Source organism: Lissotriton helveticus, chromosome 5_2 (assembly GCF_964261635.1).
Source record: "Lissotriton helveticus chromosome 5_2, aLisHel1.1, whole genome shotgun sequence".
Lineage (NCBI taxonomy): Eukaryota > Metazoa > Chordata > Amphibia > Caudata > Salamandridae > Lissotriton > Lissotriton helveticus.
In genome coordinates this window covers 10862506-10934594 of record NC_136066.1, presented here as the reverse complement: position 1 = coordinate 10934594, position 72089 = coordinate 10862506, and the positions used below count along the sequence as shown (strand labels likewise).

The window sequence follows — 72089 nt, the reverse complement described above, 5'->3', positions numbered from 1 at the left end:
TAGGTGCCCCGGTAAACCCCATAGAGGTACCCGTCTTCTGTAGGAAAAAACAATCTTGCCATTGAAAATATCCATGATATAAACAAAATTGGAGAAGTTCAAGAAGAAAAATGTTATGACTCTCCTCATAATCATGCTTCAATAGCATCCACTCTGCTGCCTCAAGACCTTCCATATGTGGGATCGAGGTGTACAGGGCTGAAACATCAACCGTGCACAACCACAATTCCTCATTCTCACAAATTGGCACATTCTGTAATTTCCGTAAACAGTCCGTAGTGTCTTGTACAAAAGTCGACCATTGTTGTACCAAAGGTTGCATAAAATGATCTAAGTATCTCCCTAGTGGTTCATGTAATGACCCACATCCCGCCACAATGGGTCGGAACGGTGGATCTTTCGGGTCTTTGTGCATCTTAGGCAACATGTATATATGTGGCCTGTTGGGATATTCTGTGGTCAAATACCTACTTGTTTGCTCATCAATCCTGCCTAACTCAATGGCTCTTTTCAAGATGTCTGATAGAATCCTCTGGAACTCCAGAGTGGGGTCCGTCTCTAACTGCAAGTAGGTGTTGGTGTCCTTCACATGTTGCTCTACCTTCTGATAATAATAGGCGGAATTGAGCACCACTAGTGCTCCGCCTTTGTCTGCGGATACTATGGTTATTGTCTCATTAGAAGCCAATTCATTAAGTGCCAAAGTCTCTTGTCTAGTCAAATTCCTACTCATTTTTCCATGATGTTTAATTTCTGAAAAGTCTTTTTTTACCAGTGTTTCAAAAAGATCTAGAGCTTTATGTGTCATTGGTGACATGAATGTACTTTTCGGTTTAAACACTTTAGTTACTGTGGTGTCTGCCATGGATTCAGGATTCTCTGTATTTATCTGATGAAAAAACCATCTCAGTCTCAACTTCCTCATGAACTTAAAAAAAGAAACTTCAGTCTCAAGATCGTTGCTATGATATGTTGGTACAAACGACATACCTTTGCTCAAAACTGCTATTTGTGTGGATGTTAATGCAGTGTCTGAGATATTTATAATCAATTCCTCTTCGGGTTTCGTCTTAAGTCCTGTTTTTTTGCCTTGTCCCCTCCTTGTTCGTTTGTTTTGCCTGATGTGTGTTGTACCTGTGCGTCCGGAGGATGGTTGGAACTGTGGCCCCCTTCTAAAAAAGGCTGTCTGCTCTGTTCGCTTGTTACACTTTCTGCACATGCACCCTGTGCTGTTGTCTCTACTGGAGGACGTGTAGGTAAGGTATCTTGGTCTGTGGCCAAGCTTTCTTCAGAAGTATTTTCAGTCGGTTTTGACTTGTATACGTTGGACGCACCACAAGAAAGGTGAAAGTTCGAATGACCGAACATAAGAGTATGATTCGAACAAAGAACATGAAATCATGTTTGGCTGTACACTGGCATGAAAGAGGGCACACAATACCTCAACTGAAATTCACTGTGTTAGAGAGATTGGTGGAAAGACCACATGTTGACACAGTTAGACTGTTGGCACAAAGGGAAACTTATTGGATAAAGTCCCTTAGGACGTTGACCCCCTATGGGCTTAATGATAAGATTGAAATGATTTGTTTTTTATAACAACTGTTCGCAATTGCTCATGTATTTATGATTATCATCTGTATTGTATTTTAATGTTTATATAGCTTACAAGTGTCATTCATATTCATGCTCCCAAAATCTCACAAAGTATTCGTGGACATTACATTTTTTAAGTATTGCATTGTAATATTTCCCATTCTATTACTTAAATTTCTTGGTTAAGTTTGGTACTTGCCTCCTAAATTGAGGGTAAGTGTTCGTTCGTGATTTTTGTTTTAGGACTAGTAAACGTACGCCCGCCATTTTGGATGAGGTTACATTAGTTAGAAGTCCGTTTTTTATGTTGCTAACACCCTGACGTCAGACGCCATATACCGGCATTCGGCAAGCTAGCAGGTCTAGCGATAGAGCGGCAGAGTTAGACCGCGGTTGGAGTTACACGGAGTGCTTCGAAAGTGGGAATAAGGTAGGATATAGTTGGAATCTAGGAGAACAACTCTGGGTAATTCTGGGTCATTCTTTTTTAAAAAAACGGTAATACTAAGGAGGTTTCCTTTGGTTGATTTACAGATACATAGACACTGCAACAGCGGTTTCATGAAATGAGAGGTGGGATCAGGAAGACTAAGTAAGTCGCGTTTCGAGTCTTTGTGTATAAACAAGACATTTCACTCTGATGGCAGGCAGCTAAGTGTTCGGTTGATATGTTGTTTCAGAATAAGGAGACCACGGACTTTGATTATTGTTGACTTTATTGTAGCTAATGAAGGTAAGAGGGCATAGATAAAGCATCTTTTATATCAAGAAGAGATGTATTATTGGTATACTTTGGTTTATATTGGTTATTTTTTGCATGCATGCGGGCAATAAGAGGGGCAGTCCACATGGGTGTGTCCACTTTGTTTTCGGTTTGGATTATAAGGTTATAGGAGAATTTTTGGTGGACTTTTGCGAGCATGATGTGTAATCACACACAGGATGTGTTTTGTACACTAGGAGATCGTCTGGTTTCTGTGTATCATATAAAACAAAAAAGTTGAGACGTGATTGTAGATTGTAAAAAATATTTTGGTCATTATATGATGGAATGTTTTGTTACTTGTAGTGTATTCCCCTGACGAAGGTGCATACCGAAATGCATTAGGATATGACTTCACGTGTTTAATGATGAAGAGTTGTTTGAAGAATTCCAAATAATATATCTTCTGACAAATAAGAAGAATAAAAACAACCTTGAAGAAAAGAAATGTGACCAGAGTTTTGACGAGAGTCTATTCATATTTTGTTGTGTATGTTTGGTATGACGGTTACATTAGCAGTCTGACCCGCAAGACTGCGAAAATTTTGCATGAACTTTTGGTGAAACATAAGACTGACATATTTAATATGTTGAGATTTGATTGAAAATGTATGAAGAATAAGAAGAAAAAAGCTATCACGTTTAGTGAATAAGTGAATAGTGCTTCCCATAACACAGGTTCCTGTGAATTGTTTCTATTTGTACCAACTTGGCTAGGGGCTAGTCAAGATATGGGTCAGCACCAGGTTTAATTGAAAACAAAAAAGATAAAAAATTGTTTTAATAAGGAGTGCATATCACATATCATTGTTTGCATATTATACTGGTTTAGCTCCATTTGTGAATTGCACCCACGTATAGAGATGGATTTCGATGAAATAGCTCAAATGACAAAAAATCAAGCGGAGGTAAAGGGTTATACAGCTGAGGAAGCGGAGAATATCTATACTCATCAAGGAAACCAGAGATCTTAAAACAAAACCAGGCACCACCGCACAATTGATTAAACAGTTACAATACACTTTGCGAAAAGAAATTAATCAGAGGCTTCATGCCACCACTTTGATACAGTATCATAGGGTTAAACGCATCCCTAGGGGACTGCGAATATCATTAAGACCAATGCTATTCAAATTTAATAAACCATTTTTAGCAAGATGGTTTGCGATATTGAACAAATGTTCACTTGATTTAGTACTTCTCATAGTTGAAGAATTGTCCAACGTTTTGAAGGAGTTAGAGATAGAAATCACTGACATGAAAACTGAATTATCCACACGGATGTCTGCTGATGAAATGGATAAGACCTTGAAAGAAATTAATGACAAATTAGATGAACACACTAAAGAAGTCCATGAAAGGAAGTTGCGAAAATTTAAGCGTGATACCTTAGATTATAAGTTGGATGAGGTATACAGCTGGGCTGACAAGTACGCACAGAGAAGGGTCTTTAGAAAACCGACTGAAAATACTTCTGAAGAAAGCTTGGCCACAGACCAAGATACCTTACCTACACGTCCTCCAGTAGAGACAACAGCACAGGGTGCATGTGCAGAAAGTGTAACAAGCGAACAGAGCAGACAGCCTTTTTTAGAAGGGGGCCACAGTTCCAACCATCCTCCGGACGCACAGGTACAACACACATCAGGCAAAACAAACGAACAAGGAGGGGACAAGGCAAAAAAACAGGACTTAAGACGAAACCCGAAGAGGAATTGATTATAAATATCTCAGACACTGCATTAACATCCACACAAATAGCAGTTTTGAGCAAAGGTATGTCGTTTGTACCAACATATCATAGCAACGATCTTGAGACTGAAGTTTCTTTTTTTAAGTTCATGAGGAAGTTGAGACTGAGATGGTTTTTTCATCAGATAAATACAGAGAATCCTGAATCCATGGCAGACACCACAGTAACTAAAGTGTTTAAACCGAAAAGTACATTCATGTCACCAATGACACATAAAGCTCTAGATCTTTTTGAAACACTGGTAAAAAAAAGACTTTTCAGAAATTAAACATCATGGAAAAATGAGTAGGAATTTGACTAGACAAGAGACTTTGGCACTTAATGAATTGGCTTCTAATGAGACAATAACCATAGTATCCGCAGACAAAGGCGGAGCACTAGTGGTGCTCAATTCCGCCTATTATTATCAGAAGGTAGAGCAACATGTGAAGGACACCAACACCTACTTGCAGTTAGAGACGGACCCCACTCTGGAGTTCCAGAGGATTCTATCAGACATCTTGAAAAGAGCCATTGAGTTAGGCAGGATTGATGAGCAAACAAGTAGGTATTTGACCACAGAATATCCCAACAGGCCACATATATACATGTTGCCTAAGATGCACAAAGACCCGAAAGATCCACCGTTCCGACCCATTGTGGCGGGATGTGGGTCATTACATGAACCACTAGGGAGATACTTAGATCATTTTATGCAACCTTTGGTACAACAATGGTCGACTTTTGTACAAGACACTACGGACTGTTTACGGAAATTACAGAATGTGCCAATTTGTGAGAATGAGGAATTGTGGTTGTGCACGGTTGATGTTTCAGCCCTGTACACCTCGATCCCACATATGGAAGGTCTTGAGGCAGCAGAGTGGATGCTATTGAAGCATGATTATGAGGAGAGTCATAACATTTTTCTTCTTGAACTTCTCCAATTTTGTTTATATCATGGATAGTTTCAATGGCAAGATTGTTTTTTCCTACAGAAGACGGGTACCTCTATGGGGTTTACCGGGGCACCTACTTATGCAAATATGTTCATGTCCAGATTCGAAGATCAGCATATATTACAGAAAGAGATATGGCAAACTCATTTGGCACTATACCTAAGGTATATCGACGATATACTAATGGTGTGGAAAGGGTCAGAGGACATGTTACGAACACAACTTCATGAGTTAAATAATTGTCATGCCTTCATTAAATTCACATACACCATTAGTGCAGAGCAAATAAATTACCTTGACATCTTGATTGTTAAAGAAAGGAACACACTTGTGACAAGCGTATTCAAAAAGGCAACAGACAGAAACAATGCTTTACATTTTGACAGTTTTCATGCAGATTCTTTAAAAAAACATCTACCATTGTCACAATTCATCAGGGCAAGGAGAATTTGTTCAGATGAGGCACAAGGACTTGAGACTATCGAGAGAATGCGTGGAGAGTACAAAGCAAGGGGGTACCCAGATACAGTTTTAGATCAAGCAGAGAACAGAGTAAAAGCTATGCCCAGATTATCTCTGTTGGAAAAAAGAGCAAGGAGCAAAAATAGGAGGGAGGTTTATGTACTTAAATTCTCTGCAGCGGCGATAAAAAAATGCATAAGGAAACGATGGGAAATAATTGAACAGGAGCCAGATTTCCAACAGGTATTTCTAGATAAACCTCTATTTGCTCACTCTAGATCAAGAAATATCAAGGAGGTACTGAAAGGTCGCAGACTTGAAAATATAGTCTTGGGCCAGAAAGGGATGATGAAGTGTCAAAACTGTGGCCATTGTGCCAATGTAATGGTAGGAAACTCATTTGCCCATCCTCAAACAGGCAAACACATAACTCTGAGACACACTTCGGATTGTAATTCAAGTTTTCTAGTCTATGCGATAAAATGTCCATGTGGACTTGTATACGTTGGACGAACCACAAGAAAGGTGAAAGTTCGAATGACCGAACATAAGAGTATGATTCGAACAAAGAACATGAAATCATGTTTGGCTGTACACTGGCATGAAAGAGGGCACACAATACCTCAACTGAAATTCACTGTGTTAGAGAGATTGGTGGAAAGACCACATGTTGACACAGTTAGACTGTTGGCACAAAGGGAAACTTATTGGATAAAGTCCCTTAGGACGTTGACCCCCTATGGGCTTAATGATAAGATTGAAATGATTTGTTTTTTATAACAACTGTTCGCAATTGCTCATGTATTTATGATTATCATCTGTATTGTATTTTAATGTTTATATAGCTTACAAGTGTCATTCATATTCATGCTCCCAAAATCTCACAAAGTATTCGTGGACATTACATTTTTTAAGTATTGCATTGTAATATTTCCCATTCTATTACTTAAATTTCTTGGTTAAGTTTGGTACTTGCCTCCTAAATTGAGGGTAAGTGTTCGTTCGTGATTTTTGTTTTAGGACTAGTAAACGTACGCCCGCCATTTTGGATGAGGTTACATTAGTTAGAAGTCCGTTTTTTATGTTGCTAACACCCTGACGTCAGACGCCATATACCGGCATTCGGCAAGCTAGCAGGTCTAGCGATAGAGCGGCAGAGTTAGACCGCGGTTGGAGTTACACGGAGTGCTTCGAAAGTGGGAATAAGGTAGGATATAGTTGGAATCTAGGAGAACAACTCTGGGTAATTCTGGGTCATTCTTTTTTAAAAAAACGGTAATACTAAGGAGGTTTCCTTTGGTTGATTTACAGATACATAGACACTGCAACAGCGGTTTCATGTAATGAGAGGTGGGATCAGGAAGACTAAGTAAGTCGCGTTTCGAGTCTTTGTGTATAAACAAGACATTTCACTCTGATGGCAGGCAGCTAAGTGTTCGGTTGAAATGTTGTTTCAGAATAAGGAGACCACGGACTTTGATTATTGTTGACTTTATTGTAGCTAATGAAGGTAAGAGGGCATAGATAAAGCATCTTTTATATCAAGAAGAGATGTATTATTGGTATACTTTGGTTTATATTGGTTATTTTTTGCATGCATGCGGGCAATAAGAGGGGCAGTCCACATGGGTGTGTCCACTTTGTTTTCGGTTTGGATTATAAGGTTATAGGAGAATTTTTGGTGGACTTTTGCGAGCATGATGTGTAATCACACACAGGATGTGTTTTGTACACTAGGAGATCGTCTGGTTTCTGTGTATCATATAAAACAAAAAAGTTGAGACGTGATTGTAGATTGTAAAAAATATTTTGGTCATTATATGATGGAATGTTTTGTTACTTGTAGTGTATTCCCCTGACGAAGGTGCATACCGAAATGCATTGGGATATGACTTCACGTGTTTAATGATGAAGAGTTGTTTGAAGAATTCCAAATAATATATCTTCTGACAAATAAGAAGAATAAAAACAACCTTGAAGAAAAGAAATGTGACCAGAGTTTTGACGAGTCTATTCATATTTTGTTGTGTATGTTTGGTATGACGGTTACATTAGCAGTCTGACCCGCAAGACTGCGAAAATTTTGCATGAACTTTTGGTGAAACATAAGACTGACATATTTAATATGTTGAGATTTGATTGAAAATGTATGAAGAATAAGAAGAAAAAAGCTATCACGTTTAGTGAATAAGTGAATAGTGCTTCCCATAACACAGGTTCCTGTGAATTGTTTCTCTTTTAGAATCTGTCATTGACTCTATTGCTAAGTCTGAGAAGGCTCCCACTTCGTGGAAAATAGCTAAAATAGTTTTCTTTCTTAAAAAGAACAAGCCCCCAGAGGAATGTGGCTCGTACCGGCCGATTTCCTTGTTAAACTCGGATGCAAAAATCTTTTCTAAAATGTTGGCAAATCGTCTAGCCCCCATCACGCCCGATTTGGTTAACATTCAGCAACATGGATTTGTGATGGGAGAGATACTACGGCTCATGTGAACACTGCAATTACTGCTTTTAATGAAGCCTCAACTACTCTCACCCCACTCGGAATGGTCATGTTAGATGCAGAAAAAGCATTTGATCGAGTGGGGTGGGAGTACTTGTGGGAGGTACTGAAGAAGATCTGCATCCAGGGCCAATATTTAGGTTGGGTATGTTCACTGTATGACAATCCGTTGTCTAAGATCAGTTATGGGGGAAGGGAATCAGCGAACTTTTTGATAAAGAGGGGAACTAGACAAGGTTGCCCTCTGTCCCCTCTGCTTTTTGCCCTATCCTTGGAGCCATTTTTAAACGCACTGTTTTCCCAAGCTAATATCATCCCAACACAGCATGGCGGGGAGAGTCTAAAAATAACTGCTTTCGCAGATGATATTGCGGTGTTTACTACAGACTTAGTAAGAGCTATCCCAGAAATAGTAAAAGAAGCTGCACTGTTTGGTAATGTATCAGGATACAAACTAAATGTAAGCAAGACGCAGGTCATTACTAACTATAAACCGTCGGACATGATTCCTGGTATATGCCAAAGTGCGACGTATTTAGGTATTAAGCTAGCAGCTAGTACAGATAAGATATTAACTATGAACTATGACTCTTTGTTAAAGGAAATCGCTTTAACTTTGAAAAAATGGCACAAGATCCCGATTAGCTTAGTGGGGCGCATAAATCTAGTAAAAATGAAGATTCTGCCCAAAGTACTATATTTATTCAGATCCATCCCCTTACAACCTAGCAAACTTTGCTTTAAAAAACTAGAAGGTATTTGCAGTAGCTTCTTGTGGGGTTACAAAAAAGCACGTAGGTCAATAAAACTTTTGGAGTTACCAATAGAAAAGGGGGAAGCATTTCCAGATTTTAGGTTATACTTTTTCGCTACTTTCTTCCGCCGTATACGAAGTCTGATGAAAAACGAAAGTTCGCTTTTCTATCATCAATACATGTTAGGACCGGACTGCAACCAATTTTTATTTCGTTTACACGATCCTAACTACTACAAAAGAGTAAAATTTAAGACAGCTAGACAAATTAAAAACATTTGGGATGAAGTTATGATTACTGACAAAATCTCTTTCTTTAATGCTGAGTTTCGATTATGGGGCAATCCAGGCTTACCTGATATTTTTTCGGATGGGGCAGGAAATCTTTGGGCTATCCACGGTATTAGTACTTTGGGTGACTTGTATGATCCGAATGGGCTTATGGATTTTGACACATTAAAAACTTATTTATGAACTAAATAATGATATGTATTTTAAATACATTCAAATACGAGATTATTTGCACTGTAAAATGAAAATAGCTGAAGTGGCCCCATCGGATACATTAAGATGTTTATATTCAGATAAAACAAAATCACTTATCAGTTTGGGCTATGGACATTTAATATTATGCAAAATTGACGATACTGCGAAAATAGCAGCTAAATGGTCATCAAGGCTGGAAATGAATATTAACCCCACACAGATATCTTTTTCACTATGCCATATAAACTCAATAGTCCAGTCTTCTAACCTGAGGTTACAGCTGTATAGAACTAGAACGCAGCTATATTATACTCCTCAAAGAATTTCGAGCTGGGCACTGGGGGCCCGATCTAACGACAGAACAAAATGCCCGAAATGTGATATTGATGCTGCAGGTATAGAACATATGCTTTTTTCGTGCCCCGTGCTATCTTCATATTGGAAGGGGATAATGGATGTTCTAACTAGTAAACAAATTATTACTCCAGCTCTTACCACACATTTGGTTTTACTCGATATCCAGGATGTCAACTGTCAATATAAAGATGTAATAACCATAGTATTCGCATGTGCTAGGTTAGTTATAGCAAGATCATGGATATCAAAAGAACCTCCGAATGTTATCGAATGGTGGACCGTGATAAATGAAATAAATGTAATGGAACTCTCGTTAGCCAAACTCAGAGGTCCCAAAGCTTTGAAAAAAAGAGGGAAAAAATTTGACGAAACTTTTTTGACCTGTGAAATCTCTTACTTACTGAGGCCAGTAAAATGTGTGTTTATTTCTTTTGTAAATTTATACTTTCTCTTTGAATATGCATCTGTTGATCCTCTGTCTCTGAGGCTAATTATTGGTTTAATCGAAAAAAAAAAAAAAATCTTTGTCTATTTATTTTATGTTACGTAAGTTGTACTAAGTTGTCTTTCTTGCAATAATAAAATAAAAAAATAAAAAAAGAATGGTGTACGGAGTCGGTAAGGTATTTAGGCATCCGCATCCACCTGGGCACCTCCCCAATACTTAGTCGCAACTATGGAAGAGCTATTCACGCACTTGACACTCAGATTAAGAAATCGTTAAAGTTACCCTTGTCAATGGCCAGACATGTTGCCATTATAAAAATGGTTGTACTACCCAAATTTGTATATATTTTTTAACAACATTCCGATTCCGCTCACCAATAATTTTTTAAACACACTTAGTTTGCTTCTAAGTAAGCTTGTTTGGGGGGTAAGTGGGCACGTGTCCACTGAGCAGTCCTCACGCCGCCCTGTGAGAGAGGGGGTTATAACGTACCAGATTTTCAATTATATTACTTGGTGGCACAATGTAGTTATGCATATTCCTGGTATCATCCTGACGCCTGTATACCCTATTTGAAACCAGAGGCAGACCTGGTATTGCCTGGTCACCTCTAGACGGTACTGGTGCCCAGTCATCTCTCGACGGTACTGCCAGTAGGCTTCCCCAGAGACCCTGTGGACATTCAAACTGTTTCCTCCACAAGCTGGGCATGGCATAAACTTTGCCTGATCACGGGAACAGAGAAGCTCTACTCCTCCGCTCTAGCTGTGGTTAATCCTCGCCAGCTCCTCATGTCAGAACGACTGGTGCAGTGCACTTTGGCAAAATATGACCTGGCTAAACTGGGAGATTTATACCCGGATGGGCATATTCTCGCCCCGTCTGAAGACATTCCACGTTATGGAAAAATTTGTGTTGTGCCGTATCTTCTCCGCACTACGCTCCACCCACCCAACAATCCCATTAGAACTGGTCTCGTTCCTTCCTTTAACGCTGCTCTTAGAGAAGGAAGACAACACACACACCTGATATCTAAGCTTTACAAGGCTAGTGCTGCTTTGAAACCGGTGCAAGATAGCAAAATTCGCAGCGACTGGGAACACGACCTAGGAATCATTATCACAGACGAACAGTGGGCCCACTGCTGCTCGGTTACGCAAGACTTATCCCTAAACAGCAGACACAAGCTCCTCCATTTTAAATTCCTGCAACGCATTTATTTTACTCCGGCGCTCCCACATAAAATAGATCCCACTAAGCTGCATATTTGTCGCAAATGTACCGCACCTTATGCTGACTTCGCACACCTTACTTGGACATGCCCAAACTTGCACAAATTCTGGAAGCAAATTCACCACACGCTTGGTCTGATATTACAGGTCCCACTGACCCCGATTCCAGAGGTAGCACTCCTTGGCTACACTGACAGGGTCCTTAAGAAAAAGCGCAGGTTAGCCGCTTTATGTCTTCTATTAGCTAAGCGGGAGGTGGCATTACACTGGGGACGGCCCACTGCCCAAATGTTCAGGGATGGCTGCGCAGTATTGCGTATTGTAATGTGAACAGTGAGCTTTATGCTGATACGATGCCCAGTACGTCTCGTCGAAAAGGATATATGGGGGCCATACAGGGAGTATGTCGAAACTCTCAGACAAGAAAATGGATCGCAACTGGAGCAGGGAATAGTCCCAGCGGGGTGACCCTGTCCGAGATACTGGGTTACAGGGGCTATATTCCTACAGCAGCTCTTGCCACATTGAGGCATTAGAATGGGCAGTGGAAAGGAGAGGATATGACTGCTCGGGTGAATTATCGATAGCGTTTGCTCTGTGGGTGTGAACGGGTCGCGAACCCCATTGTGTCATGTTATTGTTCATATCACTGGTCGAATTAGATGGTGCTTTGTTGAACACATACTTAACGCTGTGGATAATGTCTCTGAGATGCTGTGACAGTCTACATTTTGAAAAATTGTATGTATTTGTCAATTTGATCCTTTGTTTTGGTAGAAATGCAAAATAAAGTTAATTTTTTTTTTTTACGGGAAACGACAAGCAGTCTGCCACCACAAGAATGTCATGGGAATCGAGAACAAGACTTTAACCACATGAAGTTATGGCACTTTTCTTTCGGTGAGGTTGAACGGTTGACATCTTTATTACAACAATTCATAATTATCTATTATACTCTACTCTAGTTTCACTTAAACTAGTTTCTCAACACTTCTTCCTATCCTTTCGCTTGCTCTTTTCCATTTATGCACAGATTTAGTTGCTTCGGTTTATCACTATGCGCTACATAGCAAGTAATAATGAATATGTAGGTTATCAAGACTCAGTGTACTAGGTATGTTTGTAAATTGTGATATATATATGTTTGTTGATTTATTGTTTATTAAGATCATTTCTGTGGATGTCCTGAAGAAGGCACTTAGCACGCCGAAACGCACGTAGAGAAACAAAGAATTGTTCCATCACTAAATCACAATGTCTCAATATGAAACAAACATATTCATGTTTGGCCTTTTGTATTAATATTTACATTGCCTGGATTTAACTGTTTTATATTTGCCAAAGCACAATATACAAATCGTGTGCGGATCCATCGCCGACATGTGCCATGAACAGGTCTCACGATTTAAAGGCCGAAGGCATCACACTGTTTCCGGACACGAAAAGGTATTGCTAAGGCCAAAACAGGCCAGAGGAACCGCTTCTCCTGGATCTGCATTGCAGCGCGGAGAAGAAGAACGGACGTCAGCGCGCTGGGAGGGACTTAAATGGTTCCACTGACATTATATCCATGGGTGACTTCAGAGTGGACATGTGTAAACAGTAGGAGGCCCCCTGGGTCAGCACATAAGGGACTTGGGGAGATAACTGTAAATCAAATGAGTGTCCCTAAAGGTCAGCAAAAATCCTGTTTCTGCCCGAGTTATTCACAACAGTTTCCACTTTACTCCTACATTTGAGGCCTAACCTGCAACAGGCAGTGCTATTAAAATATTGATCCCACCAAAAGATGACTTACTCTTATGCAAACAGGGTAACAACAAGATTTAGACAAATATGAACATATTAAAATTGTCCAACAAAAGACTTTCTGTAATGAATGTATACTTTATTCGGCCAATGCCGCACAGCATAAATTGTAAAAAACAATATAAAAACAATGTAGCAGCATCACAATATTGCAGTTTTATCAGCAAGACATTTTATGAATATATTAAAAAAGGTTAAAAATTGCTGCAGAGAACAAATATAAAGTGTCGACGCGTTTCGGTGTCTCTGATGACCACCTTCTTCAGGACTGTATTCTCTCTACACAACCTACTAATTGTTGCAACCTTCTGTGTACATCTGGGGGTCATCAGAGACACCGAAACGCGTCGACACTTTATATTTGTTCTCTGCAGCAATTTTTAACCTTTTTTAATATATTCATAAAATGTCTTGCTGATAAAACTGCAATATTGTGATGCTGCTACATTGTTTTTATATTGTTTTTTACAATTTATGCTGTGCGGCATTGGCCGAATAAAGTATACATTCATTACAGAAAGTCTTTTGTTGGACAATTTTTAATATGTTCATATTTGTCTAAATCTTGTTGTTACCCTGTTTGCATAAGAGGAAGTCATATTTTGGTGGGATCAATATTTTAACAGCACTGCCTGTTGCAGGTTAGGCCTCAAATGTAGGAGTAAAGTGGAAACTGTTGTTGTGAATAACTCGGGCAGAACCAGGATTTTTCCTGACCTTTAGGGACACTCATTTGTTTTACTGACTTCAGAGTGGAGCCATGCGTTCACCGGCGCGTAGAGGTACTGCTGAAAAATCTTTGGATCCAGACTGGTGCCTGGAGGATTTTGTAAGTTTAAGGAATCTGTGGCTAGATGTCTATCAGATATGAAATGGCATACGGTACTTACATTTCCTCTCTTATGTCCTACACCAAAACATAAGAAGGATGCAATTCAGTAGAAAAACAAAACCAGACAAATCCAGCCCAAAGTGGACAAACGTTTCCAGCAGCAAGGGAAGAAACTCGAGGGTGGTAGCATTACCCAGCAGCACAGACAGACGCCCAAGGGGGATTTGAGATCCCAACAGGAAGAATAGAAAGCAAAAGGTAGACAGGGTTCCAGCACCAAGAACAGATGCCCAAAGGGGTGGGGTTTCCCAGCAGCAAAGGCAGAAGCACCGAGGGGAGGTGAGAGGGGGGCGGGCACAGATTCCCAGCAACAAGGCCAGAAGGTCAGAGTGGACAAGGGTTCACAGCAGCCAGAACAGAAGACCAAGGGAGGGAGGGTTACTAGGAGCAAGGACAGGAGACCAAGGAGGACAAGGGTTCGAAACACCAAGGAATGAAGCCCACGGGAGAATACATTTTCCCAGCTGCAAGAATAGAAGCCCAAGGGGCATAGGCGTTCCCAAAAGTCTTCCCTGCAGCAACAGAAGAGTGGCAAAGCCAACCCTTTCGGCCAACAGGGTCCGACTCACTCTGCATCACAGAAGCCCATGTGGAATGGGTTCTTTTAACAAGACGACAAATTGAGGCAAGAGACCGTTCCCCTCGTTCGGATTGACGTCGCTTTAGATGCAGTAAGCCACACTACAGCAAAAAGGATTGACCAGCAAAGGCTGCAGTGGTTGTCCCCCAGACTTTGCCTTCCCTCCATCAGAAGCATACTGAAGATAGCAAGCAGCTCACGGGCTCTGTGGAGGCTGACTTGAGTCAATGGAAGTCATCCTCACACCCCTAGATCCCTCTGGACTGCCTACCCATGGGCACCAGATCACAACTTTTTAAGATACTGGAGCCGCCAAGGCCAAGGTGGTGGAACTGCTTTTCTGACCTCTGGCAAAGCCTCCCTGACTACAGGGGGAGAGCCAAGTCCTCCAGCTGATATACATTTCCCTTCAGAGAGGTGAAAGAGGAGGTCGAACCCATATGGCTCAGGTATAGGGGTAATGTTGGTAGATTGCTTTTTGGTAAGGACCCAACAGAAGGTGAAACTCTGGACTCGCTGCAGGCTTCCGAATGCCCCAAGCCACTGAGGAGATTCCTACTCTAAGAGGTTACGACCACAGAAAGGCCGAACTAAAAGCCATACACAGACATTAAGGATGTTCTGGGTTCGGGCCCAGCACATTCTGCACCAGAGTCCCCTGAAAGAGAGCACGCTCAAGCCTGGGTCCCAGCCAGAGCTAGGCCTGAGACCTTCCAAGAAGAGACCTGAGAGCCCAGAGGTCTCAGGGGGCTCCGATTACATAGCGGAGGCGCCAAGGTGGCCTAGAATGATGGACTACAATAGTAAGCCTTCTGCGTTGATCACAGTGGGGCTAGCAAGAGACTACGTGCCCATAGTGCAAACAAAATGTCTTGAAGCAACTGGTTCTTGAGCTACATTTAGCTGGGTACCTGGCTATCGAGAAAAAAAGGGAGCGCCAAGGGTGGTAGCTTCCGCCGGAAGCACGCCGACGTCACTGAAGGTACACCAAATGGTGGGACGTCGACGCCCACCTGGGCTACGACAAAAAAAAAAAAAGAAAAAAAAAAGAAAACAAGCATTTGCAATGCAATAGGTCTCGCATTAGGAAAGTTTGAGCTATTGGTATTGTAAATGACAATTTTTTTATTTATGTGTTGGTTTTGAAAATAGCAAAATTAATAGCTTCGTCATTTACAATGCCAATAGTTATAACTTTTGCAAATGTTACACCTATAGCATTTGTAATGCAACATGTTTTGTATTTACGTGACTAGATGTATTGATATTACAAATAACAATGCCTTTTTTTTATAATTAAATACTTAAATAAAAGTTATTGTAATTTTTAATGGCAATACCTCAAACTTCTGTAAATACATTTTGTGAAGATTATGTTCAGTGTATTTTATTGTGACGAAAATCCAAGAACAGAAGTGAAATATTAACATCTTTTTGTGACATCCATACTACTATTATAAAGAGAGAGCTGAAACCTTTGAGGCGGGTACACTCAAGAAGTACAGCACCAATCACAACACCCAATACAGCATTGGAAAGGGGAGTTGCAGCAGATGGACATAGGCATTACAGGTGGCCACCATATACATTAGCAACGTCAAAGAACCTTAGGGGTAAAGTAGTCCCTTGTGGGCGTGAGCGTTGGCGTGGGCATGTCAGGGGCGTGTTCAAGGGCCTGTCAAACTACACACATTTTGCTTTGTGGCCGTAACCGTTGTCAGAGGGGCGTGGGCGTGTCAAACTACACACTCAGAGGGCCGTGGGCGTGTCGGGGGCGTGGTCATAGCCGTGTCAAAGTACACCCATTATACTTTGTGAGAGGGGCGTACTACAACAGCGTTCTCAGAGGGGCGTGCCACAAATTTTATAACAAAAAAATGGCCGCGTCATGCAGTAGAGCGCCTTTCCATTCACGAGTTATAATCACTTCTCACACATCCGTATAGAAGACACAAGGTGCGCCGCATTCACGCACATTGCCATTCAGGTGGCGTTAATAACATATGTTGAGAAGCAACCTTTGTGGGCATAAGCATTACCGATCTCAACCGGGGATAAACGCAGACGTCTCAGAATGCACACGCCCACACTCAACAATGCTGAACAGCACGGACACCTCACGGCGTGCACGAACGCTAATCTCACTGTGATGAGATTAGCGTTTGTGCACGTTGTGAGGTGTGCGTGCCCTTCAGCGTTGTTGTTTGTGGGCGTGTGCATTCTAAGACGCCTGCTGCATTGGAAAGCGGTGGGGTAGCGTTCGGTAAAGTTTGCCGTCCTTCAGGTAAATCTTTTTAATACCCGGACAACGTCGGGACGGGCAGCTAGTTTGTAATAAAGCTTGAAACATTGAGAGAACATATTTGAACCAGTTGTTGTTGAATGGTTGTGCAGCTGAGCCCCCCTCCCAAAAAAAAACAAATAAGGCAACAGTCCACCACAATTAATCAACAGTGGGAGAAGCTTAACAGCAGCAACCCAAACAATGGGAAAAGCTCAAGCCAAAATGAAGGACTGTCGGAAAAGCTAAACAGGAATGACGGAATAGAAGGGTGGCTAGAGCGACAGATGGGGGATGGGGCAAAGCTCCCAACTAACACATATGGGAGGACCTAAGAACCAATAGTTGCCTGGGATGAGGTCACAGGCCAAAAGTCGATAGCCAGGGAGGGCTCAACTAGAGTAATAGAGGCTGAAGACGGACTACAGAGAGAAGGGAAGTGGCACGAAAATAATTCAAGCTGGGATACATGCCCGGTAGTTTATTAGTAAGGCTGATGGTGGTCAAAGATGAAGTTAAAGCAGCCATCTCTTTGTAAACAGAAGCACCAACACGGAGGCAGCCTAGCTATCAATATACCGTTTCTTTTGTAAACCTTTATTTCAGTTTTGGTGGGGTTTCTGTGTTCACACAGTGGGTCTTTCCAAGTAACTCTAAGGAGTATGTTACTGTTCATCTATATAACGTTCAAGTGTCTTACCAGGTGGCGTTTCTGTATTTAAAACAAACCCAAGAGACGCAACATGTTTGGGATTCTTCGTGTGCCCTCTTGAAATAAGTGCAGCTTTGAGAAGAAAGTCTGAAATAGTTTCTGCTTTCACCAGTGTTTCTGTGAAACTAAAACAAACCATTTTCATGTCAAAGGAGGACTCGTTTTCCCGCCTATTCCAGTTTCTTTAAGTATTCGAGGGTTTTGCTTCCTGATGCAAAAAATAGACCTTTCCGTGTTCATAGGGGAAATGTAAACACTATCTAGGCAAAACGGTCACGTATTTCAGCGTTGGATGACAAAAATCACCAACTAAAATGTGACTAGTTAAATACTGCAGTGTGTCTGGTTCTGCCTTGCACCCGCCCTTTATAGTACTTTTGTTTGTTGTTAAAAATACAAGTTATGCAGCAGAGTGAATCGTATATCAAGAAAGGCCCCCGCTGCATAATTGCGTAATTCCAGTGCCCCACCCCCTCTAAACCCTTCGGCATCTTCGTAGAAACAGAGCAAACAAGCATTGGCAGCAGCGAAATTAAATTAAATCAAGGCCTTAAAATTGCATAGTGTCTATAACGCCTGACTGAGAGCCAGAAATCCGAAAATACCAGCTTTTTCCCGTGTCCAAGCTGTGTGATCCTGGGCAAATCGCTATGTTTCTATGTGCCTCTATTTTCTTAAATGCAAAGTTAGGCAGCACTTGGAAACTGACTAGCCCACAATACTTAGCACTATATATATTTTGTGTTTAAAAATAAATAAATAAAAGCCGGACATCCGCATTCAGCTGCATCCTCGTGCCGGATAATATCTACCTGGAGGCCCAGAGTTGACAGGGCATCTGTAGCACATTGAAGGCCGGTTCCAGTTCCCTGGCTGGCTCCGTCCGAGCCTGCACGCATGTTGTGTTCATTTTAGCGGCAGCCATCTGAAACCAGTGATCGGGAGAGTGCCGCCACGCTGCCCGCGGCGACCCGGAAGCTCTTGGAAGCTCTTGGCCGGCCGGCCAATTCGCTCGCGGCCGACCGGAAGTCCCGCCTCCCCAGGTCCGCGAGCTGCCGGCGCATGGAGCGCCCTGCCGTCCGGTGTAGCCCGGGTCCCCAGGAGGGGGCCGGGGAGAAGGAGGAGTGTGGCGCCTGTTGCGGGGCTCCTCTGACCTGAGGGAGCCCCGATTTAGATGGAGACGCGCCGTGAGGAGCCCCGCCGGAAGAGCGCAGTTGGTGAGTGGGGCCCAGGGCTGATGTAAAGTGCGTGCGTGCCTGTTTGTATGCGTGGGGGGGGGGGGGAGTGTGTGCGTGTGTGCGCGAGGGAACGTGTGTGCACATGCGTGACTGTGTGTGATTGAGAGAGAATGCGAGGTAGCGGATAGTGTGCCTGTATGTGTGCCTGTATGGGTGCTGTATGCCTGCGTGTGCATGCGCGCGCCTGTGTGTGTGTGTGCGTGCGTGCATGCAGAGAGGTGGGGGCTGCCTGTGTGTGAGCAAGGGCTTTGCGCATGCGCAGCGGCTTTGCGCATGCGCAGATACCAGACGCTCGCTCCCGAGGTCAAATCCGACCCTGAAAACGCTCGTAACACTTTGGTGTCCACTCTCCTGAAAACGGATCACATTAGTTGTCGAGCTGACAGCATTCATGCTTCGCATGAATGCTAACGTCAGCTCGACCTAAAAAAAAGACTACGATTCCGGACCCAACCACCAGATTGCGGAATATGCACAGCATAGTGAATCCAGAAAGATTCACGCTGCAAAAAAGGGAGCGCCTGGCTTCTCTTTTACTGGCCCAACATGGGTTAGGGTGTAAAGAGGACTTCACATGACTTCTAGAGCTTGCCAGGAGCAGCAAGGAGGGTAAGCAGGAGGTCAGACCAGGCACCCCAGTTCACCTTATCCTGGGGAGGTGACCCTGTGAAAGGGTAGGGGATCTCTTAGACCATCCAAACAACCTCAGGCTTCCTATACATTCTTGATGGGGTGGACTATCCCACTGGGCACTGTGAGGCTGTGCCTCTGAGCGAACCGCATGCCAATGGGTCCTCCGGAGCAGCGGCATTAGAGATGTTCCACCTGGCAAAACCAGGAGTAAACAACGTAAACTTTTCAAAGTTATGCTCCGAACCTCTGCTTTCCAACGTGACCGGGGTTAGAGGGCACAATATTTTGTTAACAAGAGTAAATCTCCTTGTAGCGAACTCCACCAGACAACAGATCTGAAGTCATACAATATAGTTTTGAACATAAAGAAAAGATAAGCAGACAGAACACTTCAGCATCACACAAGAATCATCCTAAGACCTCACACGGCAGCCCATGGGACTCAGCAGAGACCGTAGTGTAGGATTTAGAAATTTAGAATCCTATCGAGGCGGTAGGGGCTGCAGCCCTGCTGCTCTGGCCGTGCACGATCTTTATCAAGCAACCTGCCAGAAGTCGATGCACACTGCAGCTGTATACACTCTGGCTAGACCATCGATAAATAACTTTGCTATCAACGTACTTGCTGAGCAGAATTCACAAAAAAGGTATTTATTTACCCCTCTCGCTTGTACACATTTTTTGAAAAACCTCCTTTGTTCAAAATGGCCGGGGTCATAAAACTGTAGTAATAAATCCCCTCCTGTACCTCCGTTGCTCAAGAGGCTCCTCAACTTAACTCCCCCACACAAGACCTCCTAACAGAGATAAGACTTCCTCCCAGCAAGCTAAGAACTGGGCTTGCTCAAATAGAAACAAACTGCACTTCCCTGTTCTCAAAGCAACAACAACAAACAGAGGACTACCGTCTCTATCTTCCCTATTTGGCGGCCATTTTAGACTGGTCTATCTCTCTATTGGCGGCCAGCACGGACTAGTCATTCTCACTATCTGACCATCCCCTAAGACCTGGCCTTTTTAGATAGCACACTTTACATAGCTCTGTATTTAAACACTCGGGTGATTAAGTGTCTGCCTTTTATTGCAATACTATACCTCTACTTGTATTTTGTACATTATTTGTAACCTGCACACATCACACTTTTCTTCACTGGTAATGTACCGATCGCTACCTCAGATATTTCTGGCTGCTCACTAGTATCATTTTTGCTTCATGCAGCTTTTTGGTTGCACCGGTATTTTGTTTTCAGTATATCATCAGTATTATTTTTTCACTTGTTTACTGTACGTTTTTGTAAGCTGCACCTATTTCACTTCTATTCCTGGAATGCACCGATTGATACCCATATATTTTTGTACATTGTGTAAGCTGTACCGTTGCTACCTCATATTTTTGTATATTTCTGGACATTGTGTAAGCTGCACCCATTTCACCGTTTATTTTTGGATTGCACAGATTGCTACCTCTATATTTTGGTTATTTTGTTACTCACTAATGTCACTTGTATCCCATGTAACTTACTGTTTGCATTGTTTTTTGCACATGTGTATCACTATCCTTCACCCTCCCATACCCAACTATACCGCCATCCCAACATGGAGCCCATCGGCAGGCACACATAAAATCAACTACCCACCGACACTCGCCAAAAAAGCAGCTAAACGCTTTAAACACAACTTCCTGAGGTCCCACCCTGAAACCCCCTTTGCCGACACCTACTTCTCACCGGTCAATGGATCCCTGAACATTGATATCATCTTCCACACCACACGCAGAGCTCAATGGAGAAAAGCGTTCCTCACCTTACTCACCGTCTCTACCACCAGGAAATCCGCTCATGGCCTAACACTCTCCATCACACCATCCCAACTCTTCCCAGGTAGAACCTCCATCACTATCTACAATAACGGGATTATCCTAATTCAATCTACAGACAGGAACCTGGAATTACTAGACAACCTGTTCCCCACTTTCAAAGAGCACCTCTCCAATCCTCGGACTTCCACTTACATCCCCTCCAGTAATATCACCCCTGACTTCACAGCCCCTACCCACAACCCATCTAACCTAGCTCAGCACCAGAACGACACGCTCCACACCTCTTCCCCATCACACTAGTCATTCACCCACCTGCTGTAACCACCCCACACTCCTCAATCAGACACAAATCTCTCCCCCTCATACACCAGCCGCCCCCCCACCTCCAACCCTGGGACCCCGACTCATACCACTCCCACTCCTCTCCCCACTGACATCACAGCCCCCACCCACAACCCCTCTAACATAGTTCAGCACCAGAACGACACGCATAACGACAAATCCCACCCTTTATCCCCCCCATTCTCAGTCCTCACTACCACCCTCTAACTAACCACGCAGAGCTAACTACATCTATTAACTTAACTCCCCCTCCCCACAACAGAACCATCACCAATCCCATTTCCCCTCCCACTCTCAGCCCCCACTACCCCATCTGCTCCCCCATCACCACTAACTTACACTCAACCTCCACCCGGCTCTCTCCGCCTGTCACCAACGCCCTCATCTGCACCACCAACCTACTCCCTACTTCATCCACACCCATCCCTCCAAAACCCTCCATCCTCTCTAACACCAACCCGTACACCGACACCACGGAGCCCTGCTCGAACACCAACCCACCCCCCCACCCGCACGCTCATTCTCAGTTCAGTCACGCACCCTTGATGCCCATCCCCAACACCAAGGCTTATCCCACGCTGGACAAGATTATGTCCACCCTCCTCCAGCTCAAAGTAGACATTCACACCATCAAAGAACTACTCTGCACACTCCCCAGACAACCCTCACTCACCACCACCCCCCCTCCCAACTTGCCCCCCACCCTTCCGGATGACTCTCCCACTCTACACCCCCCACACTGGACCGCGATCCCTATCCACAATCGCAACAACCGTCCCCGTCGCTCACGCAACCCTCTTTCCGACCTCGACACACTCACCCTCCTCTGCTCCTACGACCCAGCTCCCCTAAACAACACAACCGCCACACACCTCTCCATTCCCACGATACATTCAAATCCCCGTAGACCCCCCACACTAAACAACAGAATTTCCGTCCCTAATAACCTTAGAAAAGTCCCCCTCTCACTAGTAGCCTCTACTTCCCTTGACACACCCCGTCTCAAATGCACTCTCCTCAACTGCAGATCGGCCTCTAGACACTCCTCCGCCATCGCTGATCTCATCTTAACACTGGACCTGGACCTAATCATTCTAACTGAAACCTGGCTAACTGAATCTTCGACACCTATAATGGACATTCTGGTTCCCCCCAACTACCACATCACCAGACTTGACAGGTCTGGCAAGATAGGCGGTGGAATCGCATGCATATACAGGAACAACCTTTCTGTTCTGAAAATCACCGCACCTTCCCTACCCTCCCCAACCTCCTGTGAATACATCTGCCTCGACATTATCAGTGAGGGCAAACCGATATGCTCTCTTCACGGCATTTACCACCCACCCGGGGACAACCTCACCTTCGCCCAACAAATCATGGATATGATCACAACCAATTCCAGACGACAGCTCACCCAAATATACCTTGGTGACTTCAACCTCCACTGGAACGATCACAATGATGCAGTGGTAAATAGTCTTAAAAATTTCCTCAACGCTCTTGACCTCAAACAATTATGCAACAGCCCGACCCACGAGAAAGGTTCTACCCTCGACCTGATCATCTCCAAAGAGGACGCTATCCACCTTGAGTCTATCCAACCCTGTGACTGGTCAGATCATCATATTGTCACTTTCTTCATCAATGAAAAGGTCAAACTCAACACGGTGCACCCCTCCAAGCCTAAAGTCTGGAAAAGAGACCTGAAAAAACTCAACCCAAACTCCCTTCCCCCTAGCAGCTGCGACCTCCTACGCCCTCCTAGCGGCGCCACGGACGTCCAATCCTTGACTGACCACTATCTCAACGCCATGACTTCAATAATTAATGAGGCTGCACCCATGCAGCTAAAAAGAGCCTCTGCTAAAATCTCCAATCCATGGTACGACGGGAGTCTCAATGAGGATAGACGAGACATGCGAATGGCAGAACGCACCTGGAGATCAGCTCCCTCTGCACTGCACCTAAAAACCCTGAAGGAAAAGAGAAAAGCCTACATCAGGAAAATAAAGCGCTCAAAATCAGACTTCTTCAGCCTCCAGCTCGACCAAGCAAAAAACCGCCCGAGAAAACTGTTTGAGCTAATCAGAACTCAATCCAAGGAACAACCCCAACCACTCAGCACTAGGCGTGAAGCTCCCCCCTGTGAAGAATTCGCTGCTTTCTTTATCCAAAAAACTGACAACATAAAGAGTGATCTCCTCATTGACGCAAGCCTTTACTCCAAACCCCACTGCCTAGCACCCATTGAACCAAAAAACAACGCTACATGGTCTTCCTTTGACACCTACTCTGAAGAGGAAATTGGCAAACTGCTCAGCACCTTGAAACCATCCAATCACCTCACGGACCCCCTCCCTGCTAACGCTGTCAAAGACTTCACCCCTTTGCTCCTCCCACTCTGGACTAAAATTATCAACAGCTCACTTCAACAAGGAACCATCCCTGACTGCCTCAATGTTGGTCAAGTCACACCTTTACTAAAGAAACCTACAGCCGACCCATCTGATCTAAACAATTACCGTCCCATCACTAATATCCCCACTCTCGCCAAACTGCTGGAAAAATGCGCACAACTACAATTGACTAAACACATTAATCAGTTTGATCTCCTCAATCCTCACCAGTCAGGCTTCCGAGCAGGACACAGTACAGAAACTGCTATGACTCACATAATAGACGACGCCCTCCAAATCCTAGATCAAAACGATACCTGCCTCCTTATCCTTCTTGATCTCTCTTCAGCATTCGACACCGTCAAACATGAGAATTTACTTGAACTACTAAACACAAGAATGGGTCTTTCTGGGACTGTTCTCAAGTGGTTCACCTCCTTCCTTCACAACAGGTCGCAGAAATTCAAGAGCAACAACCTGATGTCTTCGCCAATACCTGTTTCGTTAGGTGTCCCCCAAGGATCCTCCCTATCCCCAACTTAGTCCAACCTAGTTATGGAACCCCTCACCACCTTGCTACAAGCATCCAATGTTCACTTTCACATGCACGCCGATGACACCCAACTATATCTCAAATTACAATCCCCCAAAGACATTATGCGTCTGAACTCAACGATCAGAAACACCCAATCCTGGCTGGCCGATAACCATCTCAAACTCAATGCCCTGAAAACAGAATTCCTTCTGATCTCACCTCCCGCAAAGATCTCTACCACTCAACTGTGGCTTAAACACCTAACTGCACTCAATGTCCAACCCACCATCGTGGACTCAGCAAAATCTCTAGGCATAACACTCGACACCAATCTCAACATGCAGCAACATATCAGCAAGGCAACTAAGGGAGCGAACTACCAAATCAATACCCTGAGGAGACTTAAACCCTTCCTTCCAGCCAAAGACTTCCAAACTGCAGTACAAGCACTAGTCATTCCTCGAAAAAGAATACGGCAGCACCGCTCTCTGCGGTCTCCCTCTAACTACTACCGCACCCCTAAGAGCTTCTCTAAACGCTGCAGCGAGGCTCATCACTGGGTCAAAAAAACACTCGCATATCTCCCCTGACTTGAAATCCTTGAACTGGCTACCTTTTGAAGCCAGAATACATCTGAAAATCGCCTGCATGACGCACAAGGCTGTCCACCTGAGCTCACCCGGATACCTCACTCAGAAGCTGACAATCTCTGGCGGCTCTAGATACACTAGAGGCACAAACAATCTTCTGCTAAAACCTCGAAGATTCCGGAAGGAAAAAACTTATTCTCAGGAATGGCACCCAGGATCTGGAACTCACTCCCTCCTGAAACCAGGCTCATCTCCTCCATCACACTCTTTAAGAAAGAAGTAAAAGCGATCCTCATGGCTAAATACACTTGAGCTATTGACATTGGTTTTTAAAGTCGCTGCACCGATCAGTATTATCTGTTCGATCCCTACGATTGTTTGTATTACTTGTGTTGTTGATTTACCTGGCGGTCTATGCCTTCACCTATTTGTACCACTTGCATTATTGATGTAACTGTTTTACTATGCTCCCTCCTAATGGCCTGTTATGTATGCTCTGTAAAGCGCTCTGATATCTGCAAAGATCTGGTTCGCGCTATATAAAACTTTCAAAATAAATAAAATAAATAAGAAATGAAAGAAAGCAGCTCCTCACTGCTCAAACTTCACACTGTGGCGAAGAAGCAAACAATGCCAAGTTTAAACTACAAAATGAAGGTTTAATCTCCAGATCTTATTTCTCAGTGACAAAAACATGAACAGAAGTAGAAACAGGATATAATGTCCACAAAACATACAAAAACTTCAAGTTCTCAATGATCTTTACCTACTTCTCTTTGCTGAAGAATCAATAATTCCGTCTCATGATCAGCACCACAGAGTTGAGCCTGAACGGCAGCATCGCTCTAAGAGGCCCGTAAGGTACGTGGAGGCTGAGGTGTGGAGCGAGCCACGGGTTCAATCACAGTTGGGTCAAAGCAAGCATTAACCAAAGGAAGACAGGGTTGAATTAAAAGACAACGCAATTACCTAGTGTACGCCTGGCCGCCAAGACTCTACTCAGCACAAGCTTGGTTCTCACTCATGTGATCAAAGCTGAGAAATGCAATTTCCAGTGTCATTAATGTATGAATCTATCATTTAGCCGGACAGGAAAGACCATATTTTTTCACCTTTACAAAAAACAAAACACTACTGTCCCTCTGGGCGCCTCATTAGCGAAAAAAGCAACATTGTCCACTTAGCTGTGGTCCCAAGTTCCTCGCGTTTGGAGAAATGTTATTCTGATGCATCAGATGCTGTCCTGTCTCCAGCAGCCCTCGCATCGATTGCTCACAATGTCATTCTTCATCTCGAGCAAAGTTTGTAATTAAAAAAACAAAAAAATAAATACGTCTTTTTTTAGATCCAAAAGCAGATAGACTGAATCAAAAAACTCTATCAAACTCCGTCTGATTGGTAGCGGCAGGGTTCCGAGGCTGATTGGCCGGCTGCTGAGGCATATGTCCGCCCCGCCTCCTGGGTGGGGCCAGGTATTCAAACATGGATTGGTTGTGGGCAGACAGCATGTTTTTAAGATCGGACGGCATTGGATCGGACCAGAAGAAGTCGTGGTTGAGCGCGTCATCACTGTCGGTGCGCTGGGCCGGATCCAGCACCAACAGCTTGTCGATGAGGTCCAGAGCGTAGGGGTCCTTGACGTAGGCCTTGAGCCGCTCCTTCACCTTGCGCTTCTGACCTTTGGGCAGCTCCAGCTTCTGGTACAGCTCATACTTGTCCACATTGGGCCACACCTCAAGGAGGAAGAGAAGCAAGAGGGTGAGAAACAAGCAGCGCGTTGAAGCAAGAGGGTCAGAAACAAGCAGCGCGTTGAAGCAAGAGGGTTAGAAACAAGCAGCGCGTTGAAGCAAGAGGGTGAGAAACAAGCAGCGCGTTGAAGCAAGAGGGTCAGAAACAAGCAGCGCGTTGTAGAGCGAGCGAAGCACAGTATTTGTATTTATATAGCGCCTTCTATCCTGAGGTCTCGTAGCGCTGTATTCATACCGCTGTGGAACCCTTCCTGGCTTTCCTGTGAAATGTCCACTCCTGGGCACCCCCAAGGTGAAGCCAGGCATCTTTAGCGTTGATGGGGCCGTTGTGGAGATTAAGCAAGCTATTGCCCAGAATCACAGAGTGGGACCCATGATTAGACTAGGCACCGAGGCGAGAATTATCAGGTCCGAGGATATTGAGCCAAGAGCCGCCGAGGCGGGAATTGAACCCTGGTCCCGGGCCAGACCTCTGCATCAGGGTCTGCCGCTCTAACCATTGAGCCACACTTCGCCACAGTACTGCACAGAGAGGGACATGGGGGAGGGACAGGGAGGGACATGGGGTGCAGCCATCGCAGACTAGAAACAAGCAGCTCGAGGGAGAGAGAGGGAAGCGCAGTACTGCACACAGAGGGACGTGGGGAGCAGCCATCGCAGACTAAAAACAAGCAGCGCGTTGCAGAGAGGGAAGCGCAGTACTGCACAGAGAGGGACGTGGGGTGCAGCCATCGCAGACTAGACACAAGCAGCGCATTGTAGAGCGAGGGAAGCGCAGTACTGCACAGAGAGGGGCGTGGGGAGCAGCCATCGCAGACTAGAAACAAGCAGCGCGATGCTCAGAGAGGGAAGCGCAGTACTGCACAGAGAGAGACGTGGGATGCAGCCATCGCAGACTAGAAACAAGCAGCGCGTTGTAGAGCGAGGGAAGCGCAGTACTGCACAGAGAGGGACATGGGGTGCAGCCATCGCAGACTAGAAACAAGCAGCGCATTGTAGAGCGAGGGAAGCGCAGTACTGCACAGAGAGGGGCGTGGGGAGCAGCCATCGCAGACTAGAAACAAGCAGCGCGATGCTCAGAGAGGGAAGCGCAGTACTGCACAGAGAGGGACGTGGGGTGCAGCCATCGCAGACTAGAAACAAGCAGCGCATTGTAGAGCGAGGGAAGCGCAGTACTGCACAGAGAGGGGCGTGGGGAGCAGCCATCGCAGACTAGAAACAAGCAGCGCGATGCTCAGAGAGGGAAGCGCAGTACTGCACAGAGAGAGACGTGGGATGCAGCCATCGCAGACTAGAAACAAGCAGCGCGTTGTAGAGCGAGGGAAGCGCAGTACTGCACAGAGAGGGACATGGGGTGCAGCCATCGCAGACTAGAAACAAGCAGCGCATTGTAGAGCGAGGGAGGCGCAGTACTGCACAGGGAGGGACGTGGGGTGCAGCCATCGCAGACTAGAAACAAGCAGCGCGTTGTAGAGCGAGGGAAGCGCAGTACTGCACAGAGGGAGACGTGTGGTGCAGCCATCGCAGACTAGAAACAAGTAGCGCGTTGTAGAGCGAGGGAGGCGCAGTACTGCACAGGGAGGGACGTGGGGTGCAGCCATCGCAGACTAGAAACAAGCAGCGCGTTGTAGAGCGAAGGAAGCGCAGTACTGCACAGAGGGAGACGTGGGGTGCAGCCATCGCAGACTAGAAACAAGCAGCGCATTGTAGAGCGAGGGAAGCGCAGTACTGAACATGGAGGGACGTGGGGTGCAGCCATCGCAGACTAGAAACAAGCAGCGCGATGCACAGAGAGGGAAGCACAGTACTGCACAGAGAGGGACGTGGGGTGCAGCCATCGCAGACTAGAAACAAGCAGCGCGTTGTAGAGCGAGGTAAGCGCAGTACTGCACAGGGAGGGACGTGGGGTGCAGCCATCGCAGACTAGAAACAAGCAGCGCGATGCACAGAGAGGGAAGCGCAGTACTGCACAGAGAGGGACGTGGGGTGCAGCCATCGCAGACTAGAAACAAGCAGCGCGATGCACAGAGAGGGAAGCGCAGTACTGCACAGGGAGGGACGTGGGGTGCAGCCATCGCAGACTAGAAACAAGCAGCGCGATGCACAGAGAGGGAAGCGCAGTACTGCACAGAGAGGGACGTGGGGTGCAGCCATCGCATACTAGACACAAGCAGCGCGTTGTAGAGCGAGGTAAGCGCAGTACTGCACAGGGAGGGACGTGGGGTGCAGCCATCGCAGACTAGAAACAAGCAGCGCGATGCACAGAGAGGGAAGCGCAGTACTGCACAGAGAGGGACGTGGGGTGCAGCCATTGCAGACTAGAAACAAGCAGCGCGTTGTACAGTGAGGTAAGCGCAGTACTGCACAGGGAGGGACGTGGGGTGCAGCCATCGCAGACTAGAAACAAGCAGCGCGATGCACAGAGAGGGGAGCGCAGTACTGCACAGAGAGGGACGTGGGGTGCAGCCATCGCAGACTAGAAACAAGCAGCGCGTTGTAGAGCGAGGGAAGCGCAGTACTGCACAGAGAGGGACGTGGGGTGCAGCCATCGCAGACTAGAAACAAGCAGCGCGTTGTAGAGCGAGGGAAGCGCAGGACTGCACAGAGAGGGACATAGGGTGCAGCCATCGCAGACTAGAAACAAGCAGCGCGATGCTCAGAGAGGGAAGCGCAGTACTGCACAGAGAGGGACGTGGGGTGCAGCCATCGCAGACTAGAAACAAGCAGCGCGTTGCAGAGAGGGAAGCGCAGTACTGCACAGAGAGGGATGTGGGGTGCAGCCATCGCAGACTAGAAACAAGCAGCGCGTTGTAGAGCGAGGGAAGCGCAGTACTGCACAGAGAGGGACGTGGGGTGCAGCCATCGCAGACTAGAAACAAGCAGCGCGTTGTAGAGCGAGGGAAGCACAGTACTGCACAGAGAGGGACGTGGGGTGCAGCCATTGCAGACTAGAAACAAGCAGCGCGTTGTCGAGGGAAGCGCAGTACTGCACAGGGAGGGACGTGGGGTGCAGCCATCGCAGACTAGAAACAAGCAGCGCGTTGTAGAGAGGGAAGCGCAGTACTGAACATGGAGGGACGTGGGGTGCAGCCATTGCAGACTAGACACAAGCAGCGCGTTGTAGAGAGGGAAGCGCAGTACTGCACAGAGAGGGACGTGGGGTGCAGCCATCGCAGACTAGAAACAAGCAGCGCGTTGCAGAGAGGGAAGCGCAGTACTGCACAGAGAGGGATGTGGGGTGCAGCCATCGCAGACTAGAAACAAGCAGCGCGTTGTAGAGCGAGGGAAGCGCAGTACTGCACAGAGAGGGACGTGGGGTGCAGCCATCGCAGACTAGAAACAAGCAGCGCGTTGTAGAGCGAGGGAAGCACAGTACTGCACAGAGAGGGACGTGGGGTGCAGCCATTGCAGACTAGAAACAAGCAGCGCGTTGTCGAGGGAAGCGCAGTACTGCACAGGGAGGGACGTGGGGTGCAGCCATCGCAGACTAGAAACAAGCAGCGCGTTGTAGAGAGGGAAGCGCAGTACTGAACATGGAGGGACGTGGGGTGCAGCCATTGCAGACTAGACACAAGCAGCGCGTTGTAGAGAGGGAAGCGCAGTACTGCACAGAGAGGGACGTGGGGTGCAGCCATCGCAGACTAGAAACAAGCAGCGCGTTGCACAGAGAGGGAAGCGCAGTACTGCACAGAGAGGGACGTGGGGTGCAGCCATCGCAGACTAGAAACAAGCAGCGCGTTGTAGAACGAGGGAAGCACAGCACTGCACAGAGAGGGACGTGGGGTGCAGCCATCGCAGACTAGAAACAAGCAGCGCGTTGTAGAACGAGGGAAACGCAGTACTGCACAGGGAGGGACATGGAGGGCAGCCATCGCAGACTAGAAACAAGCAGCGCGTTGTAGAACGAGGGAAGCACAGCACTGCACAGGGAGGGACGTGGGGTGCAGCCATCGCAGACTAGAAACAAGCAGCGCGTTGTAGAGAGGGAAGCGCAGTACTGCACAGGGAGGGACATGGAGGGCAGCCATCGCAGACTAGAAACAAGCAGCGCGTTGTAGAGAGGGAAGCGCAGTACTGCACAGGGAGGGACATGGAGGGCAGCCATCGCAGACTAGAAACAAGCAGCGCGTTGTAGAGAGGGAAGCGCAGTACTGAACATGGAGGGACGTGGGGTGCAGCCATCGCAGACTAGAAACAAGCAGCGCGATGCACAGAGAGGGAAGCACAGTACTGCACAGAGAGGGACGTGGGGTGCAGCCATCGCAGACTAGAAACAAGCAGCGCGTTGTAGAGCGAGGTAAGCGCAGTACTGCACAGGGAGGGACGTGGGGTGCAGCCATCGCAGACTAGAAACAAGCAGCGCGATGCACAGAGAGGGAAGCGCAGTACTGCACAGAGAGGGACGTGGGGTGCAGCCATCGCAGACTAGAAACAAGCAGCGCGATGCACAGAGAGGGAAGCGCAGTACTGCACAGGGAGGGACGTGGGGTGCAGCCATCGCAGACTAGAAACAAGCAGCGCGATGCACAGAGAGGGAAGCGCAGTACTGCACAGAGAGGGACGTGGGGTGCAGCCATCGCATACTAGACACAAGCAGCGCGTTGTAGAGCGAGGTAAGCGCAGTACTGCACAGGGAGGGACGTGGGGTGCAGCCATCGCAGACTAGAAACAAGCAGCGCGATGCACAGAGAGGGAAGCGCAGTACTGCACAGAGAGGGACGTGGGGTGCAGCCATTGCAGACTAGAAACAAGCAGCGCGTTGTACAGTGAGGTAAGCGCAGTACTGCACAGGGAGGGACGTGGGGTGCAGCCATCGCAGACTAGAAACAAGCAGCGCGATGCACAGAGAGGGGAGCGCAGTACTGCACAGAGAGGGACGTGGGGTGCAGCCATCGCAGACTAGAAACAAGCAGCGCGTTGTAGAGCGAGGGAAGCGCAGTACTGCACAGAGAGGGACGTGGGGTGCAGCCATCGCAGACTAGAAACAAGCAGCGCGTTGTAGAGCGAGGGAAGCGCAGGACTGCACAGAGAGGGACATAGGGTGCAGCCATCGCAGACTAGAAACAAGCAGCGCGATGCTCAGAGAGGGAAGCGCAGTACTGCACAGAGAGGGACGTGGGGTGCAGCCATCGCAGACTAGAAACAAGCAGCGCGTTGCAGAGAGGGAAGCGCAGTACTGCACAGAGAGGGATGTGGGGTGCAGCCATCGCAGACTAGAAACAAGCAGCGCGTTGTAGAGCGAGGGAAGCGCAGTACTGCACAGAGAGGGACGTGGGGTGCAGCCATCGCAGACTAGAAACAAGCAGCGCGTTGTAGAGCGAGGGAAGCACAGTACTGCACAGAGAGGGACGTGGGGTGCAGCCATTGCAGACTAGAAACAAGCAGCGCGTTGTCGAGGGAAGCGCAGTACTGCACAGGGAGGGACGTGGGGTGCAGCCATCGCAGACTAGAAACAAGCAGCGCGTTGTAGAGAGGGAAGCGCAGTACTGAACATGGAGGGACGTGGGGTGCAGCCATTGCAGACTAGACACAAGCAGCGCGTTGTAGAGAGGGAAGCGCAGTACTGCACAGAGAGGGACGTGGGGTGCAGCCATCGCAGACTAGAAACAAGCAGCGCGTTGCAGAGAGGGAAGCGCAGTACTGCACAGAGAGGGATGTGGGGTGCAGCCATCGCAGACTAGAAACAAGCAGCGCGTTGTAGAGCGAGGGAAGCGCAGTACTGCACAGAGAGGGACGTGGGGTGCAGCCATCGCAGACTAGAAACAAGCAGCGCGTTGTAGAGCGAGGGAAGCACAGTACTGCACAGAGAGGGACGTGGGGTGCAGCCATTGCAGACTAGAAACAAGCAGCGCGTTGTCGAGGGAAGCGCAGTACTGCACAGGGAGGGACGTGGGGTGCAGCCATCGCAGACTAGAAACAAGCAGCGCGTTGTAGAGAGGGAAGCGCAGTACTGAACATGGAGGGACGTGGGGTGCAGCCATTGCAGACTAGACACAAGCAGCGCGTTGTAGAGAGGGAAGCGCAGTACTGCACAGAGAGGGACGTGGGGTGCAGCCATCGCAGACTAGAAACAAGCAGCGCGTTGCACAGAGAGGGAAGCGCAGTACTGCACAGAGAGGGACGTGGGGTGCAGCCATCGCAGACTAGAAACAAGCAGCGCGTTGTAGAACGAGGGAAGCACAGCACTGCACAGAGAGGGACGTGGGGTGCAGCCATCGCAGACTAGAAACAAGCAGCGCGTTGTAGAACGAGGGAAACGCAGTACTGCACAGGGAGGGACATGGAGGGCAGCCATCGCAGACTAGAAACAAGCAGCGCGTTGTAGAACGAGGGAAGCACAGCACTGCACAGGGAGGGACGTGGGGTGCAGCCATCGCAGACTAGAAACAAGCAGCGCGTTGTAGAGAGGGAAGCGCAGTACTGCACAGGGAGGGACATGGAGGGCAGCCATCGCAGACTAGAAACAAGCAGCGCGTTGTAGAGAGGGAAGCGCAGTACTGCACAGGGAGGGACATGGAGGGCAGCCATCGCAGACTAGAAACAAGCAGCGCGTTGTAGAGAGGGAAGCGCAGTACTGAACATGGAGGGACGTGGGGTGCAGCCATCGCAGACTAGACACAAGCAGCGCGTTGTAGAGAGGGAAGCGCAGTACTGCACAGGGAGGGACATGGAGGGCAGCCATCGCAGACTAGAAACGAGCAGCGCGTTGTATAGAGAGGGAAGCGCAGTACTGCACAGAGAGGGACGTGGAGTGCAGCCATCGCAGACTAGACACAAGCAGCGCGTTGTAGAACGAGGGAAGCGCAGTACTGCACAGGGAGGGACATGGAGGGCAGCCATCGCAGACTAGAAACAAGCAGCGCGTTGTAGAGTGAGGGAGGCGCAGTACTGCACAGGGAGGGACGTGGGGTGCAGCCATCGCAGACTAGAAACAAGCAGCGCGTTGTAGAGCGAGGGAAGCGCAGTACTGCACAGAGAGGGGCGTGGGGAGCAGCCATCGCAGACTAGAAACAAGCAGCGCGATGCTCAGAGAGGGAAGCGCAGTACTGCACAGAGAGGGACGTGGGGTGCAGCCATCGCAGACTAGAAACAAGCAGCGCGTTGTAGAGCGAGGGAAGCGCAGTACTGCACAGAGAGGGACGTGGGGTGCAGCCATTGCAGACTAGAAACAAGCAGCGCGTTGTAGAGAGGGAAGCGCAGTACTGCACAGGGAGGAACGTGGAGTGCAGCCATCGCAGACTAGAAACAAGCCGGCACCGGGGTCTATAGCATATTCTGTGTTAGTCGCCCGTGCTCTTCAGAGACCACCACGGAGGCACAGCCAGAAACCCCAATGTGCCTGGACACACCTCACTGTAGAACCGCGACCCGCACAGATTAAACACGTATCTGCTTTCCGAGTGCATGCACCGGCCTCGCCCTGTGACATTCAGCGGGGTACTACTGTCTCGGACTGCACACTGCTGTGTCCAGCCCTTACCTCGGGCGTGATGGAGCCGCACAGCTGGCTGATGAGGGTGAGCTGGTGCTGCTCGGTGTTCCCCTGCATGATGGGGCTTCGAGTCCACATCTCCGCCATGATGCACCCTGCTCCCCACAAGTCTATGGGTGGGCCGTAGTCACGCTCTCCTAAAATAATGTAATAAATAAACCAACATCAAATTAACAGTAAAAACAAATGTTCACATCAATCCCACTCTGGAAAAAATGTGAATTCACCTCACTCCCAAATAATGACACTTCTGCACCATGGAGGCGAGGGAACATGCACGCGCGGGGGAGGGGGCAAGAAGAGACACAGGAAAGAACCACAGAAGAAGAGAACAGAAGATCAAACACTGCGAAGAATGATGAGGACACTACAGCCGAGACAGGAAAGAAAGAAGGCTGGACAGATGCAGAGGGCAAGGAAAAACAAGCATTTACAATGCAATAGTTCTTGCAACTGCGAAGTTTGGAGCTATTGGCATTGTAATTAGCAATGCCTGTTAAAAAATTAAAAGCCACTGTTATTTACAATACCAGAAACAACACCTATTGCATTGTATAGTGCGCTGTCCGTGAAGACTGCGCCGCGCTCATTAAAGGAAAAAGTGTGAGGGTCTAAACAAAACACTCAGCCCACACATACACTGAATATTAACACTACATTCTGGGCACATACATAATAGCAGAATAAACTGGCGTTTATTGGAGGAGTTATGGGGTACAAACCTCATATAGCGCCAAAGCAAATGGAACTAACACGTATGCATGGCACGGAGTTGGTCGCATTCTCTCGGGCCCACAATCATTCATGTAGGAAATATGGGGGGGGGGTTCAGGGACTCCCTCGCGCATTCTGCAGCCCACCTCTCTCCAGGCATTTTGCTTTAAACCACTGCACGCATTGGTAGGCGTTACAGTTGGCCATTTAACGCAAGCCTTCAGAAAAATAAAAGTAAAAGTCACACATACTTGAAGCACAAAGAAAGGGGCCGGCGGGGACAAAAAACCTGCCAAACGGAAACCGAAATTTATAGGTAAGTAGAACAGTAGATCAGAAAGTGAGGGATGGATTTAGGAGATTCTTTATGCCGAGTCTACAAAATTGAAACCAGCTCGGAGTCCCGCAATAATCAATAGGGGCAAAGGCTAGAACCTATTCTACAGGCACTGACCGCAAAGCTGTCGGGGAGTAAGGGGGGCGGGGAAGAGGATAGGGGGTAATAGGTTGAGTCAACAAACTTTTTTTTAATAGAGCGTCTCTACCACGCTGGGCACAGCCTGAGCAGAATTTACTGCCATGTACTCAATGTACTAAAAGTCGCATGGAAGGCCGAATCTACTTTGACAGGATTAGATCCCGGATTAGGATAAAAGATGGGTGTTTAACCGGCTATGCTACCCTGAGGACTCCTGCAACATGTGAGGTTGGAATGGGGGTCTGTGTGTTACCTAGGAACCCTGGACTCGGACAAAAAGGCTCCGTCCCGGCGCGAAGCAGGGAGACCCCGGGCATGCGCCAGATGGGGGGGGGGGGGGACGGGGGACGTGCAGCGCCCCACGACTCCCCCGATGCCCCCCAGGCTGCAAGTTCAGGCATCGTATGTTACAGGAGTAGTAACCAAAACCCACGCGCCCTGCTGCTGGACGTAAATACATGGAGAGGAGCCTCTAGCTGTCGACGGCCATGACAGCGCTACAGGGAGCCCCGCCCCCCTCGGCAGCAGGTATGGAAGCGCCTTCACCCGCCTCTTCTACAGTGGAACGAAGCAAAGCGCAGAGGCTGGTTTTGGCTAGTTGTACCCGCGGGTGTTTTTTTTCTCCAAAACTAGTAGTTCCAGAAGGTATTTCTGACGTGGTCGGAATTTATTTCTACTACGCACTTTACGCTGGCTTGTCGTGTGGGGAAACGTGGTATACGTGTTTCTTTCGATTGCTTATAGAAGTGAAAAAGTTTACTGATGAAAAGTGACAAGGCTAAAACAACAGGGAGGCGTAGGTAGAAAATATGGTATGCCACGTTATGTGACGGGCGGTGTGTTATTATTGTGTGTAGTGCGGTTTAGCGGGACTGACATGCTCTCATTGGGACAGAATGAGTACTGTACAGCAGAAATGACCCACTGTCACAGGGACAGTACTGGCCCTTATCACCGCGCTAAACTTCAAAGTTTTAAAACAAGCACTCCAAAGGCAGCCGCTTGTTTATAACACGCCTCCTTTAGATAAGAAATTCCTTCACAACAGCCGTGAAGCAAAGGATCCAGTCCGGATGGGCTGTCCCGAAAGGGTCGTGACAAAGAAGCCTCATTTACAATCGGAGGCCACCGTTTACCATAAACGATGACGCCGTCCAATGAAAACGAGGGGCGGGGCTTCAAGCCCCCTTCTGAAATCTCCTCTCTCACAATGTCTCGCAGAGCGAGCAGCGCATGCACGCTGCAACGCTAGGCGAGACTTAAGAACAGGAGAAGACAGCAGGGGTAAGAGCCAAATGCGGAAGGTCACACAGGAAAGGAAGACCGGGAAAGGATAGATGAAACTAGGCCAGGAAGAAAGCAGGTCAGGAGACGAAGGCAGGAAAGAACAGGAGAGGACAGCAGGAGAATCAGGAATGTAAGACCAGAAAAAGACAAACGATAGGAAGATGTGAAGAGTGCAGGACACAGGAAAGAAAAACCTTGAGAGAACTGCAGGAGGGAAAGGAAGAACAGCAGAGGACAAGGAACGGACATAGGAAAGGAAGGAGTCACTGACAAAAGGGGACATAGGGATGTAAGCTCAGGAGAGGACCGAACGGGACATAGGAAAGCAAGATCCGGAGAGGACAGTACGACACATGGAAAAAAAATGAGTTACTGACCGAAGGAAACATAGGAAAGGAAGACCAGGAGTGTAATATTTTGATTACAAGTTAATTTTTAAAGATGAACAGAGAAAGTCTCCGGCCCCAGCCCTGTTAGCAATGCTATAAGTGAAGTAAGAGGCAAGTCAGGGGTCTCATGTACCCTATATGTGGGCTAGATTATTATTGTGCATGAAGCAAATGTTTAGTCCATTTAACCCCTTCCCAGCGTCTGATGGCCCCCGGCAGTCTGACGTCACGGTGGGTGTGTGCGTCGGACGGCTGGGAGCCGTCCGATCTGCGCAGGCCGCGGTGAAGGGGTTAATCAGACCACATAGTTTATGTAATACAGCAGGAATGCTGAACTCATACCGGAAGGGGCTCCCATGTGATAATGAAGAAAGGGGTGGCTCGGAAGGGGCTCCCATGTGATAATGAAGAAAGGGGTGGCTCGGTAAAAAAACGTTTGCCCGGGACGACATAACGAGACCAGCGTATGGGTCAATGCATTACAGCGAAGGGTGAGTAGATAGGTCAGTCGCTAGACCTGCTGGTCTGGTAGCATTCTTATGATTTTTGAGGCCTACCATGTTGGGAGAATCTGAAACCAGTACGCACCGAGGAGGAGTTCCGGAGGACGGTACCAGAGCGTCACCACGCGGTTGGTGTAGCGGTTGGGCTGACTGTTCTTGGCAAGGCTGAAGGCTCGAGCCAAGCCAAAGTCTGCCAGCTTCAGGACTCCGTCCCGGGTGATGAGCACATTGGCAGCTTTCATGTCCCTGTGCAAGATCTGTGCAAACAAGAAGAAAACATTCAATAGAAACAATATAAATGTAACATAGTCCTTTAATAGCATCTTAATTGTGTTTAATGCTCTCACAGTGTTCCAGAGTTCATAAGTGAAAAACATAACATGCAAACACCGAAACGTTGTAAATGATGTTCTCTGGAGCCCCACCACCCACCAGGGTTCCAAGCCCGGCACACGAGGCCACCTAGAGTACACCCCGGTGCAGAGTCCAGCCCAAGGACCTGCCCTCAGTCCAGACCCAACAGTCTCCCCTGGTCCAGAGTCCGATTTCAAGACAGACACATGGACTGGGGTCCAGCCCTAAGAGTCTATGATCAAGAGTCCGACTGGAGAAGCTCTCCTGGTCCGGAGTCCAGCCACAAAAAACACCTTCTCCCCAACCACAGTCGAAAGGCCACTGTCTTACCTACCTAGACCCAGTGCTTAAGCAGAGGGGGCCTCGGGGCCAGCCAGAGGGGGCATCGGGGGGGGGGGCAGCCAGAGGGGGCATCGGGGGGGGGGGCAGCCAGAGGGGGCATCGGGGGGGGGGCAGCCAGAGGGGGCATCGGGGGGGGGCAGCCAGAGGGGGCATCGGGGGGGCCAGCCAGAGGGGGCATCGGGGGGGGCCAGCCAGAGGGGGCATCGGGGGGCCAGCCAGAGGGGGCATCGGGGGGCCAGCCAGAGGGGGCATCGGGGGCCAGCCAGAGGGGGCATCGGGGGGGGCCAGCCAGAGGGGGCATCGGGGGGGGGCCAGCCAGAGGGGGCATCGGGGGGGGGGCAGCCAGAGGGGGCATCGGGGGGGGGGGGCCAGCCAGAGGGGGCATCGGGGGGGGCCAGCCAGAGGGGGCATCGGGGGGGGCCAGCCAGAGGGGGCATCGGGGGGGGGCAGCCAGAGGGGGCATCGGGGGGGGGGGGGCAGCCAGAGGGGGCCTCAGGGGGCCAGCCAGAGGGGGCATCGGGGGGGGGGCAGCCAGAGGGGGCATCCAGAGGGGGCATCGGGGGGGGGCAGCCAGAGGGGGCATCGGGGGACCAGTAAGAGGGGGCATCGGGGGGGGGCCAGCCAGAGGGGGCATCGGGGGGCCAGCCAGAGGGGGCATCGGGGGGCCAGCCAGAGGGGGCATCGGGGGGGGCCAGCCAGAGGGGGCATCGGGGGGGGGCCAGCCAGAGGGGGCATCGGGGGGGGGGGCCAGCCAGAGGGGGCATCGGGGGGGGCCAGCCAGAGGGGGCATCGGGGGGGGGCCAGCCAGAGGGGGCATCGGGGGGGGGCCAGCCAGAGGGGGCCTCAGGGGGCCAGCCAGAGGGGGCATCGGGGGGGGCAGCCAGAGGGGGCATCCAGAGGGGGCATCGGGGGGGGGGGCAGCCAGAGGGGGCATCGGGGGACCAGTAAGAGGGGGCATCGGGGGGGCCAGCCAGAGGGGGCATCGGGGGGGGCCAGCCAGAGGGGGCATCGGGGGGGGCCAGCCAGAGGGGGCATCGGGGGGGGCCAGCCAGAGGGGGCATCGGGGGGGGGCCAGCCAGAGGGGGCATCGGGGGGGGGCCAGCCAGAGGGGGCATCGGGGGGGCCAGCCAGAGGGGGCATCGGGGGGGGGCAGCCAGAGGGGGCATCGGGGGGGGCCAGCCAGAGGGGGCATCGGGGGGGGCCAGCCAGAGGGGGCATCGGGGGGGCCAGCCAGAGGGGGCATCGGGGGGGCCAGCCAGAGGGGGCATCGGGGGGGCCAGCCAGAGGGGGCATCGGGGGACCAGTAAGAGGGGGCATCGGGGGGGGGGCCAGCCAGAGGGGGCCTCCCAGAGGGGGCATCGGGGGGGGCCAGCCAGAAGGGGCATCGGGGGGGCCAGCCAGAGGGGGCATCAGGGGGGGGGCAGCCAGAGGGGGCATCGGGGGACCAGTAAGAGGGGGCATCGGGGGGGCCAGCCAGAGGGGGCATCGGGGGACCAGTAAGAGGGGCCTCGGGGGGGGGGGCAGCCAGAGGGGGCATCGGGGGGGGGCAGCCGGAGGGGGCATCGGGGGGGGGGCAGTCAGAGGGGGCATCGGGGGGGGGCAGTCAGAGGGGCCACAGGGGGGGGCAGTCAGAGGGGCCACGGGGGGGGCAGTCAGAGGGGCCTCGGGGGGGGGGGGGCAGTGCAGTCAGAGGAGCAAATGCTGACCCAAGCACACCTGGAGCCACGTGGCACCTAGCCCGCCAGTTCTGACCTATCCCCTGTGGCTACAGGAAAGCCCCAGAGTCTGCAAACACTGACCCAAGCACACCTGGAGCCACGTGGCACCAAGCCCGCCAGTTCTGACCTATCCCGTGGCTACAGGAAAGCCCCAGAGTCTGCAAATGTTGACTCAAGCACACCTGGAGCCACGTGGCACCAAGCCCGCCAGTTCTGACCTATCCCCTGTGGCTACAGGAAAGCCCCAGAGTCTGCAAACACTGACTCAAGCACACCTGGAGCCACGTGGCACCAAGCCCGCCAGTTCTGACCTATCCCGTGGCTACAGGAAAGCCCCAGAGTCTGCAAATGCTGACCCAAGCACACCGGGAGCCACGTGGCACCAAGCCCGCCAGTTCTGACCTATCCCCTGTGGCTACAGGAAAGCCCCAGAGCCTGCAAATGCTGACCCAAGCACACCTGGTGCCACGTGGCACCTAGCCCGCCAGTTCTGACCTATCCCGTGGCTACAGGAAAGCCCCAGAGTCTGCAAACACTGACCCAAGCACACCTGGAGCCACGTGGCACCAAGCCCACCCGTTCTGACCTATCCCGTGGCTACAGGAAAGCCCCAGAGTCTGCAAACACTGACCCAAGCACACCTGGAGCCACGTGGCACCTAGCCCGCCAGTTCTGACCTATCCCCTGTGGCTACAGGAAAGCCCCAGAGCCTGCAAATGCTGACCCAAGCACACCTGGAGCCACGTGGCACCAAGCCCGCCAGTTCTGACCTATCCCGTGGCTACAGGAAAGCCCCAGAGTCTGCAAATGTTGACTCAAGCACACCTGGAGCCACGTGGCACCAAGCCCGCCAGTTCTGACCTATCCCCTGTGGCTACAGGAAAGCCCCAGAGTCTGCAAACACTGACCCAAGCACACCTGGAGCCACGTGGCACCAAGCCCGCCAGTTCTGACCTATCCCCTGTGGCTACAGGAAAGCCCCAGAGTCTGCAAACACTGACTCAAGCACACCTGGAGCCACGTGGCACCAAGCCCGCCAGTTCTGACCTAGCCCCTGTGGCTACAGGAAAGCCCCAGAGTCTGCAAACACTGACCCAAGCACACCTGGAGCCACGTGGCACCAAGCCCACCCGTTCTGACCTATCCCGTGGCTACAGGAAAGCCCCAGAGTCTGCAAACACTGACCCAAGCACACCTGGAGCCACGTGGCACCAAGCCCGCCAGTTCTGACCTATCCCCTGTGGCTACAGGAAAGCCCCAGAGTCTGCAAACACTGACTCAAGCACACCTGGAGCCACGTGGCACCAAGCCCGCCAGTTCTGATCTATCCCCGGTGGCTACAGGAAAGCCCCAGAGTCTGCAAACACTGACCCAAGCACACCTGGAGCCACGTGGCACCAAGCCCGCCAGTTCTTACCTTGTTCCTGTGAATGTAGTAAAGGCCATTGAGCAGCATCTGCATGACTTTCTTGATCTCGGAGAGGGTGAACTTCACATGGGCATTGCTGAGCAGGCCGGCAAGATCGTGCTCGCAGAAGTCGAAGACCAGGTAGATGCTGCCCTTGTAGCGGTTGTACTGGTTAGCTGTGGGGGGAGAGAAACAAGTATCCAATGTGCTATGGGTGCAAGTCAATCCCAGGAGTGGAGTAGGGCAACGAGCGGGAATGGGGACTGCACACAACACAGATGTCTGACTGGCCCCATCGGAGGAAGAACCAGCTGCCACAACAACCAAAGTAGAGCCACAGACTGCAAAAAACAACGACAGACAATAAAAGACCCCAAGAAGCGGAGCCAAAGTGGAGAGTCCAAGCAGCTCCAAAGACACCTAGGCTCGTGTTTCTAAGGTAGCACACTCATGGCCATAGAGCGGCACGCCGTGAAATGTTTAGAGCGGTTGGCTACCTCGTGAGATGGGAGAGATTCACGGATTTGCTTGCAGTCAACAATGTGGAAGCGCCAGAAGAAGGGAGTGAACTTCTGGGCCTTGCACCAGGGCTGCAAAACTCCATCCAAGTGTCACACTAGAACCTCAAAGAGTAGGTGCACACGAAAGATAGGCAAGAGGCTTCCAATACATGAGGGATTGGCTCAACACAGGCTGGTGGGTGCCCCAGTACCTATGAAGACATCAAGGTGTAATCCGAAGGCAACCGTCGCCCTCTACCCTCGCTCCCCATGCACCAACCATCACAGCCAGGCTCTTATGTGCTGGGTTCAGATCAATAACCCCTTTCATGGAGCAGATATCTGCTGTGATCAGTGCATCACAGCATTCTGGCCATGCCAGCCTCGGCCTGCACGAAGCAAACACCTTTAAGACTTTGTCGAAGGAGGGGGTGGGACGAGAGGGAGGGGGGGAATTAAAAGTTCTGACAGACCCCCATGTTAAAGCAGAGCCACGTCCTGGCGATCCATTAATCAAATGGCTCTCTTTGCCTCAGGAAGATTCTCTCCACAAACAGCAAGGACCAAGATTCCAGTGGGATCACTAAACACTACCATTGGAAGGCAGCCATTGCCACCACCACCACCACCTACACAGACACTACCATTGGAAGGCAGCCACTGCCACCACCACCACCTACACAAACACTACCATTGGAAGGCAGCCATTGCCACCACCACCACCTACACAAACACTACCATTGAAAGGCAGCCATTGACACCACCACCACCTACACAAACACTACCATTGAAAGGCAGCCATTGCCACCACCTGCACAAACACTACCACTGGAAGGCAGCCATTGCCGCCACCACCACCTACACAAACACTACCATTGGAAGGCAGCCATTTCCTCCACCACCACCACCTACACAAACACTACCATTGGAAGGCAGCCATTGTCACCACCAACACCTACACAAATACTACCATTAGAAGGCAGCCATTGCCGCCACCACCACCTACATAAACACTACCATTGGAAGGCAGCTATTGCCACTGCCTACACAAATACTACCCTTTTTTTTTTGTTTTTGTTTTTAGGGTTGGCCTAACGGATGAGGCGCTCGACCTCGGACCTGGGGATCTGGGTTCGAGTCTCGGTAACGACGCCAAAAACCCCCTGTGATTCTGGGCAAATCACTTAATCTCCCCGTACCTAAAATGAAAGTGTGTCCTCATGTAACGTAACTGGTGCTATGTAAAGCGCTCTGATAACTGATTTGGTTCGGTTCTAGTTCGCGCGATATAAAACTCTGCAAAAAAAAAAAAACACCACCTACACAAACACTACCATTGGAAGGCAGCCATTGCCGCCACCACCACCTACATAAACACTACCATTAGAAGGCAGCCATTGCCATCACCACCGCCTACACAAACACTACCATTGGAAGGCAGCCATTGCCACCACCTACACAAACACTACCATTGGAAGGCAGCCATTGCCACGACCACCACCTACATAAACACTACCATTGAATGGCAGCCATTTCCACCACCACCAACACAAACACTACCATTGGAAGGCAGCCATTGCCACCACCTACACAAACACTACAATTGGAAGGCAGCCATTGCCACCACCACCACCTACACAAACACTACCATTGGAAGGCAGCCATTGCCGCCACCACCACCTACATAAACACTACCATTAGAAGGCAGCCATTGCCATCACCACCGCCTACACAAACACTACCATTGGAAGGCAGCCATTGCCACCACCTACACAAACACTACCATTGGAAGGCAGCCATTGCCACGGCCACCACCTACATAAACACTACCATTGAATGGCAGCCATTTCCACCACCACCAACACAAACACTACCATTGGAAGGCAGCCATTGCCACCACCTACACAAACACTACAATTGGAAGGCAGCCATTGCCACCACCACCACCTACACAAACACTACCATTGGAAGGCAGCCATTGCCGCCACCACCACCTACACAAACACTACCATTGGAAGGCAGCCATTTCCTCCACCACCTACACAAACACTACAATTGGAAGGCAGCCATTGCCACCACCACCACCTACACAAACACTACAATTGGAAGGCAGCCATTGCCACCACCACCACCACCACCTACACAAACACTACCAGTGGAAGGCAGCCATTGCCACCACCTACACAAACACTACCATTAGAAGGCAGCCATTGCCACCACCACCACCTATATAAACACTACCATTAGAAGGCAGCCATTGCCACCACCACCGCCTACACAAACACCACCATTGGAAGGCAGCCATTGCCACCACCTACACAAACACTACCATTGGAAGGCAGCCATTGCCGCCACCACCACCACCTACATAAACACTATCATTGAAGGCAGCCATTTCCACCACCACCTACACAAACACTACCATTGGAAGGCAGCCATTGCCACCACCAACACCACCACCACCTACACAAAAACTACCATTGGAAAGCAGCCATTGCCACCACCAACACCTACACAAACACTACCATTGGAAGGCAGCTATTGCCACTGCCTACACAAAAACTACCATTGGAAGGTAGCCATTGCCACCACCACCTGCACAAACACTACCATTGGAAGGCAGCCATTGCCACCACCTATACAAACACTACCATTGGAAGGCAGCCATTGCCACGACCACCACCTACATAAACACTACCATTGAATGGCAGCTGTTGGACCCGGCCTTATGGCGTGGTCCTACCCCTCCCACATGGCGGGCCCAGGACGACATTGGCCCTCCACCCAGCACCGGGCAGCCCTTTGGCCCGACACTGCACGCCCCAACATTGCTGGTCCGGCCACCATCCCGGACCCCCACTACCGACCTGGCTCCAGCGTGGGCCCCTCACGACCTAAGCACGAGGCCGCGCCCGACTCCATCTTGGGCCCACCACGTCACGACCACGTGGCCTCGGCCCCGGCCCAGGCCTCAGCACAGCCCAGACATCGAGGCACCAAGATCCACCCAGGTGGACGAGTGGCCACTCGACAGATCCCGGAGAAAAGGGTGTTTCGATGGCCCTCCAGCCGTCCCCGGACGCCTGGTTTCGATCGCCCCTCCGGCCTCCCTGGGCGCTGGCTCCACCCCCCTGCTGGGTGTCTGGACACCATCATCCCGGCCCCTCTGACCCCCAGGCGCGAGGGTCCGGACATCAAAGGACTCCAGTCCTATATCTGGGCCAGCCCTGGATTAGGACGTCAGTTGTATCCTGGACTGAAAAGCCCTGCTGACGCTGTCACGGCCGACCCCAGAAGAACTCATTTTTCCTGGAACCTCACGAGAACTTGGGAGCCTGCTGCCGCGGCCCACCTTTGCCGAAACATCTTGAGAGCCTGCTGGCGCTGCCGCGGCCCACCTTTGCCGAAACATCTTGGGAGCCTGCTGGCGCTGCCGCGGCCCACCTTTGCCGAACCATCTTGAGAGCCTGCTGGCGCTGCCGCGGCCCACCTTTGCCGAACCATCTTGAGAGCCTGCTGGCGCTGCCGCGGCTCAACCTCTCGGAACCCCCGGCTCGAGGATTGAGAGCTGTGCGCAAGGTATCCCTTCCTCCACCCCAACCGAGACTGTCCCGCTACCCTGATCCCCTCTTGCGAGACTTTACAGACCCCTCGGTCTGCTTGTACATATCGCTGAGAACCAGCAACCTTTATTTCCTGATAAAGCTTACGAACTCGACCTCTGGTGTGGTGTCCATTTGTAGTATGTGGTTACTCTGCTGTGCGATCCTAGGAGAGGGCCCTCACCCCGGGGTCGCCTTTCTAACAGCAGCCATTTCCACCACCACCAACACAAACACTACCATTGGAAGGCAGCCATTGCCACCACCTACACAAACACTACAATTGGAAGGCAGCCATTGCCACCACCACCACCTACACAAACACTACCATTGGAAGGCAGCCATTGCCGCCACCACCACCACCTACACAAACACTACCATTGAAAGGCAGCCATTTCCACCACCACCTACACAAACACTACAATTGGAAGGCAGCCATTGCCACCACCACCACCTACACAAACACTACAATTGGAAGGCAGCCATTGCCACCACCACCACCTACACAAACACTACCATTGGAAGGCAGCCATTGCCACCACCTACACAAACACTACCATTAGAAGGCAGCCATTGCCACCACCACCACCTACATAAACACTACCATTGGAAGGCAGCCATTTCCACCACCACCACCTACATAAACACTACCATTGGAAGGCAGCCATTGCCACCACCAACACCACCACCTACACAAAAACTACCATTGGAAAGCAGCCATTGCCACCACCACCACCTACACAAACACTACCATTGGAAGGCAGCTATTGCCACTGCCTACACGAATACTACCATTGGAAGGTAGCCATTGCCACCACAACCTGCACAAACACTACCATTGGAAGGCAGCCATTGCCAACTCCAACACCACCACCTACACAAAAACTACCATTGGAAAGCAGCCATTGCCACCACCACCTGCACAAACACTACCATTGGAAGGCAGCCATTTCCACCACCACCACCTACACAAACACTACCATTGGAAGGCAGCCATTGCCACCACCAACACCACCACCTACACAAAAACTACCATTGGAAAGCAGCCATTGCCACCACCACCACCTACACAAACACTACCATTGGAAGGCAGCCATTGCCACCACCACCTACATAAACACTACCATTAGAAGGCAGCCATTGCCACCACCACCACCTACACAAACACTACAATTGGAAGGCAGCCATTGCCACCACCACCGCCTACAAAAACACTACCATTGGAAGGCAGCCATTGCCACCACCTACACAAACACTACCATTGGAAGGCAGCCATTGCTACCACCACCACCTACATAAACACTACCATTGAATGGCAGCCATTTCCACCACCACCAACACAAACACTACCATTGGAAGGCAGCCATTGCCACCACCACCACCTACACAAACACTACAATTGGAAGGCAGCCATTGCCACCACCACCACCTACACAAACACTACCATTGGAAGGCAGCCATTGCCGCCACCACCACCACCTACACAAACACTACCATTGGAAGGCAGTCATTGCCACCACCACCACCTACACAAACACTACCATTTGAAGGCAGCCATTTCCACCACCACCTACACAAACACTACCATTGGAAGGCAGCCATTGCCACCACCACCGCCTACACAAACACTACCATTGGAAGGCAACCATTTCCACCACCACCACCTACATAAACACTACCATTAGAAGGCAGCCATTGCCACCACCACCGCCTACACAAACACTACCATTGGAAGGCAGCCATTGCCGCCACCACCACCACCTACATAAACACTACCATTGGAAGGCAGCCATTGCCACCACCACCACCACCTACATAAATACTACCATTGGAAGGCAGCCATTGCCACCACCACCGCCTACATAAACACTATTGGAAGGCAGCCATTGCCACCAGCTACACAAACACTACCATTGGAAGGCAGCCATTGCCACCACCACCACCTACATAAACACTATCATTGAAGGCAGCCATTTCCACCACCACCTACACAAACACTACCATTGGAAGGCAGCCATTGCCACCACCACCGCCTACATAAACACTACTATTGGAAGGCAGCCATTGCCACCAGCTACACAAACACTACCATTGGAAGGCAGCCATTGCCACCACCACCACCTACATAAACACTATCATTGAAGGCAGCCATTTCCACCACCACCTACACAAACACTACCATTGGAAGGCAGCCATTTCCACCACCACCACCACCTACACAAACACTACCATTGGAAGGCAGCCATTGCCGCCGCCACCACCTACACAAACACTACCATTGGAAGGCAGTCATTGCCACCACCACCACCTACACAAACACTACCATTAGAAGGCAGCCATTGCCACCACCACCACCTACATAAACACTACCATTAGAAGGCAGCCATTGCCACCACCACCGCCTACACAAACACTACCATTGGAAGGCAGCCATTGCCACCACCACCACCACCTACATAAATACTACCATTGGAAGGCAGCCATTTCCACCACCACCTGCACAAACACTACCATTGGAAGGCAGCCATTTCCACCACCACCTACACAAACACTACCATTGGAAGGCAGCCATTGCCACCACCACCACCGCCTACACAAACACTACCATTGGAAGGCAACCATTTCCACCACCACCACCTACATAAACACTACCATTAGAAGGCAGCCATTGCCAACACCACCACCTACACAAACTCTACCATTGGAAGGCAGCCATTGCCACCACCTACACAAACACTACCATTGGAAGGCAGCCATTGCCACCGCCTACACAAACACTACCATTGGAAGGCAGCCACTGCCATCACCACCACCACCTACACAAACACTGGCCTAGATCCCTGTGTCTGTTTTCAGGATATGGCACAAACAACCTCAACATGATTTGAACCTAGCTGTCCTTCAACACGGAAGTGAGAGTCACATCCTAGCACTCTGGGCTATTATGTCCCCTCTTAGGTTGGGGGAGCAATGCACCATTCATCATGGTTTTAGTCAATCACAAAGCACCTTCATTTGAAGAGGCCACTGCCTCCTGGGTCACGGGCCTCCACTGCACTGACAGTCACAATCAGCTACAACCTTTCAACCCATAGGAGCAAAACAAGATGAAGAACACACATACCAATAGCATAGGGGTTAGATTGCTGCAACCCATGACAACACGCAAAACAATACCTCTGGCATAGTCCTTCCAGGGCACCCACAGGATGGGGCTCAACAGAAGACACTCACTGATCACATGCAGGGCTAAAATAAGACTTTTAGCACCCAAATACAATCTGTGCCTAGAAAAGGCATTGACAGCCCAGGGCTCTCAGCAAGAAGCACTGAGCAAGAAACACTTAGAACTTGTTCAGAACCACAACACCCTCGATCCAAAGATGTGTAAAACAGTCCCTCCGCTTAGTGTGGGCACTGTACCTCTAGCCAGGGTCAGAGCAACAATTCCCCCTGCAGACTCGCCCCAGTTTTGTACACTACGATGTGCTACCTGCAGCTTTACTTTCACTTATTATCCTTCACACTTCTAAATAAATCGGCTATGAAACAAGCACGTTAGGAACTGACGAGTGGGGAGTAAAGAGTGGACGAGAAGAGAATTAGTCAAAGATCAACTGAGAGTACAAAAGCCCCCTACAGAGTAGGAGTCACAAAGCAATACTCCTTGGAAATATACAAAAACATGCACTTAAATATTTTACACACAAGTACATGCGAAAATCAAACCATGATGGTAATGCTGTAATGAGTACGTCCCCTGAGGTTGAGCACGTCATACTACACTGTGTACGCAACTCCGACTCGGCGTGTAATGGTTGTGTGTCAAACTGTGCGCTCATCTCTCTGAATGACATTACCAATGCTGCAGTGTGCACAGTGTCTCCACAGACCAAGCGTGCCATGCCGCAGGAAAGGAGTGCATGTGAGTGAGAGGGCTACTTTGTAGGAAGACTCGCCAGACAGTATGTGTATCCCTCAATAGCTAGTCATGTGGATGTTGCAATAAGTACTTCCCCCCCCCCCAGACTACGGATGGTTTAGTGACACACGTCCCAGAGAGATGCAGTTAAGTGTACCCTCCCCAGACTGTGCTCGTGTCATGTGTACACCCCTCACAGCTGGTAATGTGGTGTTTGAGAAGCTGCATGCAGTGGGGTGGGGTGTAAAATATGGTTTAAAGCGTCACGCTTGGTACATACGATTTCGGGTACCTTTCGTCCTGCAAATCTCGATTAGATTCACCACATTCTCGTGCTTCAGCAGCTGCAGGATTTTGATTTCCCTCAAGGCTGTGATGGGGAACTGAGGGGAAAACAAATCAGAAGGAAAGATCTGTGAATATAACGCACATCTAGCAAAGACTACACACGGACTGCGGACGCCTGAGCAGTTGCTGTCCTCCTGAGAGGCAGCCTCTACTTCCAGCCCCCACCAAGAAGAAAGTCTGCCTCGGCGACAGCTCTCGGAGTCACCTACTTCAGAATGTACAATGTCCTGTGGCCTTGAGCACACAATTACAAGCAAGCATGGCAGTTCCCAAGCGCCCCGAAAAACAGCAAATCCAGTCACAGCACATTTCCACATACACAGCCCTTCTACTGTGTCCACAATGGCATCACCGGGGGCCATCCTGGGATCAGGGAGCATCTCAAGTGCGCAGTGCCTTGCCTCTGTGAGATTCCCTGGCTTGGTTAGAGTGGAGTGCAGTGGGTGGTGTGGTTGGAGTGCAGCGGCATTGTGCAGGTGGAGTGGCACCATCTGGCATTGTGTAGCATGGCACTAGGGTGGAATGGTGTGACGTGAAGTAGTATTAAGTAGAGTGGCATTGTGCGGCGGTGAGCTGAGTGGAGTGGCGTAGAGGCATGGAGTGTCACTGAGTGGTGTAGCGTGAAGTGGAGTGGTATTGAGTGGTTTGACATTGTGTGGAGTGGCAATGCCTTGAGTGGAGGGTCGCTGTGGAGGAGAGTGGAATTGCATGAGGTGGCATTGTGTGGAGTGAAGTGGCACTGTGTGGAGTGAAGCAGCATTGTTGGCGTAGAGTGCAGTGACACTTACTGGCGTGGCACTGTGGGGTGTGGAGTGACACTGAGAGGAAAGGAGTGGCACTTTGTGGAATGGCATGGAGTTACATGAAGTGGTGTTGTGCAGAGTGAAGCAGTACTGTTGGCATGGAGTGAAGTGGCACTGAATGGCGTGGAGTGGCAATATGAGGCACTGAGTAGAGTGACTCTGTGTGGCGTGGAGTGAAGTGGCACGGAATGGCACTGAGTAGAGTGACACTGTGGCGTGGAGTGAAGTGGCACGGAATGGCACCGAGTAGAGTGACACTCTGTGGCGTGGAGTGAAGTGGCACTGTACGAGTGAAGCAGCATTGCTGACATGGAGTGCAGTGGCACTGCCTGAAGTAGAGTGGAACTGCAGGGACATTGTATGGAGTGAAGTGGCACTGACTGGAGTAGAGTGGAACTGCAGCGAGTGGGGTGACATTGTATGGAGTGAAGTGGCACTGACTGGAGTGAATGTGTGTCATTGTGAGGCATGGAGTGACACAGTTTGGCGTGAAGTGGAGCGGAACTGAGTGTTGTGGCATTGTGTGGAGTAGAGCTGAAATGAAGGGGTGGGAGAGACGCAGCATCAGGGGGAAGGGGTGGGACGAAGCATCAGGGGGAAGGGGTGGGACGAGTGGGGAAAAAGATGGCGCCCGACTCGGACGTGTGAGAGACAAGCTCTGCAGCGGCTTCTCTGTCGTTGAAAAAAATCAAGCGCGGAGACCTTTTGAAGAGTATGTACGGGTGACTATCAAAGTGGCACAAAACGACACATAGCGGAGCGGATTTCGAGCACTGTAAATGAAAAGCGGGGGAAGGAACAGAATGGTGCTGTAGCTGTAACAGAGCACCGAGCACCGAGACTGAAGTTTGAAGATCGAAAACGGGAGTGAGGCCAGGTTAAGCTGCCGGGAGGCGTGTCAGCTGGCCAGTTCCACGGAGGCTGACGGAGGACGCTGCGGCAGGCAGTATTCAGGCGCATCCAAGCTGGTGGAAGGAGTGAAGCGTGGTTTGCCAGGTGGAGCTGCCGGGAGGTGTGTCAGGTGGCTAGTAGCATAGAGGTCAACGGAGGACGCCGCGGCAGGCAGTATTCAGGTGCCGAAGCCGGTGGAAGGAGCGAAGCGGGGATTGCAGCTTATATAAATCAGGACTACTGTGAATCTAAGTGGCTGTGTAGAGAAAAGAAGGGTGAGTGCTCAGCGGTGTGTCGGTTCCGATTTATTTTGCAATTCGAGGTTTGGCGTTACCAGTGAGCAAAAGCACGGCCCCAAGTATAAAATAGTGCAGATAACAAACTCAAAGTTTTAAGTTTCAGTGGTATTATATAAGAAGGATACCTTAAAATGGCACCAAAAACTGCATGTGGCGGGAAAAGCTGAGGGATGTCAGACACCCCGGTGGGCAATAGATCACAGGATTTACAGACAGGAGCAAGCATTGAGAAAGAGGCTTTGGAGGGGGCAGTAGGAGAGTTAAATTGCCCTAATTATGCAAATGAACACCCGAGTGAGGGAAAAAATAAGAAAGTTCCTCAAATGTTTGCAACAGCTAGGAAAGAAAAAACTAAAACGACATATAAGGTTGTGCACCAAAAAGATCTAGGGAGTCAATTAATCCCCCCCAACAACCAGAAGGAGAAGATTTGCCTGGTCAACAATTGGAGAAGGTGATAAAACTGGTAGAGCAAATAGCACAAAGCCAGGAGAAAGCTGCTGAAGATTTAAACCATCCGGCTCCTGATTCCCTTTTTAGCCATGATCCAGAGCTAGGATTGAATACAGTGAAAGAAATTAAATCCAGTGGTGGTAGTGATTCTGGTGAACATTTCTATTTGCTTTCAGACCCATCAGACGAGGATCTAGATGAAGGACTGAAAGGGGAGTCCTTAGACGGGTCCATAACGAGTTTGGGGAGTGAGCATAACGACAACACTGGACTCATATTGGAGGACATTTTTTTAGATACTACTGTGGTGTGAAATAACTCAGAAGGGCAAAAGACAAAGGCAGAGACAACTCAAGCTGGGACAGGCAAGAGTTTGATGTGGGAAATACCTCTCTCCCCACAGCCTACTCCTGAATTACAAGGTGCTGAAGATCATCCTCTGGGAGCTACAGCGTTGCCTCCAAATATTGGTGAAGTATCATTGATTTCAATTTACCAGTCAATATTAGAACACAGGGCGGAGACCCGTATGGAAAATCAGAAGACACACACTGCCTGCAGCAAACTTCAAAATACGGTCAGGAGAATTGCAAAGACGTGCAATAAATTTACAGGCAGAATTAATGCAGCGGAAGGAGGATGAAGTGGTGGTGCAAAGAACTGATATGGACATGATAATATCCCATCGGGATGATATGCAATTAAAAATAGTGGACTGAGAAAACAAGCTTAGGGTATTGGGAATACCAGAAGGATCAGAAGGGATAGATGCTCGAACTTTTCGCTGAGGCTTTTCCGGTTTTAGCAATGTGGAATTGGGCTAATGCGATACAGAGAGCCCACAGATTTCCGTTCAAGCAGTCTGTCAGTAAAAATGGTCAAACAGAAAGCAGTCTAAGAGCAATCTTGATCAACCTGAACAATTTTTTGGCTCGTCAAGCACTATATGATTTAGCACGACCTGGACAAGGTAAAGGGATCCAATTCTTCGTGAGCCCGGATTTTTGCCGTCATACAGTGGAGCGAAGGTGGCATTTGAGACAACTAATAAGTCCCTTTCAAAATAAGTCTCGCTGGCGAGACTGAGGGATCCAATTCTTCGTGAGCCCGGATATTTGCAGTCATACAGTGGAGCGAAGATGGCATTTGAGGCAACTAATAAGTCCTTTTCAAAATAAGTCTCATGATAAGCAGCCTACGCCAGTCTCGACCTAACAAAGGTGCACAGGCTTTTTTGTTGAGCCCAGCAACGCTGTAAGTTTTGAATAAGGGACAAACATGTTTCTTCACATCGGAAATACAAGTTAAAGAATATTTGAACACTTTATGAAATACCTAAAATATATATATATATATGGAAATATTTGAAATATAGAGTGAAATAACAAAGCTCAAAGTCAGAGATGAGAATAAGTCTATGATCAGAGATTGTATATACTGTAGTATAATCAAAGCAATATGTATAATCATACTAAGTATTATTAATGCGCAGACATCCATTGAAATAGTATAATATGAAATATGGAAACAAACAGAGAGGAAACTGGGGCGTAAGTCTCTCTCCATCGCAAGGGCCTTAAGCCCTTTTTCCAGAGTAGTTGGTGATGGGTGGGTGGGTGGTTCACAGGGGGGATGGGGGTGAAGGTTGGGGTCACTAAAGGGCGGGAAGTACGGGAGGGTTATATTGGTTGCTGGGATAGAGGGTGGTGGCGAGCAAAATTCAAAAGTGGAAATCTGATGTATGCATATGTAATAGAAAGTGCAGTACTATGAAGCAATTTCAAAAATGTCGGTATGGGTTATTTAAGGTATTCACACTGTCAAAATATGGCTAAATATACGATCTGTTTATCAAATGTGGGTGGTCTAAATGATAAAGTGAAACGAGCAAGAGTTTTTGAGATAATTATAATGTTGAATGCGGACAGGTTATGCTTACAAGAAACACATTGCTCGGGGCAATAAAACTTCTTGAGTTTAGAGGGTACACTCTAGTGGTATGCTCCTCTCAAACGTCTACGACGAGAGGGGTGGCAATATATGTCAAGCAACGAAGTGGAATGACTCTCCGAGCATTATCTGATAAATGGGGTCGACGGGCAATATCAGAACTGTCCCTGGGCTTAACGGTGGGGAGTGTGTATGGGTCGAATCTGGATGATTCATGCATTTGGGAGGAATTGGAAATTGAGCAAGCCCACTGGCCGCGAGCATCGGTTATATGTGGCGACTTTAATTTCAATTTAGATGGAGATAGGACTCTAAGCTCTTATGTAGGAAGGAAGCCTAAAGTATATAGAGCACTCTCTGCTCTTAAGAATAGTTATGGGTTAATAGATATCTGGCTAGAAAAACCACATAACGATCCAGGCTTTACATATTTTTCTCACCCGCATAAAAAATGTGCTCGATTATATTCTTTTTTTAGCCCCTAGTCAAATGCTGGATAATTTGGATATAAAAAAACTCCTACAGCTGTATTCGGATCATAATCCGATAATCCTGGAAGTTAAGGAGGTTCAGGGTATCAATAGACAAACTCTGTGGACTTTTGATAAAAAGTTATTTTTAGATATAGAATTCTGTACTAATTAAATATTGGGCTCAAACATTTTGACTCTAACAGGAGAGGAGTTGGCCTAACGGCTAAGGCGCTCGACCTCGGAATCTTGGTTAGAGTCTCGGTAACGACGCCAAAACCTCATGTGATTCTGGGCAAATCACTTAATCTCCCTGTACCTAAAATGAATGTGTGTCCGTCCTCATGTAACGTAACTGGTGCTATGTAATGCGCTCTGATACCGGATTCGGTTCGGGTGTAGTTCGCGCTATATAAAAGTCTGCAAAAAAAAAAAAGTGCATCCCGAGGGGTGGTGTGGGATGCATTTAAGGCCACCCTGAGGGGCGAAGTGATCAGGTTTGTAGCTCATGCACGGAAAAAACGTAAGATTCAGACGGAGCGACTTATCAATAATCTTTCTAAACTTGAATTTGAACATATTCAAATAATTAATAAAGGAGATTGGCTGTGCATGTGTGTAAATTAGCATTGGCCAAGTCTGAGGTCAGTCAGTATTTTCAAGCGAAGGTGGCCCAAAAATTCCAGATGTATCACAAAGAACCTTATGAATACGGAGAGACAACAGGGAGATTACTAGCTTTAAGAACCAGACAAAGAAATGTTAGGAATAATATACTAAAAATGCAAGATAAAAACGGGGTATTAGTATCAAATCCGGAGAAAATCATTGAAGTTTGAGGAATTCTATATTAGACTATATCAACCGGAGGACCAAGTACATCATGCAGATATATAGGATAATGATTTTATTCTCCCTAAGGTAGACGATGATATATCCCAAGAATTAGAAATCACTTTAGAAGAAGTACAGGAGGCTTTGGGTCCTCTCATCAGGTAAAGCAGCAGGCCCAGATAAAATTCCGATCGAAGTTTATAAGATGCCCTCTTTACAAATATTGCCCCTTTTGCAAGATCGGTTTGATATTCAATATCGTGGAATACCACCTGCATCATGACAGGATACAGATGTTATAGTTTTCCTAAAGAAGGGGAAACCCCCAGACTTCCTTCTTCATATTGTTCAATTTCACTCACGAATGCCAAACTATACTCCAAAATTATAGCCATCCGATTACAAAAGACTATAGTTGCACTTGTTCCACCATGTCAGGGGACCACAATATTGGACATCGCGGAGGTAGAGAAAAGAGGTGGCTGTGGTCCTCCTGGACGCAGAGAAAGCTTTTGATCGGGTGGCGTGGCAATATTTGTGGGCCAAATTGATTGAGAGAGGCTTTGGGATTTCTCAAGGCAGTACAAGCCATGTACTGTAAACCCCATGCAAGATTACAAATAATGGGCCGCACATCTGTGTGTGTGTGTGAGACAACAAATGCTCAACACCACTCTCTGATAAGTCTAAATTGCTCGCCCACACTACCACGAAGAAAGCATTTAGGATTATTTAAACCCTGTAAACTAACAAGGGTCGTGCGGACTTACTACATAGTGTACACTACAAAAAAAGACCAGCTTCCTACACTTATAACTCACACAACGAGAAGGACGCAGACAAAAGGAAAATTAAAGTAAACATACAAAGAGTTATTTGGATCTCTCAGGAGAGTGAGAGAAGTCGTAATCTCTTGTCCCTCCGGGCTGGGAGTTTATAGCTTCCTACACTTGCCCTCAACCGAAACTTTTCCATAGAATTGCTTCCACAGCCGGATCTACGTTTATGAACTCAGGAGGGGCCACTTTACAGTTTGGGTGCCTGTGTTTTAGGCTTCTTGCCTTGTTTTTGGGCAAACTCAACCGTACAAGTTCGAATTAACCAGCCTAACCAAGCACTCATGCTCCCAGGCCTCCACACTGCAGAGTCCTTGGCCTACCCAAGCACTCATGCTCCCAGCCCCCCACACTGCAGAGTCCTTGGCATAACCAACCACTCATGCCCCCAGGCCTCCGCACTGCAGAGCCCTTGGCCTAACCAAGCACTCATGCTCCCAGGCCTCCACACGGCAGAGTCTTTGGCCTACCCAAGCACTCATGCTCCCAGGGCTCCACACTGCAGTCCTTGGCCTACCCAAGCACTCATGCCCCCAGGCCTCCGCACTGCAGAGCCCTTGGCCTAACCAACCACTCGTGCCCCCAGGCCTCCACACTGTGGAGTCCTTGGCCTACTCAAGCACTCATGCTCCCAGGCCTCCACACTGCAGAGTCCTTGGCCTAACCAAGCACTCATGCCCCCAGGCCTCCACACTGTAGAGTCCTTGGCCTACCCAAGCACTCATGCCCCCAGGCCTCCACACTGCAGAGTCCTTGGCCTACCCAAGCACTCATGCTCCCAGCCCCCCGCACTGCAGAGGCCTTGGCCTAACCAAGCACCTAAGCTCCCAGGCCTCCACACGGCAGAGTCTTTGGCCTACCCAAGCACTCATGCCCCCAGGCCTCCGCACTGCAGAGCCCTTGGCCTAACCAACCACTCATGCTCCCAGGCCTCCACACGGCAGAGTCTTTGGCCTACCCAAGCACTCATGCTCCCAGGCCTCCACACTGCAGAGTCCTTGGCCTAACCAACCACTCATGCTCCCAGGGCTCCACACTGCAGTCCTTGGCCTACCCAAGCACTCATGCCCCCAGGCCTCCGCACTGCAGAGCCCTTGGCCTAACCAACCACTCGTGCCCCCAGGCCTCCACACTGTGGAGTCCTTGGCCTAACCAACCACTCATGCCCCCAGGCCTCCACACTGTAGAGTCATTGGCCTAACCAAGCACTCATGCCCCCAGGCCTCCACACTGTAGAGTCCTCGGCCTAACCAACCACTCATGCCCCCAGGCCTCCACACTGTGGAGTCCTTGGCCTACTCAAGCACTCATGCTGCCAGGCCCCCACACTGCAGTCCTTGGCCTAACCAAGCACTCATGCTCCCAGGCCTCCACACTGCAGAGTCCTTGGCCTACCCAAGCACTCATGCTCCCAGGCCTCCACACTGCAGAGTCCTTGGCCTACCCAAGCACCTATGCTTCCAGGCTTCCACACTGCAGAGTCCTTGGCCTAACCAAGCACTCATGCCCCCAGGCCTCCACACTGCAGAGTCCTTGGCCTAACCAACCACTCATGCCCCCAGGCCTCCACACTGCAGAGTCCTTGGCCTTTCCAAGCACTCATGCTCCCAGGCCTCCGCACTGCAGTACTTGGCCTACCCAAGCACTCATGCTCCCAGGCCTCCACACTGCAGAGTCCTTGGCCTAACCAACCACTCATGCCCCCAGGCCTCCACACTGTAGAGTCCTTGGCCTAACCAAGCACTCATGCCCCCAGGCCTCCACAATGTAGAGTCCTTGGCCTACCCAATCACTCATGCTTCCAGGCCTCCACACTGCAGAGTCCTTGGCCTAACCAAGCACTCATGCCCCCAGGCCCCCACACTGTAGAGTCCTTGGCCTAACCAAGCACTCATGCCCCCAGGCCTCCACACTGTAGAGTCCTTGGCCTAACCAAGCACTCATGCTCCCAGGCCTCCACACTGCAGAGTCCTTGGCCTACCCAAGCACTCATGCTCCCAGCCCCCCACACTGCAGAGTCCTTGGCCTAACCAAGCTCTATCCTCGACCTTATCATCTCCAAAGAGGACGCTATTCAACTTGAGTCAATCCAACCTTGTGACTGGTCAGATCATCATATTGTCTCCTTCCTTATCAATGAAAAAATTAAATTTAACACAGTTCAACCCTCTAAGCCCAAAGTTTGGAAAAGAGACATGAAGAAACTCAACCTAAATTCCTTACCGCCTAACAGCTGCAATCTCCTACTTCCCCCTGCCGGCGCTACGGACGTTCAACTCCTGACTGACCAATATCTCAATGCTATGACCACAATAATCAATGAGGCTGCACCCATGCAACTGAAAAGAGTTTCGTCCAAGATCTCCAACCCATGGTATGACGGGAGCCTCAATGAAGATAGACGGGCCATGCGAATGGCAGAGCGCACCTGGAGGTCAGCCCCCTCTGCACTGCACCTAAAAACACTGAAGAAACAGAGAAACGCCTACTTCAGGAAAATAAAACGCTCAAAAAGAGATTTCTTCAGCCTCCAGCTCGCCCAAGCAAAAAACCGCCCAAGAAAACTGTTCGAGCTTATCAGAACACAATCCAAAGAACAACCCCAGACACTCAGCATCATGAGCGCTACACCTTCCTGTGAAGAATTCTCTGCTTTCTTTTACCGAAAAAACCGACAACATAAGAAGCGATCTCCTCAATGACGCAAGCCTCTACTCCAACCCCCAACACACAGCAGCGTCTGAACCAAAGAACAATGCTACATGGTCATCCTTTGGCACCTACTCCGAAGAAGAAATTGGCAGACTGCTCAGCACCCTGAAACCATCCAATCACCTCACTGACCCTCTTCCTGCTAACGCTGTAAAAGACTTCACCCCTTTGCTCCTCCCACTCTGGACTAAGATTATCAATAGCTCTCTTCGACAAGGATCAATCCCTAACGCCCTCAAAGTCGGACAAGTCACACCGCTACTAAAAAAAACAACAGCAGACCCCACTGATCTAAACAATTACCGTCCTATTACAAATATCCCCACTCTCGCTAAACTGCTGGAAAAATGCGTACAGCTACAACTGACTAAACACATAGATAAGTTTGATCTCCTCAACGCTCATCAATCAGGCTTCCGAGCGGGGCACAGTACCGAAACTGCCATGACTCACATAGTTGACGACGCCCTCCAAATCCTAGACCAAAACGATACCTGCCTCCTCATCCTTCTTGATCTCTCCTCAGCATTCGACACAGTTAAACATGAGAACCTACTCGATCTGTTAAACACAAGAATGGGCATATCTGGGACTGTTCTCAAGTGGTTCACCTCCTTTCTACACAACCGGTCTCAAAGATTCAAAAGCAACAACCTGATGTCCTCTCCGGTACCTGTATCGCTAGGCGTCCCTCAAGGATCCTCCCTCTCCCCAACACTGTTCAACCTAGTTATGGAACCTCTCACTACTTTGTTACAAGCATCCAATGTTCACTTTCACATGTACGTCGACGACACCCAACTTTATCTCAAAATACAATCTCCCAAGGACATCATGCTTCTGAACACCACGATTAGAAACACCCAATCCTGGCTTGAGAATCACCTCAAACTCAATGCGCTGAAGACTGAGTTCCTCCTGATCTCCCCTCCCGCAAAAATCTCTACCGCTCAAACATGGCTTAAGCACCTAACCGCTGTAAATGTACAACCTACCATCGTAGACTCAGCAAAATCTTTAGGCATAACACTCGACGCCAATCTCAACATGCAGCAGCATATCAGCAAGGCAAATACATCCTCGATACACCCACATCCTCGATACCCCCACGCCCCCTTCCCCCCACGCTACACCCCCCATGAACGCTTCTGAACACACCACCGTCCGGAGATTATCCCCCCCACCCCCCTTCCCTCCCTCCCACGGCAGATCCATCTCCATCCCCACTCTCACTCACGACACCCCCACCCTCCCAACCAGTCCCACAGAACATACCGCCTCCCTTACCTTAGCACCCCCCCTCTCTCCCCTCCCATTCTCAGCCCCCACTACCTTCCTGCCACCCCCACTGTCTTCAGCCTTCACTCACTCTTCAACTCACCGGCACCGTCTGTGAGAAGTTGGCCTGATGTGCAGTGCTCACTATTCTAGTGATCACTATGTATCAGTCCAAACAACCCTTATTGATGATTGGTTGTAAGTCAACCTTATAGACCAGCTATCCTAGTAGCATGGATACGAGCAGTCTAAGGCTAAGACTCTAGAGGGCGTGTTAAGCCAGCTGTTTTACCATCACATTACCCCTTGAACACCAAGTGAAAGGACACCACACAAGTTGTTATGAAAATAAACAGATATTTATTTATAACAAGACTACCCTGAACTCTTTATGAGTCAGGGAGCTAAGCACACAACAAAACTCTTACGAAAATACTTTAAGTCGCACAATTTACACAAATGCCCTAGGGGCACGAAAGCCTGGATCAGGGAAGAAGAAACCTGTAAGCAGAGGGGACCAAGTTCTGAATCACTAGCCAGTGATTTGAGTGGGCACCAGGATGGCACCGGATGAAGTCACCTCAGCCAGGTGAGTGGGCGCTGCTGGGCTCTGCAGTCTCTCGGACCAGGAGGCGTTGTCGGCGACCAGGATGGAGGTGCGAGCTGTCCCACGAAGGTTCTTGCTGTCGACGTCGCTGGACCCAGGATTGGGCAACAAGTCTTGGCAAATGCAAGGCCCACGCGGTGGACCTAAAATGGTGTCTTGAGTGGACCAGGAGGGTCCAGGGTGCTCCTCTGTTGGAGGGGAGCAAGGGCTAGTCTGGAGCAACCAGACCAGCAGTAGTTGTCGTCGTGGAGCGTCGTGAAGGGGTCACTAGCCAACGGGCAAGCGACCTGGACAACGCGGTTGGCAGCAAAGAGCAGAAGGGCCCCACGCAGATCTCGTGGATGCAGGGGGGCTGAACTTCGGAGCTGGAGCTGCCCAGGGCCGGGGCTTCTCTTACCCCAAAGCACTCAGTCGAGGGTCACTCGGGAGTCGTGCTGGACAAGCGTCGTGCAGTTCTGAAGATGGCCGTTCCCTCGAGGTCTCGTCGCACCCACGGATCACAGCTGGGCTGATGATGTAGGTTGAGGTCAGAGGTGCCAGGGAAGCCGGTTCTCGTCGTGCTGGAGCAGTCTTGATCCGAAGGAGAGACTGGCAACAAACCGCGATGCTTGGTTGGTGCCTGCTGCTGCAGGGTGACTACTCCTTAGTCACAAGGGAGAATCTTGGGAAGAAGTCTTGAGTTCCTTTCGTGGAAAGTAGTTTCAGGATTCAAAGATGATCTGATTTGGAAGGGGGCCAGTTCCTACCTTTATCCTGCAAAAAGGGGCTGGCACGCGACTAAGTCCTGCCCTATGGGTGGGACTAGGAGGGGGGTGGTTACACCCCTCTCCTTTGGCGGGCTTTCCCCAGATCAGGGGCTTGAGTGCCCCTGGAACTCGTTCCAGCCGGCCTATGCACAGTGAGCACCGGGGTGCCACTTGCAGTCACCTTCCTCTAAAGCCCTGCCTACCTAGGATACACAAAATCCTGTCTGGGACGGTGCTGGCACCGCCCCTGGCAGGAAACCCTTTGTCCTTGCCTCCTGGGCTGGGAGGACTCCCAGCAGCAGGAGGGCAGACTTGTGTCTCGGTGGCAGCATCCATTTTGTGGAGCTAAGGCTATGTCTGACTTTAACCGGGGTTACAGGTTACATACATGTCGTGTCCCTCTAGAAGGGTGGAATGCTAACCCCGTCGCCAGAATTGGCGAGGGGTTAGTATTCCAATTCGTATGACACCTTACTCGACATGTTTTGATAAAGCGATACCAGAGTTGGCATATAACCGCGAGGATTATAATGCACTTAAGAGTATATGGTATGCGATATCATGGAAACGGCTAAGGGATGGATCCCGAAAGCCGCAGACAGGCTCAGCTCATGCCAGAGCACTATCTCACACGATTCCAAGCACTCTGCCTTCAGGATTGTTAAGGCCTGCCATAGGAGTGACTGATAGGAGATCTGTGTGCCCATTTAGGTTTAGATATAGGAATACTATATCTAAAGCAAAGGGTGATTACACCACCTTGCCCCAGCTGTCAAGCAGCCAGTTGTGTCTGATTTAGTTAGTCAACCCAGGGGTGGCATAATACATGCTGCAGCCCCTGGGAGACTTCTGGGTGCACCTCAGCCCTGGGTACAGGGGCTTGAGAGGGCCCAATGCCAATTCAGTACCTGGGTACAATTTGGAGTAGAGAGAACAGCTAGGCTGTGGGTCTGATTAGCAGGCCCACAGCCAGGGAAAGTCGTAAACCAGTGAAGCAAAAAGCAAAAATCTGGGTGATCATAGGATTGCAGACCCTACTCTCCTACATGACCCCCCCCAAACTTTGGGACAATAAACTAACCTTGACCAGGTGAGTCTTCTTGCTCTAAGTGGAAATACCTGGAGAGCCCATCAGCATTGCCATGATCAGTACCAGGTCTGTGCTCCACTGTAAAATCCATCCCCTGTAGGGAAATGGACCACCTAAGTAGTTTGGGGTTTCCCCCTTCATCTGACTTAGCCATAAGAGGGGCTTATGGTCGGTCTGAACTGTGAAGTGAGTTCCAAACAAGTAGGACCTCAACTTCTTCAGGGCCCATACCACAGCAAAGGCCTCCCTCTCAATAGCTGACCAATTTTTCTCTCTGGGGGTCAGCCTTCTGCTAATGAAAGCAATGGGCTGGTCGTTGCCATCAAAATTCAGCTGAGATAGAACAGCTCCCACACCCAACTCAGAAGCATCTGTTTGGACAATGAATGGTTTGGAGATAGGTGCTGTGCACATGGCCTGCTTTAGGTCATTGAATGCTTTCTGACAGCTTGCTGTCCACTGAACTTTCTTTGGCATCTTTTTACTTGTCAGGTCATTAAGGGGGGTCACTATGGACCCATAATTTCTGACAAATTTCCTATAGTACCCAGTCAGGCCCAAGAAAGCTCGAACCTGAGTCTGGGTGATTGGAGGAGTCCAGTCCTTGATGGCCTGTATCTTACTCTCCAATGGCTGAACCTGGCCTCCACCTACAAGGTGGCCCAGGTATACAACCTGTGTCTGCCCTGTCTGGCACTTAGAGGCCTTGATAGTGAGACCTGCCTTTTGCAGGGCCTCTAACACTTTCCTCAGGTGGACCAGGTGATCCTCCCAGGTGGAGCTTAAGACAGCAATATCATCCAGATATGCTGCACAGAAGTCATCCACCCCAGTGAGAACTTGATTCACCAACCTTTGGAAGGTGGCAGATGCATTTTTCAAACCAAAGGGCATTACCACAAACTGATAATGCCCACCAGGGGTAGAAAATGCTGTCTTGGGCCTGGCTTCCTCAGCTAACCTGATTTGCCAATACCCAGCTGTCAGGTCAAATGTGCTTAAGTAGTTGGCAGAAGCCAATCTATCTATAAGTTCATCTGCCCTTGGTATTGGGTGGGCATCAGTCTTAGTGACTGCATTGAGGCCTCTGTAGTCTACGCAAAACCTCATCTCTCTCTTACTACCCTGGGTGTGAGGCTTTGGCACTAGAACTACTGGGCTAGCCCAAGGGCTATCTGAGGGCTCAATGACTCCCAGCTCCAACATTTTCTGCACTTCTGTCTTGATGCAGTCTCTGACATGATCAGGCTGTCTGTAGATTTTACTCTTGACAGGCAGACTGTCTCCAGTGTCCACTTCATGGGTACACCAATCAGTTTGACTGGGTGTCAGAGAGAACATATGTCTGAAGGATTGCAGAACTTGTCTGCAATTCGGTTGCTGATGTTCAGAGAGGCTGCCACAAAAGACAACACCATCAACTGATCCATCATCAGGATTCTGAGTGAGTAGGTCTGGGAGAGGGTCACTCTCTTCCTCCTGTCCCTCATCTGTGGCCATGAGCAAGCTTATGTCCTTCCTGTCGACATATGCCTTGAGCCTGTTCACATGGAGCACCCTGAGGGGGCTCCTGGGGGTTCCAAGGTCCACCAGGTAGGTGACCTCTCCCTTTTGCTCAATGATGGTGTGGGGCCCAGACCATTTGTCTTTAAGGGCTGCTGGGGCCACTGGCTCCAGTACCCACACCTTCTGTCCAGGCTGGTACACAGTCAGGACAGCCTTCTGGTCATGCCAAGCTTTTTGGAGTTCTTGGCTGGCCTCTAGGTTTTTAGTTGCCTTCTCCATGTATTCAGCCATTCTGGAGCGGAGACCAAGTACATAGTCCACTATGCTGGTTGCAGGCTTTTTGAGAGGTCTCTCCCATCCTTCCTTCACCAAACACAGGGGTCCTCTTACAGGATGCCCATACAGAAGTTCAAAAGGGCTGTAGCCAACCCCCTTCTGTGGGACCTCTCTGTAAGCAAACAAGAGGCAGGGTATTAGGACATCCCATCTACGCCTGAGCTTTTCAGGTAGTCCATGAATCATCCCTTTGAGGGTCCTGTTGAATCTCTCAACAAGCCCATTGCACTGTGGATGATAGGGTGTGGTGAACTTGTAGTTAACACCACATTCCTTCCACATTGCAGTCAGATATCCTGACATGAAGTTTGCACCTCTGTCAGAAACAACCTCCTTAGGGAAGCCCACTCTGGAGAACACTCCAACTAGGGCTCTTGCCACTACAGGTGCTGTAGTGGTCCTAAGTGGAATAGCTTCAGGATACCTGGTGGCATGGTCCACCACCACCAGTATAAACTTGTGCCCTGATGCTGTCTGGGGTTCCATTGGACCAACAATGTCAATCCCCACTCTTTCAAAGGGAACCCCCACCACAGGTAGTGGTATGAGGGGGGCCTTTGTTGTGCCACGTGACTTACCACTGGCTTGGCAAGTGACACAGGAGCGCAAAACTCCTTGGTATTCTCACTCATGTGAGGCCAGTGAAAGTGTGAGACAAGCCTGTCCCAAGTCTTTGTCTGGCCTAAGTGACCTGCAAGGGGAATCTCATGGGCCAAGGTGAGAAGGAAACCTCTCAGAGACAAGGGGATGACCAGCCTCCTGGTTGCACCAGGCTTGGGGTCTCTTGACTCAGAGTACAGGAGTCCATCTTCCCAGTATACCCTATGGGCACCTGTGGCATTCCCTGCAGCCTCAGCAGCAGCCTGCTGTCTGAGGGGTTCAAGGGAAGGGCAGTCTAACTGTGCCTTCCCCAGGTCTTCTCTGGAGGGTCCCCCTGAGCCCAGAAACTCAACTTGATCAAGTTCAAGCTCTTTAGGCTCAGTTTCCCTCAGCTCTCTCAGATCAGCCTCCTCAGAGACTTGATCCTCAACCTGGGGCAAGGGGGAAGGCAAAGCCTTAACCCTACTGCTCTTCTTCTTGGAAGGTGTCTGGTCCATTCTTCCAGGATCCAGCACCTGTTCAGTGGGGCATCTTCTGGCCTGTGACCTAGTCACAGCAAGCACATGTGCTGGCAAGCCTAACATTTCCATGTGAGCCCTCTGCTCCACTTCTGACCATAGTGATGACTCCAAATCATTGCCCAACAAACTATCCACTGGGAGGTCTGAACTAACCACAACTTTCTTTTGGCCACTTACCCCTCCCCAGGAGAAAGCAACAATCGCCATACTATGACTGGTAGTGACGTTGCTGGCATTGGTCACCAGGAAATCTGTACCTGGCATGATCTGTCCAGGGTCCACAAAGTTAGGTGTCACCATGGTGACACTGGCACACGTGTCCCTATAGGCCTGAGCCATTTTGCCATTTATTAAAGGTGTCTGCCTGTATTTGCCCAAAGTATTGGGACTTACATCAGGGGACATATCCATATCCTCTGTACAGACAAGGACAGCCTGAGTGAGTGTGCCAACTAAGTTGTCAGACTCCTCAGTTCCCAAGGTTAACCCAACTAATCCCTTGGGAGGTGCACTACCACTACTGACTGTACTAGGGGGTGCAGATGCCTTAGGGGCTGTAGTGGTAGAGGTTTGCCCTCCTCTTTTGGTGCACTCACTAAACCAGTGAGACTTACTTTTACAGTACTGGCACCACCTTTTTGACTGGCCTTCTTGAGTCTTCTTTTTCTGCTGTGAAGCCTGACCCCCACCATCTTTGGTTTGTTGGGGACCTGTTGAAGCCTTCTGGTCATTTTGTTCACTCTTAGTATTACCCTTCTGGTCTGCTTTCTTCTGACCACCCTGGTTCTGGTTCTGCTTGATCCTTGTCCTGACCCATTTGTCTGCCTTCTTTCCCAATTCTTGGGGAGAGGTCAGATCTGAATCAACAAGGTGCTGGTGCAACAACTGGTTCTGACAGTTATTTAAAATTTGTTCTCTCATCATCAGATTATACAATCCTGTGTAATCAGTAACCTTGCTACCCAGTAACCAGCCCTCCAAAGCCTTAGTGGCACTATCCACAAAGTCAGACCAGTCCTGAGACTGAGTTTTCTGGGTGTCTCTGAACAGCAACCTGTACTGCTCAGTGGTTAAACCAAACCCGTCAACCAGTGTATTCTTCAGGACCTGGTAATTGTTAGCATCCTCCACTCTTGTAGTGAGGAGCTTATCTCTACCTTTGCCATCAAAGGAGAGCCACAGTATAGCTGCCCACTGACTCTGGGGAATGCCCTGCACAGTGCAGGCCCTCTCCAAAGCAGCCATCCATTTCTGGATGTCATCCCCTTGCTTAAAGGGGGGCACTATTTTTGTCAGGTGTTTAGTATCAAAACCCTTCTCTTTTTCTCTTGGGAGATTGCTGCCACCAGTGGGAACTGTCCCACTCAACTGCTGCTCTCTAGCAAAGGCAAGCTTCTCTTTGGCCAGGGCAAGTTCTTCCCTTTCAATCCTCAGAGCAGCCTGTCTCATTCTAGCTTCATGCTCCATTCTCTGAGGGGAAGTCAATCTCCTCTGGGGAGAGTTCCTTCTCCTCTGAGAAGAGGCATTAGAGTGCAGAGATCTATTGGAGTCCCTAGAATGAGATCTATCTCTTCTAACTCCAAGGTTAGGCCTCATTAGGGTCAGTACTGGGGGTCCCCCAGATCCTAGCCCAAGCAAGTCTATGTTGGCCCTAGTTAGCCTTCTGACTACCTCAAGACCTTTGTCTGCCTCATCCCCAGAGAGTTCCTCAGGATCCTCCTCCCCAACTGCATTTACAGTGTTGTGGAGATCTGGATCCCCAGAGGTTCCCTCTAAGGCTGGCATGTTCTCATGTAACTGAGAAAGCTTTCTGGCATCATATGTCTCTAAGAGACCTATCAGAAAGGGAATGGTGGGGTTAGACCCCTGTTTCAGTTTCCTGGAGGTACACACTTGTCTCATCTCCTGGAAACTGAGAGCTGCATATCTTGATTTGACCTGTGGAGGGTCAAGATCCACAAGGGGAGTCTCAGTAGACTCTCCATGGGTAGACATGCTTTTCTAGTGAGGTGTAAGTGGTGCACTTACCTACACTATATGTTTACCTACTGATCCCTTGCTAGAGTTGTAGTTTAGGGTGTGCTAGGCCCTAGGAGCTACAACAGCTGGTTCAGTAGAACTCAGAGTATTCTAAGCCAAGTTATATGTACCTTAGTACTTATGTGATCTTTCACAAGATATTCTTAGGATATGTGTGGTAAAACAACAGCAAGCTCAAATCCCAACCGCTGCTCACCAATGTGAGAAGTTGGCCTGATATGTAGTGCTCACTATTCTAGTGATCACTTTGTATCAGTCCAAACAGCCCTTATTGATGATTGGTTGTAAGTCAACCTTATAGACCAGCTATCCTAGTAGCATGGATACGAGCAGTCTAAGGCTAAGACTCTAGAGGGCGTGTTAAGCCAGCTGTTTTACCATCACATTACCCCTTGAACACCAAGTGAAAGGACACCACACAAGTTGTTATGAAAATAAACAGATATTTATTTATAACAAGACTACCCTGAACTCTTTACGAGTCAGGGAGCTAAGCACACAACAAAACTCTTACGAAAATACTTTAAGTCGCACAATTTACACAAATGCCCGAGGGGCACGAAAAACCATATACACAGTAAGTGGAATGCGAACTTGCTAGCAGGTAAGTAATACTTTTCTAGACTCAGGAATCGCTAGGCCTACAATTCTAAACACTGGGATTAGATGCAGGAGGCCTGTGGACGCCGTGTGCAGAGTGGGAACTCTCACGCGTAAGGCGGGAAAAAGTCTATGGAGGCAAGCAGTTGCAAAGTTACTGTTCTCGGGCGAACCCGACTAGGTGGGTCGAAAACAAGAGTGGATCCGAACACTTAGGGTGTTGGACTATGCTGGAGCACCGGAGTACTCAGGTTACCTAGCCCAGGGGCTGCGGCTGCATAGGGTTGAAGTTGCGTCGGAAAACCTCGTTGAAGATCCAGGAGCCTGACGAAGGAAGTTTCTGGCAGGCGACCAGTGAAGAAGTTCGAGGTGATCCAAGCCTGGATCAAGGAAGAAGAAACCTGTAAGCAGAGGGGACCAAGTTCTGAATCACTAGCCAGTGATTTGAGTGGGCACCAGGATGGCACTGTACGAAGTCACCTCAGCCAGGTGAGTGGGCGCTGCTGGGCTCTGCAGTCTCTCGGACCAGGAGGCGTTGTCGGCGACCAGGATGGAGGTGCGAGCTGTCCCACGAAGGTTCTTGCTGTCGACGTCGCTGGACCCAGGATTGGGCAACAAGTCTTGGCAAATGCAAGGCCCACGCGGTGGACCTAAATTGGCGTCTTGAGTGGACCAGGAGGGTCCAGGGAGCTCCTCTGTTGGAGGGGAGCAAGGGCTAGTCTGGAGCAACCAGACCAGCAGTAGTTGTCGTCGTGGAGCGTCGTGAAGGGGTCACTAGCCAACGGGCAAGCGACCTGGACAACGCGGTTGGCAGCAAAGAGCAGAAGGGCCCCACGCAGATCTCGTGGATGCAGAGGGGCTGAACTTCGGTGCTGGAGCTGCCCAGGGCCGGGGCTTCTCTTACCCCAAAGCACTCAGTCGAGGGTCACTCGGGAGTCGTGCTGGACAAGCGTCGTGCAGTTCTGAAGATGGCCGGTCCCTCGAGGTCTCGTCGCACCCACGGATCACAGCTGGGCTGATGATGTAGGTTGAGGTCAGAGATGCCAGGGAAGCCGGTTCTCGTCGTGCTGGAGCAGTCTTGATCCGAAGGAGAGACTGGCAACAAACCGCGATGCTTGGTTGGTGCCTGCTGCTGCAGGGTGACTACTCCTTAGTCACAAGGGAGAATCTTGGGAAGAAGTCTTGAGTTCCTTTCGTGGAAAGTAGTTTCAGGATTCAAAGATGATCTGATTTGGAAGGGGGCCAGTTCCTACCTTTATCCTGCAAAAAGGGGCTGGCACGCGACTAAGTCCTGCCCTATGGGTGGGACTAGGAGGGGGGTGGTTACACCCCTCTCCTTTGGCGGGCTTTCCCCAGATCAGGGGCTGGAGTGCCCCTGGAACTGGTTCCAGCCGGCCTATGCACAGTGAGCACCGGGGTGCCACTTGCAGTCACCTTCCTCTAAAGCCCTGCCTACCTGGAATACACAAAACCCTGTCTGGGACGGTGCTGGCACCGCCCCTGGCAGGAAACCCTTTGTCCTTGCCTCCTGGGCTGGGAGGACTCCCAGCAGCAGGAGGGCAGACTTGTGTCTCGGTGGCAGCATCCATTTTGTGGAGCTAAGGCTATGTCGGACTTTAACCGGGGTTACAGGTTACATACATGTCGTGTCCCTCTAGAAGGGTGGAATGCTAACCCCGTCGCCAGAATTGGCGAGGGGTTAGTATTCCAATTCGTATGACACCTTACTCGACATGTTTTGATAAAGCGATACCAGAGTTGGCATATAACCGCGAGGATTATAATGCACTTAAGAGTATATGGTATGCGATATCATGGAAACGGCTAAGGGATGGATCCCGAAAGCCGCAGACAGGCTCAGCTCATGCCAGAGCACTATCTCACACGATTCCAAGCACTCTGCCTTCAGGATTGTTAAGGCCTGCCATAGGAGTGACTGATAGGAGATCTGTGTGCCCATTTAGGTTTAGATATAGGAATACTATATCTAAAGCAAAGGGTGATTACACCACCTTGCCCCAGCTGTCACGCAGCCGGTTGTGTCTGTTTAGTTAGTCAGCCCAGGGGTGGCATAATACATGCTGCAGCCCCTGGGAGACCTCTGGGTGCACTTCAGCCCTGGGTACAGGGACTTGGAGAGGGCCCAGTGCCAATTCAGTACCTGGGTACAATTTGGAGTAGAGAGAACAGCTAGGCTGTGGGTCTGATTAGCAGGCCCACAGCCAGGGGAAGTCGTAAACCAGTGAAGCAAAAAGCAAAAATCTGGGTGATCATAGGATTGCAGACCCTACTCTCCTACACCGTCTCCCACTGACGACACTACCTATGCCTCCCACCCTCCCCCTACTTCACCCACACCCCTCGCCCACAAACCCGCCCACACTTCGAATGCCATCCCACTCATTATCACCGTAGAACCTTCCAACAACGCTAGCACATCCCCCCCCCCTCGATACCCTGCCCGCTTTCCAGCTCACTACTCAACCATTCACCAATGGCTCTCACCACCAACGCCATCTCCAATCCTCCTCTTGACCTGACTTATCCACCCTCCAACAAGTCAAAGAGGATCTTCTACAAGTCAAAAAAGATCTCCACGCAATCAAAGACCTTCTCTTCTCACAGCCCAGTCTACCCCCCACCATCCCTCTACCCTACAAACGACGCACCCTCCCTACATACCCTCGCCTCCAACGACCCCCGCGATGGCCGACTATCCCCGTTCGCAATAACTCCCACCGCCCCTGCCGTGTCCTCAACTCACTGTCTGACCGCGACCTATAATCTCCTACGCTCTTATGGCCCAGGTCCGGTAAAACACACATCCAACACACACATCCCCATACCCATAATTCTCTCAAATCCTCTGAGGCTCCCAACACTCAACAACAGAGGTTCCATCCCTAACAACCTCAGAAAAGTCCCACTCTCTCTAGAAGGCTCGACCACCCTTCTCACTCCCAAACTCAAATGCATCCTACTCAATTGCAGATCGGCCCAGAGACACTCCTCCGACATCGCTGATCTCGTCTCAGCAATGGATCTGGACCTAGCCATTCTGACTGAAACGTGGCTTACTGAAGCCTCTACCCCGATAATGGACATATTCGTCCCCCCCAATTATCACATCATTAGACTGGACAGGCCTGGCAAGACGGGCGGGGGAATTGCATGCATTTTTAGGAGCAACCTCTCCGTTACTAAAGCCACCTCCCCCTCCCTCTCCTCCTGTGAACTCCTCTGCCTCGACATCACCAGCGAGGGCAAACAAGTTTGTGCTTTACATCTCATCTATCACCCGCCTGGCGACAATCTCATATTCACCCAACAACTCATGGACACGATCACATCCAATGCCGGTCGGCAGATCACCCAAGTCTACCTGGGTGACTTTAATCTCCACTGGAATGATCAGAAAGAGACAGAGGTGAATAGTCTCAAAACTTTCCTTAATGCGCTTGACCTCACCCAAATATGCGATAGACCAACACACGACAAAGGCTCGATACTCGATCTCATCATCGCCAAAGAGGACTCTACCCAACTGGAGGCGATCCAACCCTGCGACTGGTCAGATCACCACATTATCA

The 72089-nt window shown here is 49.6% G+C and overlaps 1 protein-coding gene across 1 annotated transcript; it reads right to left on the bottom strand.

The window, feature by feature from the left end:
- Positions 1-25760: 25760 nt before the first annotated feature.
- Positions 25761-50289, bottom strand: CDK9 (cyclin dependent kinase 9). Its single transcript, XM_078646683.1, has 6 exons — positions 50137-50289; positions 49872-49962; positions 41565-41731; positions 37819-37990; positions 34351-34499; positions 25761-26855 (listed from the first exon to the last, which is right to left on the bottom strand). The coding sequence occupies exons 1-6, from the start codon at positions 50287-50289 to the stop codon at positions 26490-26492; spliced, it is 1098 nt and encodes a 365-aa protein (XP_078502809.1). The 3' UTR covers positions 25761-26489.
- Positions 50290-72089: the final 21800 nt, after the last annotated feature.

Bases quoted from the DNA above. Each gene is read 5' to 3' on its own strand.
- CDK9 (XM_078646683.1), bottom strand. From the start codon at position 50,289: ATGGCCCCCGGTGATGCCATTGTGGACACAGTAGAAGGGCTGTGTATG. The intron at 49,963-50,136 runs GTAGGTGACTCC...TTTTCCCCTCAG, and splicing joins AGGACATTGTACATTCTGAA to TTCCCCATCACAGCCTTGAG. The intron at 26,856-34,350 runs GTAAGGGCTGGA...TTCCTCCTTGAG, and splicing joins GCGGCTCCATCACGCCCGAG to GTGTGGCCCAATGTGGACAA.